Below are 72,089 nucleotides of genomic sequence, written 5' to 3' on the forward strand. Positions count from 1 at the left end.
TATACCATACGTTTGGCGTACCATGAATCCTTTCATGCAAAAAAGATAATTCAACTTACCTTCATTTTCTATCTCACTCTTATTTATTTATTTATTTATTTATTTATTTTTTGATCGATTCAGTTTCTCCTTGATTATATCTTGATTATATTTAATTTCTTATTTTACCGAAATAGTAAAAAAAAAACACTTCAAGCATCCATATTTAAGGATAGCTTTCATTTAAGAAAAAAAAAGATGGACTTATAACCAGCATATTTTAAGTCATTTATGTCTCCCAGCCAAGAGAAAATTGAATTGCATATTTTGCCTGATGACTGTCGTTGTGTTTAATAACGAACAATGTCTAAAATAAATTACATATTTTTCGTGCTACATAAAGTTCTTAAAGATAAATATCCTAGCAAGGTTCAACATGCTCAATAATTTCTAATCACGGCTATTACTTTGAACGAATGGTAAAACTTCTTAGGGTGATTAAGTATCAGCACTTGATTTCAAGAAAGAAAAGAAATGATTATGCTTCTTATACTTTCTATCTTTTGATACGTATATGTAGCATTACTCTTTTATAACGAAAGAAACTCGTTTCTATGGTAATGGCCTTCTGAAAAAAATACATTTGCATGGAAAAATAACTTTTTTGAAATTTTTAGACGACTCTTTTTTCTCAATGTTTCTCTAATAGTTTTCGAAACATTTGAGAATGGCTTTGGTCCCAAAAGGAAGTTCTAAATCATTTTTATAAGTAAAATACCAAAAATTTTTAGTAATACTTTACTTTACTCTGAAATGTACTTTATTACGCAAATACCAAAGGCGTAAATACAAATTACGCAAAAAATGAACTTAATTATTTTCTTTTTTTAATTAACTTTGCAAATTTTTATTGCGTTTGCAATGAATGAATGTATACTTAAGCAAACTCAAACGGGTCTAAATACACATCTGAATATATGAAAACAATGCAAGTACTTCAGAGCATCAAGGGCTATATTCAATGCTAACAACAAAGTTATTTGATTAAAAAAAATAAAAATGTATTTATATACTAAATATATCTCTCTATTTTCAAAGATTCGTATCTTGAAATTTACAATAAAATATCAAAAATAGTTTCATTTGAATATGCATACAAAATTTAAGTATATAAATAGATTTGGAAATTCTTAGACATCGTCCTGAAAACTTACAGAAGGTAGTAAATACTACTATTTGTCTGAAGATTTTGTTATTGTGTGTTTTGCTGTTTTTAGAAGCGTTTTTGAGATAAAATCAGAAAGGTTATAAGTTTATTGTTTAGACCACACAAGCACAACACAATTAGTTTTCACCTTTTAAAGCTAAAAAGTAATATAGAAAGACCAATAGCTTATGATTAATGATCTTAGTTGGTTAATTTCTTAATTTAGGGATATTAAATGTGTACGTAAATATTGTATTTTATATTTTAAAATATTTCAATCCGATACGTGTTCTACGTAAGAACTGTAATGAAGATCATATAAGAAAAACCTAAAGAAATTCATTATTTTACAGCCTTCAAGGACAGAATCGAAAAATCCATTTATTTTAAAACCGTCCTGTTAAAAACAAACAGAAAATAACCTATCTTTAAAAAAGTTTATTTAAATTTTTTTCTGTAAAAAATTTTTAATCCTAAAAGTACGCCATACAAAAATATATATAGATAGGGGTATTTTTCTACTGCTCGTCATTGATTTTTTACGATGACACTATCATTTTATCTCTTGCCAAATAAATGCTCCGAAAAATAACCTATTGTAGAAGAGCTATAAATTTTTCTTCGGGGGAAGTGACGTGTTGCAAACTTCAAAAATGCTGAATGTATAAAAACTATTCTTTTTTAGTATCCGAAGACACCAACATTGATATATAATGGATAGAAAAAGCACTTAGTAGATTTTAGTCTAACTGAACAAAATGTATTGTAGTCGCCAACTGACTGCAATTCAAAAGAGGAATCCAAAAGTATTTATGTTTAGAAAGTTTTGTCATATTTTCGATATTAAAATTTAGTTTTTTCTCTCAGTTTTATGCATTTTTTCCTGAAAATCCTGAAACCTGTAAATGGGTCATTTTCTCTAAACTGCTAAATTCTTGCCCTTGCTCCAAAAATAACAAATTAACTTGTATAGAAATAAAACTGCCGCTAGAATGCTTTAACAGCATGTTTTTATGCTTGTAAAATAAGCTAAACCAAACTCTCGATTATTATTATACATTTAAATAATTTTTTATATGATAAATGTCATTCCTCTGTGCGTCACCTCTACCTTAAAGAAAAATTAGCTCTAAAGATTCAGGAAGTCATGCGTATTTGTAAAGAAAGCGTTGTTTAATCTATTAACAACTGTTATGCAATGTTGTAAAATGGAAAAATAAAGACTTTTTAAAGTTTGCACTATTTGAAAAAAAAATAGCAAAAAATGTCCTTTGATTTTTTGTCATTCCCCTGTCAAAGACTGGAATGGATGTTTCTCCTATCTGGTAATAGTTGTATTATCCCATAATTTAGTCCCTGAATTCTGGCTTTATTATAGAAAAAATCTTAATTGGTTCTTTTTGCAAAAATACACGGAGTCAAGTATAATTGGGCAATTTCTAGTCAAATCTTTCAAAGTATTTTTAATGACTGTCACTACCCTGTCTCTCTGATAATTAATTTAATTTTGTAATAATCACTCAGTGAGTGATTGACTCTTCTCTGTATCGAGTTTTTCCGCCTTACTTTAAGTGACATTGATTTTTGTTGTTTTCAGTTATGACAATATATAAGTTAATTTTAGTTTTTGTCATTATCCTGTCTTCATTCCCATGATACATGCAAGGAAAACAAATGACCACAATAACTACTTTTTGCATACCACCACATTGGGTATTTTTAAATTTCTAAATAATAGTCCTACAGAATTATAATACCGTCAGTAAAATGCATTATTCTCTCTGTCTTTCCCCTGTCAAAGTGAATGCATCTCCTTGCCCGGTCCAAATTGCACTGTTTAGGGAAAATGACACAAATCAGAGTTCAGGAAACATTTGTTACAGTAGAAACTATTTAAGTACTAATTTTTTTAAATAACTACTATATTTTATATCTTTTGAATGTCCCAGAAAAAAATATATATATAGCGTTAAAGCTTTCAAAAATATGATAAAGGCGTAATTTGTTTAGTTTTTTAAGTAAGAAGTAAATCTAAAAGATTTTGCAAAAAATTACTCTTTAAACATATTTTTGAGAATGGCAAACTATTATGTAGAACTAGCTGACCCGTGCAAAGTATTCGCATTCGACAGAAATAATTAAAAAAATCAGTTTTTTAATAATTTCTGTTTTTTTTTTTTTTTTTTTTGAATAATAAAAAATATTCTTGGTTGTTAATTTTTTGATGACAGCTCTAAAAGGATGTCTTTTTTTATGTTTGATAAGCATTAAAGATGTTATGACGTGCAGAGAAAAAAAACACTTAAGATAGAATATATTATTCTATCTACTTATTATATACTATGAAATTAGAGTAACTATTTATTAATAAGGGGTTGAACCACTCTTTTACTCAACAACAGATTGTTTGTTACGTGGGTGAGATTCATAGAGGTATTGAACATAATTTGAATTAATATGCAATCATTCTTTCAGAGAGCAGTCTCTAATTTCAAGATTTAGATTTAGGAAATAGTGTACCGGAGCGTTGACTCTAAATATCTGTCCAAATCTTCAATAATGTTTAATTCAGGAAATTGAGGGGGCCCAGTGATTACTTATTCCCCCCTCCTTCCTCCTTCCTGCTCTTCATACCATTTTGGATTATTTTAGCGGGGTAGACAGGAGTAAATAAAATTGTCTTCTTGATGAAGTGAGTGTCCTCCTACAAATGAACTCTGAACAAAAACACTATTAGTACGACGGTCGTACCAACTGAGTCAATGAGCTTCCATCTCGGGATGCTATACACAAAAGTAATGCGAAGTAAAACAACAAAATAAATTTTAATCGATGCATCTGTTTTATTAAAGCATTTTTAAAAAGTTGTACTGCGATTTAAAATTTTGAAACTATTGTCGGGTTTCCTGATTTTGACGGCAACAGAACGGTATCTTAGAATCCTATAATAAGTTAAGATTGCGTATACAAGGAATTTTTTTAAAGAATACCACTGAAGAAAATAAGTCTAAAAGACGAACTTTTATAGCCCATGGGGTTCAAACTCACCAATTCTGAATTTTTACCACGACGGTTTAACCAACTGCGTGAACCAGTCTCTATTTGGGGGCGCAATGCATTGAAGCAATGTGTAATTAAAAAAAAACAGGAAAAATCATATCGTCAGCCGAATTCATTCCAATTGTGAATTGCCTTTTATTTTTTGCCTTAATAGGTGAAAAAAAACTTTGGAAATTGTACCAATCTATATGTAAAGTTTGATAAAGTATTAAGGAAGCTATGACGTTTCCACACAAAACAAAATAAAATAAACCGAAAATTGCGAAGCAATAATTGTGTAAGATATGCACATAATAAATAAATGAAAAAAAAAATAAATAAAATAAGTAATTAAAATCCTAACTATTGTAGTATAGTTTCACTTCGTTCATTTCAATATAATTATTAATTACTCCCATTTTAAAATTATTTAAGCAGCATTTTTGTACATAAATACAAGATTGGTAATTTCATTTCAAAAGTGTGAAAAAGAAACCGTTTGGTAAGAACATATAAAAGTGTTATACTTACTTTGAAACATTGAAAGTTGTGAAATTGAGGTAAAGAGAACTTGAATTACTGCCTTTTTATTTGAAGCAATACAACCAATTTAGAACTGTTGTTTAGCGTAATCACGCGTTAAAGGTTTACCCCAGAGATCTTCGTACAAAGTACGAAACATGGTACAGACTGATTTTTTTTTCTTTATCGAAGCACAGTCTCAAAGGATTAAGAAAGAGTTAACGTAGATTGTCACGCACAACGGACAGTTCGAAAAGACAAATGGAAAAACCTTTCTTGTAACTGTATTATGTTCATGTGTCAAGAAACAAATCTATTTGCTTAGAATACAATTGTATATTTTTTGATACCTAAAAGTTTATTTTCATATAAATCTAAAAAACGTTTATTTTTTCAAAACAGAAAAATTAAAAAAATATATTTAACATAGTGGACAAATCAAAGCGAAAATTATGCATTTGTTATTTGATACAATTTGATACAGTAAATATTTGAGATAAAAGGAACTTAAAAACAACAATTCGGTTAAATGTTGTTTTACGGACTCAGGTTGAAGCAGAATTGGCCACTTAATAATATGAAAATCTTAATTTAGTCTCTTTCTGAACTAAATTATTTTTTTTCTTTTTACTATTTGACATGTAAGTAGTATTAGTAGAACTGATATTTATCTATGAAAACGTTTATTTTTTCACGCCAGAAAATTCGACAAATATATTTAACATGACGTACCAATCAAAGCGAACATCAAAAATTTACCTTTTGATACCATTCATTACTAGCCTTTCCTATAAAAGGAACTTAAAAACAAAAACAAAGTTAAACGTTTTTGAGAGGGCTCAGGTTGCAATAGAATTGCTCACTATATTATATGCAAATCTTATACATTCAACAAACATCGTCTGACTTTGCCAGAGTCCTCTTGGTATTTAAGGTGCACAGTCGGAAAAAGGAGCACATGGCATTCGTTTAACAAGAACCAATTTAATATATTTAAAACACTAAACAAGTACAAGCATTGTAAAGAACTAAAAACAGGTAAAAGACATTCAAAGGTAAAACTACAGCAATACAAGTCAAGAGAAAAATGACTAGCTGCAGACTGCCGCGTGCAGGCTTTTCAAACGTGAACACCGGCACTGGCGAGTCGAGTTGAGTTGTACTCTGCTGGCGCTGTAAACCAACTTCTACAAGAGGCGCTGAAAAGGATTCGGACATAGTAACTGGAGTTCACGGTTTCAGTCGGTCAAAAATCCTTCCTAAGACGATGGTGACGAGTTAGAGATTAAATCTGTTTTATTCTCGAAGTCCTCCAAGTTTCCATTCCAAAACAATGCCTCTGGAGGAGCTGGATCAGGGGCAACTCCACCATTTCTAGTTTGTATAGAAAAAAGAGATGTCTTCGGTATTATATCTAATCCATTAAATCAGGTGTAGTGGTAGACACGGAGGATCCTAGAGTAAAGTAACGTGGCTTGCATATATGATATGGAGTGAAGTAACGTGGCTTGCACATATGAGGCAATGAGAAGCAAAGGGTTTCAAGTGGTAAAATTAAAAATTTGGAGATAACCAGTATAAATTGTAGGTGAACCCCTCCTCTGTCTTGGGGAAAGAGATATTACTAGTAGCCCTGGTAGATGCTGCTGTATAGCATGATTTAGAAAAAAAATTTCAATGAAAGGGATCTGATCTTTAAAAGCGTTTTACTCGAAATTTAAAATAGTCCCCTTTGCTTCTTACTGCCTCATATGATAAAAAATGACTTGATTAAATTAAACGTATTCGTATATTAGATGCAGGTAAATACAAAAACAAAAATGACTCTCTGAACTCACTTTGTGGTGCCCGGTTTCCTTGACTATTTTATTAATATTCGGAAGTGAAAAATAAAATCATACTCTGTAACTTCTTAAGAAATAAATACAGAAAACAAAATGACAGAAACTACATTAAAATATGCTACAAGTGCAGTCAAGTAAAGTTTATTTACCATTGTTTATACACGAGCATTAACCGTTTATGTAAATATCATGAAACACGGAGTAGTTGCATATATTTCTATTGTGTCCATAACTAGAAAAAATCATGTTTTGGAAAAAAGATATGTGTATCTTTAAAGAGCAATAAAAGCAACATTTTTCTCTTAATGGTGCTTGTGATGCCATTTCAAAAGTACATTTCTATGGATGCTTCACCAAATGAGGTTCATTACAGGATCGCCTGGAGACAAATGGATTATTCGGAAATGTCATTATTATTTGCATAAAAACCATTAAGTCACATCTGGTTATTTTTGTATGAGATAATTATTCATAAAAGATTTATTCTTCGGAATTGAATATTTTGTCATTATTTTAATTGAAAAACCAGCAAGGAAATGCAATCGTATCAGGTAGCAGAAGAATTATTCATTAGCAGATTATTCCTTTTTCGAAGGTAAACACAAATAGAAATGTAAGTAAAATATAATCCCTATGAAATATGCGATAGGAGTTTCTTTTTTGAAATGTATCTGTTCCTTTCGTGATTATGTTTCACTTTTAAGCTGTATGTTAAAATATGCAGAAAGGAAATTTAAATATAAATATGTAAAAAGCAACGAAGGATTGCTGTTTAAAATATTTGACAGAAATGCAAATATTCAAGTTTCGGTTTGTGTGTTTGTTAATTAAAAGTGAACATTTTTAAGTAGATTGAGTTGTCAAAGCAAAAGTTTGCTTTCTTGCCTAATCTCTTTTTCAGTGATACCATAAAAATTCATGCAATATGAACTAAGTTTATTGCTGAAATACAAACGGGAAAAAAAAAGGGAATTGAGCTAAAAATTAAAATAGAAAGAAAATCAGTTTGAATTTTGAGAATTTGAATTCTCAAGTTATATTTTCGCAATCACTTATTGCGATAGGATCCTACTTGTTGGGTTTTTTGTTTCTACTAATGACTTTTATTACAACCATGATTTACACCTTTAAAAGGATTAGGTAAACTCGAGAAGATCGTTGATAAATAATTTGATTCCAAGGCACATGAACACCTGCATTATAAACAGAGAAAATAACATCAGAGGACAGACATCGTTCAACGGTCAAGTGAAAGCAATAAGAAATTCACGATTGCCAAATAATAATAATAATATATTCATACTACCAACATTAGTGGTCCTACTGGTAAATATACATTTTTAATGGGGGGGGGGGGGCAAGTTGGCACAAATAATAATTTCTGCTACCATTAGCTCAGCGTGACCATTTGGGGGAGGGGGGTTAAGCCTGTTAATTCAGGAATGCATGAGATGCCCCTCCCCCCTCTCCAAACTAATATTTCTGCATAGGTAGGTGAATATATTTTGTTGCTTCTCCAAAAATACAACGTACATTGAGAAAGTACATTTTGCTTTCTTCCGTGCTCAATTTCTGGGAGAAGGCATAAAAATCCTCCATCCCACCGCCTAACGACAGCACACATAGCTTGAAATTTCTTTTTTCTTTGAACATACCGCGAAGAACTCGTGAATTTTTGCTTAAACAAAGATGGACTGAAACTTATTTCAGTTTGGCAGAAATCTATGGGAGAAATGGAGTTTAACTGTATTTGCTATTATTTATACTGTGTTAGTTTTACTGTATGAAGTTTACGAGGAAAATGTATCATAAATATAATGCAAACTGTGGTCACAGCATAGAATATAACTTTTTACGAGTTGTGTGAATTTTTCTGGCCAATTTAAAACATTTTTAGTGAAAAAAAAAAAAAAAAAACAATTTAAGAAATCACTCAGAAAATAGAACCTAGAGCAAATTAGCACTTTCTACCTTTTCACAAGCAGTTGGTAATTGAGGTAAATTCCTGCAGTAATTAAGAAATTAAGTACATTTTCATTCTTCGAAAACGTTTCTATCGTAACTAGTCTTAGTTCTGATGTGTCGCACACATGCAAAAAAGAGGGGGGGGGGGGGGCAGATCTCAAAATTGATTACTATTACAGATGTGCCCCTTCATTTTACACGAGAGGTATTATTTAAAAAAATATTGCGTGTACTCTTATGTATTACGGGTGTGCGAAAAAAGTGTTAGGTAATTAAACTCCAAAAAACCCATTTTCGTTAATGAATTTATGAATTTTCATATTAGTTTCTATTAAATTAGGAGAAACTTCTATGGATAAAGAGACGCCGATTATTTATGTTATCCATTTGATGTGATATCAATAATATAATTGGAAAAATTAAACCGAAAATATTATAACATTGATTTTTTTTTCTTTCTTTCTTGAAAATTATAATATGAAAAAAATTATATTATTAAGAATATTCCACTTTTAATCTATTTAATACCTAAACCACTATGTGAAAGAAAAAATAAGATTGCTGCTAAAAGGCAAAATGATGAAAAAGTGTCAGTTTTATAAAGACTGACGAAAAAAAATCTTCAATGATTTAACAAGGGTTTTATGAGAATATTGGCAATAATCAAACTTTTTGCAAAACAATAACTTGTTTTAGCCTCCAATTTTTGGTGTCAAATTTTGCAAAAACTGATAGACAAGTTATGAAATTCCTTCCGTTTCCATTCCGCTTCATTGAATCCTTTTTAAGTTGAAAGTCTACCTATATTACACGAAAAGAAGAATGACTTCAATGATCGGAAACAATAGTCCGAGCACTAAGTTTGTATAAAAAAAATGGGTAGTAAATTTTTATATGATAAATATTTCTTTCTCAAAGAAATATTAAAAAAGTTTCGAAAGTTAGCCTACTTGAAGTACTTTTTCTTGTAGACGTTTCACCCTTTGCCATGAGATTTTAAATTATACGTGAAGATTTTATCAACCTCCAAAGCTAGCACTTAGATAGGAAGTAAAAGGGAAGATGGTGGATCATCATGCATAAAAGATACCTCGTAAATCCACTTACGTTGAGAAAAAATGAGCTTCATGTAAAAATATTTTCTCTCCTCTCAAGCGTAAAACTGATCGATACTATCAAACCACATATTATCTAACTGTATATATTAAAGGAAATTTAAGGAAAAATCTATAGAAGTCTTTTTTTCTCTTATTTCTTTTAACAAATATGAGAAATATGCTAATACGTATGTTTTTTTTTTTTTTTTTTTCATTACTTATTCCAATCGGGGTGTTTTTTTTTTTTTCAATAATTTAATTTGTGTGATTTCCAAAAAAAAATTATGGCGCCATTAATTGCAAAATAGCTTATGTTTTTTGAAAATAAATAGTATTTGGCCTTTCAGTTTAAAAAAAATTAAATGAAGTTGGAAAAAAAATATTATTTAAAACTTTTATTAGCTAAATCAAAGTAGCTAAGTAAAAAAAAATTGAATTTCACGAATTGTAAAAATGAAAACTGTTGTACAAAATTGAAATGAAAATATCCAGTATTCATTTGAAATTCCACGTCTTGAATTCAAATCATTTCTTTCGCAATAACGAATCGTAATAGAACCCTACTCATACGGCTTATTGTTTGGAGAAACCATTCCAAATGAAATGGAAAGGAAATGGACAAGAAATTCTGTAGTGACCTTAAAAAAGGATTTTTTATTGAATGATTTTATTATACATCACTATCATCATGCAAAATTTACTATAAGTCATTTCTCTTGGCTACTTTTCATCCAACAAATAGTTGTGTTGTGGAATTTAACCAAGAAAGCATCAAATTTTTTAGTAATAATACGTTTAAGCGTTTTTATAAGCGAAAATTTCTAGCTAGAAAATCCTCATTTTAAGCCACTTACTACACTACTTCTGAAATTGAAGCATTCTGTAATAATTTTTTTTAACATCATTATAATTTGGATAAAACAAGAAAAATTTAAACTATGTCTGCATTTTACTTTTTTTTTTCAAAATTTTAAAGCATGCATTAATTTTCTTTCTTTAAAGATTGTATTAATGGAACAGAAATAGAGCTACCAAAAAGGCTCATATTAGATTTGTATTATCCGTTTATAATTTTGTATGTTTTAATTATTTGTTTATTTACTTTTTTTCCAAAATCATTATAATTTGGACAAAGACTCACACTTGTAAAACACAAGCAAACCTTAAACTATGTCCACATTTTACTCAGTTTTTTTTTTTTTTAAAGCCGGCATTAAGTTTCTTATCTTCAGGATTATATTATTGGAATAAAAACAGAGCTACCGAAAACGGTCATATGATATTTGTACTACAGTCAGACCCTGGTTTAACGAACCTCCTTTCAACGAATTTCGCGATTTAGCGAATTTTTCTTATTCCCCGACTAAAATGAAGGCGAAAACCTCTTATTTAACGAATAATAAACCTGGGCTGTTAAAATAACAAATTATTTCAACAGCCCAAAAGAGTTTTTTTTTTTTTTTGCTAATTTGAGTAAGGAAACATTGGATTGTTTTCCAAATATTACATCTATGTTGTCCGAAGCAGAAAAATACTTTTTTTTCTTTTTGGAATCAGCAATTTTTGACGGGCAAGGGCGAGTGGGCAACCAACGAATAGCGATTCTGATGCTGAAAGTGATAGTGAAACTCCCATTAAAATTGTTACTTTACATGGCCGGGAAACTGCAAAAACATCTCATACAGCAGGCTGCAAAAAACACAGTATTTTATTCTCTTCATAAAGTCGAAAGAGAACTATTTCAAGTCAAGTATCAAGGCAATTGCCCAAACATCTATTACTCAGTAGTTTTAAATTTCAAATTAACTAGTAAGTAATCAGTCGTAGAATGCTGAATAAAAAGTGTAAAGTTTCTATAATTATGGATATTTTTGCGCAGTTGGTTATTAGGGTTTTATGTAAGGTAAATGCATTTTTTATTTTTTTTTTATCACCCCGATATTACGAATAACCCTGATTTAACGTATAAAAGTTTATGTCCCGATGAACTTGTTAATCGGGGTCCGACTGTATACACTTTTTTTTTTTCGATTATCAATTTTAATGCCGTCTTGTTTTGTCCTTTAAATGGGCAATTCTTTCAAAAAATTTGAGAAGTTTCCTGATTGTCTTTCATTTATGACAAAATATAAATTATAATAAATAATTATTTAAGAGAACGTTCTCTTAGAGTGACTCTTTCATATGCAATCTAAATTACTGTAATAGTAAACATTTCATTTTATTCAATGAATTTCCTATCTTGGCATTTTCTCGAGGTATTCTTATAATGGACGGAATTTACCTTTCTATTTTTTCACAGAAATAACTTAATCCTATCCATTCAAATTGCATTAGAAGAACATTTCTGATGTTGATGAATGTTTGCGATGCTTTTATTTAATCTATTCAGAGGCAGTGTCATGCATAAAATAATGGCTTGATAACAAGCCTGAAGAAGACTTTTGTTGACACTAATTGCACTAATGGTTTTGCTAAGGTGTTGAAAACATTTCATGTATACGCTATTAGGCTTTACATTATGAATTCTCTGTAATGGACACAAATCAAGAAATAGCTGGGAAAGTGGCAAATTTTAAAAGCAGTAATGTTAAGAACGTTAAATGATTTTTCTGTTGAGAGCCTAAATATATTTAAATTTAGAACGCTTTTAAAGGGCAGTTTGTAATACTAATCTTCATTTGTCTAAAGCAAAGGGAAACAATAGTTTCTTATGTAAATACGTGTCACTAAAACCTGCAGACTTGACATTAAAATATATCCCAATTTTATTTGACTTAATGTTTAAAAAATGATGGAATGCTTTTAAGGAAATTAAACAGAAGTTTCTTTTCACTAATTAAAAGAAATAATAATAACTTGAATTTGTTTCTGACAAATTTAAGCTTTTGCAATCGATGATTACAGCCAGACGACGTACATGTGTATTTGTAAAGCAGATAATTTAGAATGGGTTCCAGTCTATATTTTCATTTTATTTTGTTAGTGCAAAAAATTAACAAAAGGATCGTTAACGAATCGTAGTGATGTATAAGATATAAAACAATGTATAAAGCATCATCAAATTATCTGCAGTTTGAAATGTGCGGCTATTGTTAGCATTATTATTTTTGATGTCTTACCAAAATGTTAGTAAAAAATACATATATTATCATTAATTTCTTTTCTAACGCATATTGTTTTTGTTTTTGTTTTTGTTTTTTTTTGAAAACAACATGTAGGGTAGACCGAACAGTAAATGAACGCCCCCCAATAAAGGATCAGCTCTGAAAATTTTCCAAAGAGGAGGTTTTAACACATATTTCTTACATGAACTTGCAGTCATTTCCATACATTTCAAAGAAGAAACCGACTTGAAAATACTGTGTTTGTTCGCTATTTGGGAGTGTTCCTTTATCAGTTGGGTTGGTGTTCTTTGTTTTCATTTCCTCCCCCCCCCACAAAAAAAAATAAACACATAATGCAAAACCGTAAAAAGTCTCCAATTTTCTTTTAAATAGTTCCATGCATCATCTAAAAGAATTTTACCTTTATGTGCCAATTGCTACAATTTTTAACAATGCTATGAATTTTTGAAACTGAAATTGTGTTCAAGTGTTACTTCACTGACCGGTCTACCCTATTCAATTAAAAATAGAAACGCTAGAATTGCTTATTCGTTGACATCGCCTTTTCTACTCAAAGTACTACTAACAACGCGGCGGTTCAATACTTCTATACAAAAAAAAAAAAAAAAAACTTGCATTATTTCTACTTCTTGTAATATTTCACAGAGTAGCAATAATTTTCACATTTAGAATCCATATTTTCCCCCATCCTATTTTATATTTGCCTAAGGTTATAGCTAAGAAAACAATCAACAGCTTAGAACGTTCTCAGAATATTTTTGCATCTCCGAAATGGAGAAATTGTTGGAAAAGTTTCGAAGTATTTTTTTCGAAAATGCACAAGTATTTTAATATTCTTCTCGTTTCCTTTGTTTTAGAAACTTTGATATTGATTCTTTTCCTAGCAGTTTACTTGGGTATGTGTACGTTCCCTCGCAATTCCATTCTTCTGTCCTTAGGGGAATGGAATAAAAAGGAAATTATAAGCGAAATTTGAGATGGTACAAAAGTAATTTTTCTGATAGATCGAATACCTTTTTCTTTTCCGTTTTATAGATGTTTAATTCTGAAAGCCTTTTGGAGGAAAATCCATTTTAATCAAACCTTATTTAGAAATCAATTTTTGTATTTTCATAAATTGATAGTACAAATAATAATAATTATTATTTTTTATATTATTACTATTAATAGTAGTATTATATAATAGCATACGTATGTTCAAAATATCTGTTTTTTATTTTATTGTTTATTGAGATGTAAAGATTGATTTTTATTTCATGACCTTGTAATAGCTTGTCGTTTCGCATTGTAGTTTTTTTTTTATTGATAGATAATGAGTCACGTGATCCACTGCGTTATTTGGCGTGAACCTTAGGTCAGGTGCCGTTTTGCCGTTGGAAGATGGCGAATCACATAATTTGTGCCCAATTTTATTGCAGACGATTTATCATTTTGTTCTTAATCAATATCCTTTTCTCTCCTCTTCTTCTTACTTATCTCTCTGTTCTGAATCAGATCAGATCCATGAGGTTGTTCGCCTTAATCAATTTCAAGACAGAAGCAGGTCTCTTCAGTAGATCCTCGCGTACCAAACCAACACAAAAAATCAGATGTTGTGTAGTGGCCTCTTCAGTATGACATTTGGTGCAAACTGGAAAAGTCTTATTACCATGGGAAAATCTGAGGGTTTTTAGATGACCTGTGCTCAGGCGAGTCAAAGCAGTTTGATCTCTCCTTTCATCCTCAAATCCAAACGTTGGACCAGGGACCCTCGCAAAAATACCATGGATGCTCAGGAGGACATCTCCAAGAGCTGTTTATAGTAGCCTTACATCTGCAGTATAGTTCAAGGTACGTCAGAGGATCCCCACTATTCTGGGTCATAGTAGAGCACTCTTTCGCCAGTCCATCCGCAATATCGTTATATCTCAAATTCACATGAGATGGAATCCATTGTAAATGTAGGTCACAAGAACCGAACAGACTGTTGAGTTTTTTAACAATTCTTATTCCCTTTTGATCTGCAATGAATCTCCAACTTTGCAAGTATTGGATTGAACTGCGGCTGTCTGATAGGATCCATGTCTCTCTAGGGAAACGTTGCTCAGCAATATAATCCAGAGCCATATCAATGGTGATCAATTCAGAGCAGAACACGGAGCAGTAATCATTATTTCTACGTTTAAGAGGTATTTCTTCATCTCTAGACTTAACAACAACTCCACTTCCAGTGTTCCCTTCAATTCTGCTGCCGTCTGTGTAAATCAGAACAGCTCAGTAGGAATACTATTAATCACTTCTAAAGTAATTTGTCTTAAGTATTCGGGATGTTGAGTTGTCTTATTTGTGCGGATAAATAACTCTGCATGAAAATAAACTCCAGGCATCTGGTCCAATGGAGATTCGATGGGCTTTAAAGAATTGAATTCCACAGCAAGTTTTAATGCGTTTAACTTCTCAGCACTGCTGAGAGGACTATTCCTTTTTAATCTTTGGCTAGTTTGCCATCCACAAAGTTTGCAGTACGATGCTGATCACGGTAACTCATGAGTTTGCTGAAGTATTTTGTAAGGTTAGGGATACTTCTTAACCACAACGGCTGCAAATCAGCCTCATAGAGGACAATATCGGTTGGGATGCTTTTTCGCAGACCTGTAAATAAACGTGCCGTACTCAGCTGTACCCTTTCTAGCTTTTTAAGATTTGTATCTGATGCCACATGATATATTTGATATCCATATTCAAGAATAGGTCTAATTAAGGTAATATAAGTTGTTTTCAGTGTTCTGGCGTCAGCGCCCCAATTGCAACCGGAGATGAACTTTAGTATATTAAGTCTATTTCTAGCTTTAATTACAATCAAATCAATGTGCTTGTTACACGTTATTTCGGGGTCAAGTACGAAACCCAGATATTTGGGTTTTCTCTCACATTGCAAGAGAGATGACCATTAAGATAGATTTTTGTACAATATTTATACAAATGCTTGTTAGTTGTGAAGAAACCAGTGACAGATTTAATAGGATTGAAACATAATTTATGTTCTGTAGCAAAAAGCTAAATTCTCTGGAGTGAGCTATTTAGACTGAACTCCAGCATGTTAATGTCAGATCCGCTGCTCCAAAGTATAATGTCATCAGCAAACAAATCTATTTTACAGTCACTAGTAATTAGAGATTCTATTCCAGAGATAAATAAACTAAATAGGAGAGGACACAGACGATAAATCTTTTCGCATCATTTATTTTATTATTATTTTTCTTTTTTTCATATTGCAAATCTTTTAGATTCATTTTTTTTTTTAAATTTTACAAACGTTATTGACAGACTTTTGTTGAGTTTTACGAATAATAATAATAAAAAAAAAACGCTAAAACAATTCTTCACTGGTTTTAATTTTTTTTTTAATGTATAGGAAATGAATCTTTTTTCATCTTATCGCAGACATTTTTTTCGGAAGCGATATTTGTGAACGATATTGCTAAAGTTAGAACTTTCTTAAAAATGGCGATGTTTTGTGCTAATCATCAGTAATTTTGTTCAAAATTTAAAAGACATTTTTTTAAATATTCTATTGAATTTGTGTTTAATTAAATATTACTTTTAAGAACAAATGTTAGAACAGAAGCAATTTCTCTTTTTTAAAAAAAAGAAATCTTTGATGTTTTTGGGAATGCCTGTTAAAATTTTCGATTTATTGTCCTTTTGTATAATATTGCAGGGAGAGTTTGTCAAACTTTAATTAAACTATCTTTTAAACAAAGGCCAGGAGCTAACCATGAAAACTAACCAACATTTGCTCCCATTAGGCCTCCAACACAGAGACAGTTAGTAGAAACAACCTTTTGAAAAAGTTGCCGGTTTAGTTGACTGGCATTTTCTGTTGCCTTTTCACGAGCACTGTAAAAAAAAACGTTTCTGAGTATTTCCGTGTAACGTTTCAGGTTTTTATCCACTTCCTGGAAATATCAAGTATCATTGTCAAAACGTTTCCTGAAGTTGCTACAAGTTGCATGAATGCAGATTTCTCGCAGTTGTGAAAAATATTTTCAGCTCCCAGTTGAAAGATTAATTGAGCGTATTTATAAAGTGTATCCACTTCAGTTCGATTATGACCCGTTCATGCTGATAAAAACCCCAAAGGGAGCAAATAGGTATGGACGACGTTGCTTTGCAAGAATTGCAGGTGATTTCAATTCTCGTTACTTGCTTGCAATTCTGGCTTGGCTTTGGCCGTGTTTGCAATACTGCTTATGAAACTTTCTTAATAAATCAGGAAGGTGCAAAGCTATTATAATATACCTACCTAAGTGTTCGCTAAAGTTCCAGAAACACGACTGACTTCAAACGGGAAGATTTCTGAATTTTTCAGGATGCTTCCGGTATAATTTCAGGAATATTTCTGAATTTTAGCGGAAAACGTTCCTGTTTTTTGCAAGATATGCTACTGGCAGAAGTTGGGCACGTCAGCTGCCCATTATTTTCCAGGACTGTTTCTGAATCGTTTTCACAGTGAGGTAACTTAGTTAAATCAATTGTTATTCTACTATGAAGAATTTGTTAAAGCAGTTGCTGTACAATGCAGTAAAAACGGAAAGAATATACATTCCACTAGTTTACTCGAGTGTAAGGCCAACGCTTGGCCTTACACTTAGTTAAATCAATTGTTATTCTACTATGAAGAATTTGTTAAAGCAGTTGCTGTACAATGCAGTAAAAACGGAAAGAATATACATTCCACTAGTTTACTCGAGTGTAAGGCCAACGCTTGGCAATGTTCTGAACAGTGCAATAAATTAAAAGGTTTATTCACTAATCGTGTTGAGAGTGTAAGTGGCACACCAAGCACACTTGACTGCCGTGCTGAGATATTCTTTCACTTTTATAGTTACTTTTAATAACAATCCGTTCGAAAAATGATTAAAATAAGTGTTCTTGTGTGACTAGAGGATACGGATACAAGATAAGATAAGACTTGGATATACGATAACAGACTCTTAGAGTCCCTCCGCATGGCAGTTTTCTCGTTTGAAATTCTGTATAGGTTTTTTTGAACTTAGCAATCATGCCGTACGAGAGAACAGATTCAACGACCTCCCTTTGAATGACTTGCACCCATATTCTAATAGTGGCAACTTCATACTAATTTTTGTTCGAATTCTTTGTTTCCCATAGTTTGGAATTATATATTTGCACATCAATATCCTTCATATTTCCTGCTTTACTTTTTGAGTTGTTGAAATGTTTAACAATGCAGACTTAGTAATTTAAGCAAACCAAAACATAAACACGCACAATATGTGCAAAAACGCCGGCTGGTGGCGTGATGGTTAGGCGCTGGACTTCTACGCCTGGGGCCCCAGGTTCTGACCTGGGTGGCCAGTCGGTGGATTTTCGAGAGGAAGAAAATATTCAGCGCCCATGTCGTATGCTTATGCGGCATGCAAAAGATCCCTTGGGTATTCGTCTGGCTTAGAATATCCCTCGGCTAAATTAAATTCCTAGTGCAATTTCGCATCCAATAAGAGCCCAGGTGCCTTCATCTGGTGGAAACAGGGCGTTAAAACCACTACTGTGTCATGCATCAGCTCCTTAATGGTGACACACGAAAGACTGGTGCATTGTTGGTTGTTGGGGAGCGCACTAGGTCTGATTATGGCTCAGACGCCTCTTGAGGTGGGTCTCTTATACAGCCTCATGGAAAAGAAAAAAAATATATGTGCAAAAATAAATCTAAAGTAATGCAGCAAGTAATTATACTCATCATTGCTTCCTATGGCAAACGTTTGCTGAAAATCTGAACATTATAACTGAACGAATTCAATTGAAAACAACATGACCCGTCTTTCAGACAACTTATCTTTCACGGATGGATACGTATCATATATAATAAGAGAAAATTCACTAAAAAGTTTTTATTGGCCTGATTTTGTTGGAATAAATGCTTATTTACCTTTAATATCTAAAATTATATCCATTGGCAGATAAATGTTGTTCCAGAAATATTGGTACAATTGAAAGTAATATCGTCTAACAGGTGTTCTATGTAATTTTATCAGTCTTCTTCAAATGAAAACATATTTTGAACAAACTAATAAGCTGAACTTAATTATTGCAAGCCATCATAGTAACATTCAAGTAAAATTTATAAAAATGTTATTATTATTTCTTTTTTAATTCAGAATTCTTTATTTTTGAGAATTAGTTCTTTGGTAGGTGAAGGGGCACTTGTGAACACAACATCTAGAGGGACATGTGAACAGTTCCACTATCCTTTCCGCAATACAAATATTAGTGTAGGGTTATTATAAGTGTAAAAATAAAAGCTGTAAATATTTATAATATAATTTTGGGACAAACAGTTTGTAAAATTATTTTTAATTATTATAAAGAATTTATTGATTTATTTTATTTGTTTTATTTCTAATATTCTATTTTTATTAAATAGTTGGCTAGCCATTGAATGTTAGGTAATATTTTCAAGAAAAAAGAAAGGCAAAATGTGTCTCTTTAACTAAAAACTGAAGTTTAAAATAATTTTAAAAATTCATGATCATATTCTGTATGAAGCTTATACGCACTACATAACAAGAATAAACTTTACGTTTTCATAATAAAATATTATTTTGTTTTGTTTTGTCTTATAAGTTGTTCATTAGTCAGTCATGTGATTAGAACATGGTACGAAACCTTAAGATCTGACAGTGTGAGCAGCATTATACATTTATAATTATATTTATATTTTCAAGGGGGTAGAATTGTAGCTTAACACATTTGATATTAGCTAAAATTTACAGTACTTGATCCTTCCAGTTATCGTCACGCAGGATTTATCTGTATGCTAATTTTCAATAGAATTCTTACTCTTTATTTCTCAAAACGTAACAGTTGCACTTAACAAAAGCAAAATAAAGTTTGCCAACTCTTTGTCCTTGGCGAGTTTTGGGCTCAATACTCAAAATTAGTTCCAATTAAAAAGCACTTTTTTTTTTACATTTCAATTACTTTTCAGAAACAACATTCATACTAATATACAAAATGTTTAATTGGCAACACCTTTTGTTGCGATTTGCATCAAAATCTAATCATCACACGTTCTAGTTGGAATTATCTTTATATTAAAATGTCCAATAAATCATTTCACTACCTTTCAAGATGCTGAAGTCACACGAGACCGAGAGATATAATTAATCAGGCACATTATCTATCAGTTAGCACTTGTGTACCGAATAAGGTCGAAAATTCCGTATTGCGTTTTGTATTTAAAGTGCACTGCACACAAAACGGTTTGTTGTTTTGAATTACAGCACAAGCGCACAGAAACTTTCCAAAAAGGGCGTAGCAGTCAAAACTTGAAACTCCAAAATGTTTACGAATCTAATATTTTTAAAAGCAAACTTTGGAAAAAAACAGAAGTAAATAAAATCGAGGTAATATTTTTTTTCTTCTCTTTAATAATATGGTAAACGGTATTTAATGTTAAAATTTGGAATACAGTCGACTCCCGCTACAACGCGATCCGACTTACGCGAAATGGCTATTACTTGATTTTTTCAGCAGTAAAGAATTTTGGAGCTAACGCGAATTCCTCGCCCGCAACATGAAAATTTTTCGTGAATGGACCTTCATCCCTTTAGCATCACTGAGAGCAGAAGTACCCATACCGTACTAGTCTTTTATCGCTTATAGAAATAACTACTTCTCATTTTCCGTTAATTTTTTTCATTCTAAATGCGAAAGTTAACGAAATATAACGACACCTAAGAGCGCTGTTTCATCTAAAGTTGGTGAAGATAGAAAGAAAAAGAGAACGTTTCTGACAATTAAAGAAAAGGTAAAGCTTCTCGAAACCTGAAGCTGAACCAAAAAATGCTTCGAAGGACTGCACAACATTAGATATGACGGTATGAGTGAATCTTCCAAGCGTACAGTTAAAAGTCAAGAAAAGGAAATCCATAAAAGTTCACCGAGTAATAGTTTCCAAGTAAAATGCAAAAATTATGGAAATGAAAGCTGCTCTTTATTGTAAATTAAAGAAAACAGGAAGAGGGGTAATGCCATAGATGGAAACTTTATAAAAGAATCAATGAAGCAACTGTATTCAAAAATATATTAGAATAACGGTTTGATCACGTAGCATAAATCATCATCATTTTCACTTTTTTTAAGTTGCAAATATCAATACTGAATCAACTGTACAGAACAACTATAGGGCATTTGTTTTCCTTACTACATGCTATACGTACGGTACTTGTTTATTTTATATCTTTCTTTCTCATTGATCATTGTTTTTGTGCATCATAGCAGTATTTTATGTTGGAATAAAACGGTTTTTTTTAAATACAAATAAAAATTTAGTTTTTTATGTAAGAAACAGTAATGTATAGTTAAGAAAAGGTTTTTAGCTGTTTATGGTGGTGTTTACAAGTGTCTAAAATGATTGGTTATGTTTATAAAAGTTTTTACGCATACCCTTTTCCACAACGCGAAATTTCAACTTACGCGAGGGATTTTGAAACGCATCCCTCGCGTAAGTCGGGACTCAACTGTAGTATGTTTTGATATTCAACTTAATAGATTTTTCAAACGGATGTGTGCTGCCATCTACCAAACAGTTTCAGTTTCAAAAGTTTATTAGTTTTAGGATGCGAAGATAACATTTATGTATTTATTTATCTTTTGCACTATTTTGATAAAAACTGAACGGCTGATTTCAATAGTGGACTGCTTTAAATAAATGTTAAATTGAAGTATAAAACTTTTTTTGCTTTTGTATACCATAAAAAGAAGGCATAGAAATTTTTGGTTGTTCATGGGAAGATATTTATAATTTTCAAAAAATAAGACTTATTGAAAATGAAGCCAAAGAAAAATTTTATTTTTATTTTGTACGCAACTCGTATGACTTAATTATTATTAAAAGTATGTACGGGACTTTTGGCAAGTGAAATAGTAAGGATGACTGAGCTTTTTCAAAACGAACAAGTTGAAAATTTGTTTTGGAAAGTAAAGTATACAAAGAGCAAACACTGTATTTTATGACAAAACTTTATTAAAATAGTATTTTTAATTTCTGTCAGCAAAATTTGTGACTTCAAAAAAAAAAAAAAAAAGTTGAAAGATTTCAACTTTTATTATTTTTTTTTAAGCAATCACGATTGCTTATTGTTCTCATTTGACTGTTTTGAATTCCTATCATTTTATTTTCCCACCAGCACCCTCTGCCAGCACCGCCGTCGCGTCGACCGGCCTCACGATGCTGCTCCTCTTGCGAACACCGTCTCCAGGTTGGGTAAATATCCTACACACACACGTATACATACACACACATACACACACTCATGCCTGCGCACAGACACAAACACACACTCCTACACACACACATACAGCTACACACTATCATGCCTGCACAGACACAAACACATATGCCTACACACACACACACGAACGCCTACACACACGCGCGCGTACACACAGCACTGCATACACAACACGCACACACATGCATACATACACACACACGCACCCACACACATGCGTCTACACAACCACACGCTCGTGATTGCGAAAAACGTAATTTGAATTAAAGATGCCAAAAATTGAAATTAATATATTTTCTTCTTTTTTTTCCTTTTTTACTTTCTTCTATATCTAATATATAGAAGAAAGTATTGGATTCGTGCAAATTTTCGAATTTCGAATTTTGACGGATTCGAACGTTTTGAGGTGTGCTGAGTCCATTTCGACCATTTTTGGAAAATGTCTGTCTGTCTGTGTGTGTGTGTGTGTGTATGTATGTGTGTGTGTGTGTGTGTGTGTATGTATGTGTGTCACGTCTGTGTGTGACCAGTTTTTTGTGGCCGCTCTACAACAAAAACTACCGCATGAAATCGAACGAAATTTAGTACACATATGTGCCCCTATGTGAACTTGTGCCCATTAGTTTTTGGCGCGAATTCCTCCAAGGGGGGTGGAGCAATGGGACGTTTTTCGAGTTACGCGTGCTTGCTATTCCTCAGGAAGTTACTGGCGGAATCGAACAACATTTGGTCCATATGTTGGTATTAACAGGAACAGATGCTGATTTAATTTTGGTGTCAATAACTCAAACGGGGGTTGAGCTATAGAACGTTTTTTGTCGTCAATTGTGACTGCTGTATCTCAAGAAATAATGAACGGAATGAAAGAAAAATTTATCGGCAAGTAGCCCTTAGTGGGTATAAGAACTGATTTTATTTTTGTGTCAACAGCTAAAAAGAGGGTTGCGCAATCACCCGTTCCTTTTTTCCATTTTGAGTGCCCTATCTCAAGAAGTAATGCTACGTTCTGGTTGAAATTTGGAATATATGTGAATCCATATGTAAACAGGCTTTGGTTCTATTTTGACGCCGATCGCTCCAAGAGGTGTTGATTTTTTTTTTTTTTTTTTTTTTTTGCGAATAAAAATATTTTTATTAATGCAACAATAAGAAAGATAAATCGTAATAGATTGTCGTCTGCGTATTTCTCGTGATTTTAATTGTATGGAAATGATAGGATATATTATCTCAATGATTTAAAATTTTTAACTGTTGCCCTCTTATGTTTGCTAACAAATAAAATATTTGTAATTCATTCAAGCAAGGCTTTTAAAATAACTTTCAATTTTCGCTCTTTGCTTTGCTTTTGCAATAATTCAGACATTGGGATAGTCGTCAAGTTTTTGCATGTGTCATTTTGTTTTTGTTGGGAATATTGCTTCCTCGTCAAGCATGGGGAGGGATCAGAAAAAAAATATATATATATAGAAGAAAGTTTCGTGATGGCCACAACATACTAGTTTTATTGGGCAAAGTGAAAAATAAAATATTTTTCTAATGAAATACTTTCTATTCGATTATAAAAATTATTGTTGTAAAATGAATCAGTAAATAGAATGTTTAATGAATAAATGAAAAAGTACTGAAACAATGAATAAAAAATTAAATATAAGTTTATTATTGCATGAAGAAAAGTAAATGAGTGAGTAAAAGAGTGAAATGAATAAGAAAATAAGTGAAGTAATAAATAAATAAGAGAATTACTAAATGGAGGAATGTAAAAAAAAAATAATAAATGAATGCCCAACGGACTTAGTAACTGATTGAATGAGTAAATAAAACAAACTGCATCACTTTGCCTCATTAATCGTAATTCACATATACTTAACTGATTGTAGAAAACATTAAAAATAAGCTTAATTTGAACGAAATAAATACTTCACCGCGTGAAGTATGCCACCTCAATAAATATTTAAAATGAAAATACAACCAAGAACTTTATTATTTTATGACAGCAAAAATTATTTTTGACTTACAAAATAATATTGCAATATGAGTAAAATTTTTTTAAAATTGCCTGTCTTATCATATATTTAAATGTTCAGTGGTATTTTTTTCTGTCTGGAATAGATTACATGTGTTGCTACAAAGTTGAAATATTACCTGATATGTGGTGATATAAGCAGAGTAAATATTTCACCATTTTACTTTGTCGCGCTATTTTACTTTGCCTCACAATACCCTACAATGAAATGTATGTACAAGGCATAACAATGCATAATATCATCCTCGTGATATTCTATTGTTGAAAAATAGCCACAAGCAATAATAATACAATGCAAGTTTGTTCTCAAAAATAAATAAATAAAATAAATAGCTGCGATATGTTTCTTCTTCTTTTATTTTTCTTACGATGCAGAATATCATCCTCGTGATATTCTATTCTTGAACTATAGCCACAAACAATAATAATACAATGCAAGTTTTTTTCGCAAAAAAAAAAAAAAAGAAGAAGAATAACTGCAAAAGTTTTATTTTTCTTTCTTTCTGTTTATTTCGACATACACAGTAACATTTGTAACTTTCTCTATAAAAAGGATTTTTTTTTACAAATTTGTATTGTGTAAATATAGTTAACGAATTTTTTTTTCTCCTAAAACTTCTAAAAAGCAGTAATTCTTAATTACTTTAAAGACCCGAGCTAGTTAAATACCAAATACAAATAAACAAATATACACAATATATGGCATGTAGAAAACACTCCGTCGAAAATTCTCTGCTTCATTTCACATTTATAAATTTATGGTTGAATTTTGACACATCTGCTAAAACAGTTAACCTTTTTTTATCATTTCTTCCATTTTTTGCACGCCAGGGACTGCAACAAAAATTTCAGAAATGTAGTTTTTTGTATGGGGGGGGGGGGATGTTTCTTTAAAAAAAACCCGATGATAAGTTTAAGATAAAAAATGCATTAAGCATCTTTTGAAGCTATGCAAACATTTTTTTTTTTCTGATAAGTTGAACCACTCTGCATAAGAGTGAGTAAAAGGGTTAATGTTTTGAAAATTAAAACTTTTAAAACTTTTAAAACTATTTTATATAAAACAATATTAAGGGTTATAATGTGAGGTTTATAAAAAGATAATTCACAAAAACTATGTTTTATCTTTTATGTGTTATTAGGTCTTCTGGAAGTAAGAATGTTACGGTTCATAAAAAGAAACAAAGCGTTACTTTGTGAAAAAAAAAATATTGCAAACGATATAGCATTTTTGTTCCTACTTCTTAACATGGGAACAATCGGAGTTGAACTCATTATACCCATAACCAGAGATAAGCGTTTGCAACCATTGTGAGGGAAGTTGGCAGCCGGAATCGAGCGAGCGTGTCTTAGATGCTTCCATATTTTCAACTATGATTAAAATTTCTTCAAATGCACGAACAAGGAAAAGTGAAGAAGAGAAAGTTCAGGACTTAGTTTGTGCCATTTGCCGTATAAGGACGAAAAACTGTGACACGCTTGCTAAAAGTATGACAGCAGACCTTTTGTAATAAATTTTGCCAGCTAATTATATTTTGTATCTTTTAATGAACAGCAGTAAATTAAACTTTCAAATGAAAAAATGTACAATATTTAAAATAAGAATATTAGTAATAAAAAAAAAACGTTTAGTAAGAAAGAAACAAAAATTGATCATGAAAAAGAAATAATATTTAAAGCACCGACAAATGTAACCTTTACCTACCGTTTTCGATTCATAAACTGTTTTTTGATACAAAAATGTTCACATACTAATATAAGCAAGTTTTTTTTCACACTAAAGTGATTTATCATACATAAAAATTATACCGGTGTAATCAAAAATCCAACTGAAGCATAAACCTTTAAACAAATATGTCTTTTATAAGTTATAGTACTTATCTTTCCCTTATATTATTTTATCAATACAGTATTTCTCTATAAATATCCAACATTATAGTAGAAGCCTGTATTTGCTGAAATATTTCTACCAGCTACTTCTTTGAAGTGCCTTGCTTTAATAAGCATAAACAGCTATTTCGGACAATGAAAACCTACACGTACATCGAACACTAACTTTATAACCGTCCCCAAGCACTCCTTTCTGAAGTAGACGTCCATTTTTATCATTAGTGGACACTTTTGCGCTCGATTTATTTGAGTCATTACCTCCAGAGTGAATATATCTGCTTAATTTACTTCGCAATTATCTCTGGAAAACGTATGTGTTCTCTTAGACCCCATTATAGTATTATTCATATACCTTAGTGGGTTCAAACGCGTTAAAATGCTTCCAATGGATGGAGGTAAAGCGTTAAACCGAACGCGTTGCTGTAGATGAATCAGATAAGACTGAATCTTGTGAGGACATAATTAGGACCTTAGAGCGAAGAAGTACCATTCAGATAAGTACTTATAATTATGAATTCTATAACTATCGATGTTTGAACAGTATAGGGTGAAAATTGAGTTGTTGGGGCTGTTTGTAGAGAGACATTAATGCTGCTTAAAACACAGAGGATTTGAAATTGGGGGGGGGGGGAGTCAGTTTAATGGTGGTTACTAGTCTATATATTGATTTAACTAATCGTCACAAAGTGAATCTTGCTTTTAGTTGAAATATCAAACAATACTGGAAAATAAGAGAAAAATTAACAAATGACAGCTAATTTTACTGTATAAAATACTCACAATAAAACTTAAACAAAAATGTAAAATAAAATATATGCCTTTCAATTTTTAAAGTAATACATTAAATTAAAGTTATAGTAAAATTTAACTGGTTTATGTGATTCAAATATTTTAAATTCATTCCTCTTTAAGTGAAAAAAAGCTTAACATTTTGTATAGAATATTTCCAAAGGAAATAGGTTTTCGCGCAAGCAAATATTTTATTTAAATGCATGTTTTGAAAGAAACATCAAAGAACTCAACTATAGCATCTAAAGACTTGATCAACAGTTTTGAAAAGCTATAACCAACCTTATATCAGCCTTATATATTATTATACCTTCACACTGGTAGTAAAAATAACTTAGCATTTTGCTTAATATTTCAATAAAAATGTAAAATGGTATTAGAATCCTTAAAAGGATTTTTGAAATCTCTTAAATCAAAGCTGCTGACAATTTTCTTACTCTGGGAGAACGCGCATCTCTTGAGCAAACGTTCAGGAGCGTTGGACGGAAACGTTAACCCTGAGCATATGATTGACCAGGAGTCATTGTATAACCCCATATGAGAATATACTCTGTAGTCAAAAATCAAACTGAAGCCTAAACCTTTAAACGAAAATGTCTTTCATAAGTAATAGAACTTGTGTGTTTTCCTTATATTATTTTGTCAATACAGTATTTCTCTATAAATATCCAACATTGTAGTGGAAACCCATGCATTTACTGAAATATTTCTACCAACTACTTCTTTTAAGTGCTTTGCTTTTATAAACATAAACAACTATTTCGGACACTGAAAAACCTACACGTACATCGAACAACAACTTTACAACCGTCCCCAAGCCCTCCTTTCCGTAGTATACGTCTAAGTTGCTGACCATTTTCTTATTCTGGGAGAACGCGCATCTTTTGAGCAAACGTTCAGGAGACGTTGGACGGAAACGTTAACCCTGAGCAAAAGATTGATCAGGAGTCATTGTATGACCCCATATGAGAATATACTGTGTAATCAAAAATCAAAATGAAGCCTAAACCTTTAAACGAATATGTCTTTCATTAGTTACAGCACTTGTGTTTTTTCCTTATATTATTTTGTCAATACAGTATTTCTCTATAAATATTCAACACTAGCCGCCTGCGGGGACCAGCTGGTCCGCCTTCTTACGCAATTCGCTTTTTTGCGCCAGGGTTGCCGCCTTCGGCGGCTGCTTAGACAATTTAGCGACTATATAACAATATTATCATTCGCCTTTTTACGCCAATGTTGACTTCTTCGGCGGCTACTTAAAAAATTTTTGTGCTGAATAAAGTATTTTCTAGATCTATCTCCCGTTATGTCCTTTGGAATATTTTTCAGGGAGGGGGAGGAGAGGCACAAAAGGCATACTCTTCATGCAAATTTTTTCGGAAAATAACAAAAAGCATTTCCACTTTTATGCGAAAGCATTGTTTTTTCAAAGTCATGGTGTGGGTGGGTGGGTTGGGGGGGTGGGCTATTGATCCCCCGTTGTAGTGGCTCTATTTCTTACTGTCCATCTACTGTATCCACCTCTATATTTGTCCACCTTTCTTTCTCTCTATCTATCTATCTATACGATAAATGCATATCTACCTCTGATAGTAATTAACAATCCTTTCTATGTAAAAAAAAAAACATTTTTTGCCCACTTAATACCATCTTTCTATCTACCAAACATAACCATCAATCCCTACAAAAATCATGCAAAAAAACCGCGGACTTTATTTATTTACTTAAAATTACACGCAAAAAAATGCTCTATGTTCCCTGTAGTGTCCAAAAAGCAGCGCTTGCAAAAGATAAAAAAAATCACCGCTTTTATTGAATTAAAATGCGCAAAAATATTTGACCAAAAATAAATTTCGCAAACAGTCCAGAAAAAAAAAAAAAAAAGTTGGAAAAATAAAGATCTAAAGATCTTCCTAACGTACTTTGAACGTTAAAAAAAAAAAAAAAGAAGTGAAGAGAAAGCAAACGATTTCAGTTAGGTCACGTGATTAGGAAGTGCGGAACTCAGCCGGCGATGCTTACAGGTCGCGTCGTGTTCTGCATTTAAAAAATTGTAAAAAAAAAACTTTTGCGTATTTTTAAAAACTTTTTTCTTCTGAAGGGGCGGAATGTTTTTACTATTACCAACTAAAATTTTGGAATTGAGGGCTCAATACTTTTTGCAGGATGGGTTTTGAAAAAAACTAAACCCAGAAAAAAATGCAAAATAAAGGTTTTTTTCAAAAATTTATAAAAAATACAAAAATTGCTCTATCTTCAAAATGTTTTCCTTCATCATATTTAAAATTAAATTTTCTACACTATAGTATAAAAAATATTTGTGTGGTGCGATTGGTTCGGGGTCTGCGAGGTAAAATGTACTAAAAAGTGCAAAAAACAATAAATAACTTTTTTTCTATTAAAAATATCAAAAATCGAAGCCCGAGGTGCACATCTTCAGCAAAAACTGCACCAGTATACCGAATTTCATCTTTCTAGGCCTTACTGTTTTCCCGGGATGCGCGCCACACACACACACACCCAAACATCTTATTTTATTATAGGTATAGATTATAGTGGAAACCCATGCATTTACTGAAATATTTCTACTAGCTTCTTCTTTGAAGTGCCTTGCTTTAATAAACATAAACAACTATTTCGGACACTGAATACCTACACTTACATCGAACAACAACTTTATAACCGTCCCCAAGCACTCCTTTCTGAAGTATTATCGTCAATGCTGCTGACAATTTTGTTATTCTGGGAGAACGCGCATCTTTTGAGCAAACGTTCAGGAGGCGTTGGACGGAAACGTTAGCCCTGAGCAAATGATTGATCATGAGTCATTGTATGACCCCATATGAGAATATATTGCCGTGGGAAGTTAAATAGCAGTATCTGTAGAAATCATTTTTCGAGAAATTTGAAGAAACGCGTTTTGGATTCAATACAAACAATAGGGAAATGTTGAAATTGGACCTTTTTTTTTGCGTCTTTTTTTTTCGGCGGAAACCAAATAGGCAAGCTTGTACAATAAAGCTAACGTACAGCAGATCAAAAAAATGAAAAAATGCAGTTTCTTCCCTTTACGCCCACGGTAGTATAGTCCTATGCATTAGGACTTGATTTTCATCCATACAGGGTGAGTCTGAATTCTTGGGTAAAACTTAAAGGCTTGTTAAAGGGGAGGATAAGAAGCAATAATCGTAAGGAACATACTGTTGTAAACGCAAGGCTGAAGCTCTACATGCACAAAAAGCCAGAAACTAATGAATGCAACACAAGTCTCAAATTTATTACATAAATACGCTTTTGCACAACATTTCAGATTTTAAGAAATGTTAAGAGCAGTTGTTAAAAGTTATGGCTTGTAGTAGCTCTAAACACACGACTCGCAACAAAGGATGAAAGTTTGTCAAAATGGTTGGTTTTTTAACAGTGCTTTGTCATTGCGGCTCATGTATTACAGCTGCTGGTCAAAGTTTTCAGCAACCGCTTCATTTTTTTTTTTAAACTTAAAATGTTGTATAAAATCGACTTTGCGAAATATTTTTTTTTTCAAAATCAGTAAGATTCATGTCAATACTAATTTTCTTACTTTTGTTACGTAAGAAACACGTACAGCTGAAAGATACTCTAACACCGAAGGAACTTATTATATTAACGAATGAGTGGAAACAGTCAGTTAAAAAATAGCGAGTAAGAACTTTTTCAATACGCTGTTGTACGGGGAACACCGACTAATACGATGGTGATCCTGCAAAAGAAAAAAAATCTTATGCACTTTTATCTTGTATATTATTGTAATTATGTTTAGAAGGTTGTGTAAATAAATTAGCCTTAGCAGTTTTGTTTCTGGATTCCTTTAAGTTCGAAAAATTGTCGCCTTACAATCATAAGAAACCCATTATTCGCTGATACAAAGTATGGAATATTTTAAATAAAATCAAACTTTTTTTTTTTTTGTCAAAAACATGTAATTATTTTGTCTTGTAAGTCTTAAGAATAAAAAAAAAGTCGAATAATAAAAATAGTACTTTTCTGGCACATAATTGAGAGATGAAATTACCTTAATTATATTTTTGTGCGCAAGTAATGATGAAACTTAATGCTAATGATTTTTTAATAAACGTTTTTTGCATTAAAGTGAAATTGATAGCTGTTAAGAACACAATTTCGATGTTATCAAAAAAAAGGAAAAACTTTTTTTTCTTTTTTAGTACTTATTTTATCAAAAAAAGTGAGATGTCATTAAGATGTGCATGAAGCTCTCCGAAATGGATATTTCGTTTTTGGAGGAACTGTTGGTTTGATTTTTAGCTTTTCTATTTTCAATCTGTTTCCCTCTCAATTGCGTTGTTTCGTATTGAATATATTAATGAATTTTTTTAATTTCTCACTCGCTACAGATATGAGCCGTAAGTTAGAAAAAATATGCTTTCTATCTATATTAACGAACGCACTGATAACGTAAAAATACTTTTTCTTCTTTCCAATGGAACTGCTTTAGAGGCACACATTTTTACAGACCTAATGCGAACCCCCGATTTATGTAGTACCGTAAACTGGGGCTACTTCAGCCTAAAGGGGCTACTTGAATCCACAAGAAAACGAGCTGATGTGTCCATCACATGACTTCCTTTTACTCCAATTTTAATGTCATATTCCCACTACTGACAATTTTAATGAGATTCAATAGTTTACTCTCTAAATATCATCACCAGTGGCCAAATTGAAACCAGATTTTTTAAAAAAAAGTCGCCAAATTTGTCGCCAAGTTGACGACAAACTTGGCGATCAAAAGGCTAGCGATATATCGCCAACTATAACTAGATTACATTCCTATTTGAGAAATTATGTTTGCCTAAAAATATATATTTATGTATACGTTGATTTTATATTAATTTACATAAATATTTAGCTGACTAAAATTTAGTTTTGAATTATCTTTCAAAATTATTGGTCCTTCTTGATTTCACCACCTGTTTTGCAGCCTTTTCTAATGGATTTGCCGAGTTGGACCATGGATTTACTGAGTTGGGTTCAAGTAGCCCCAGCGCGGGGTTACTTGAACCCATTTTTTTTTTTAATAGGAAAAAAATATAAAGGGTTTAAATTGCTGTTTGAAAAAGGCTTAAGGTGGTAGCAGAGCGTCTGAAAAACGCTAAAAACAAGGTTTTAGCGCATATTATGTGTTTGATCAACAAAACAGTATGAAACTCGCAAAAAATTTGAAATTTCGGGTCCAAGTAGCCCCAGTTTATGGTATCTATTTTTCACGTGGCACCACTATTGGTGGACGCTTTTACCACGCGGATTCTTACACTCAGTTTTCCTACTAGATGGAGACACCCGTGCTCTTTTCGATGCGAAACTGCACTGAGAATTTAATTTTGCCACAAGAACTCCAAGCCAAATGAGTACTCGAGGGATCTTTTATGTGCTACATATGCTAGTGGCATGGACGCTGTCGATTTTTAATGTCTTGAAAATCCAGCGACTGGAGACAGGTTCGAACCCGTGTCTTTTGGCGTAAGAGAGCGCAGTTTTACCACTACCCAACTCTTTCGGCCGAAATTTGAAAAACATAACATTCGAAGAACTGGTCCTTGTCTTTAACGGTCATAAGCCATTTTTCAGCTAATTCTTCGACAGCACGACGAAAAAACATTTTATTATAGTTATTATTATGATAATGATAACCATAATATAATAATTAATATGATGGTATTACAACCAAACAAGATTTACCATTAGGCCTAGAAACGCCGGTTTAGGAGCCATATATAGCACCAGGGGCTCCAAAAGGTTACAAACCATATAAAAAATAACGAATAACGAATAAATACGTTTGTGTTGAAAATTAAAGTAATCAATTATCTAACGTTTTGAAGCACAAAAATTGCAAATTACTGCAGACACGTGTTTTGGTGTTACAAGGAACGCCTTTTTCAATGCAAAGAAGTATGAGCGTCTGGATGAGAAGTTATCCGAGAAAATGACCTTTTCTCTCTTTGACTCTTAATTCGATTTCTTATTTTTAACCTACGACACACAAAGGAAGGGGGTTATAAGTTTGACGCGTCTGTGTATTTGTGTATCGGTCTGTGGCACTTTTGCGCCTAAACGGATGGACCGATTTTGAAAAAAAAATGTTCGAAAGGAGAGTTTATCGAGAGTGTTCTTAGCTAGGTTGCATCCTTGGATGACATTAATTAACGAAGATATCAATTAAAAACCTTAAAAAGGCTTTTCCCCATTTTTTCAATGAAACCATAATTATATTTTTTAAAATTTCAGACCAAAATGAAGATAATTTTTTCCGTGTCTGATAGAATGTGTTTGGAACATCTATGTTTCGTCAAATTCGAATTATAACGTTTTTAAAAAAACAGATTTTAATATCGGCTAAGCCTTTGTTCCCGCGATTGATAACCGAATTCATTGTTGGCCGACAAGGAAATAAAACGCAATGATTCAAAAATTTTATCTGTTGCCAGTTTTCCCACTTGATTCTACAGTTGCAACTAAGTACGGGGGATTCTAATATTTCTTATTTTATCGTTGCTTGTTGTACGTCCAATTTTTAAACCTCGAATAAGAATTTTATGGTATTGTGTGATAAGCGAGTCTAAATATCCGTTTTTATGTTGGGTTATTTCCGCACTTCACGTACCTACGCACACTAGAACAATGCTTTGCAAAGAGCCAACTTATGTCAAACATTGCAAAACATTTAACTTTCCCTACGCATCTCGTCATAATTCGTCCAAAATAACTTTCAAACCATCAAGAATATTTTACAGAAGTTAGCTGTTTAAGATGGAGCGAGAGCTCAGAAAGTTATTGTTTTTAACGCAATGGAGTTTCTAATCCTGCTAGAATGTTTCTGTTTTTTTCCCCTATAAAGAAGCTAAGAATTTTTAACATAAAAAGAAGGAAAGAAAATACTTATAGATATCTCTACATTGAATTTTTAAAGGTGTAGATTTTTCTTAGAATAGTGTATTTAGAAAAGTTCTTTAATTAAAAAATAAAAACCACTTTGAAAAGCTTTTTTACTGTGCCTTATTTAATTTCTTAAACAGCTAATGAAAAATTTCAAACAACTGACAGGAAAAAAAAGTAAAAGAAAAATTTTCAAAAACAATACTGAAAAATATGTAAATGCTTTCTGTTCAAATGTCTTTTTTTTTTTCTCCTCAAGCGAAACTCGTTTGTAGTTACTTATAAACTAACATGAACATTTTTAATAAAATAATTTTAATAAAGTATCTTTAAAACTTTAACATTCTTTCGTACATTTTCGAAGCACCGTATGTTTGAGAGGGCTACGAAGTAAGGCAAGTATTAATAAAAAGAATTTTTCTCTTAAAATTGTAGGCAATATGATAGCTTTGCGATCGTTATTTCATCTTTCATTGTTTAGTAACGGACACTTTCTTTATCATCAAAACGACTTTTAAGAGGTTTATTTTTTCCATTAAGTAGTCAACTGTTTTTTAAAAAAAATCATAGGTTACTATTGTACAAACCTGGGAAGCCATTCATATTTCTTTTATTCTCTATTAATACACATATAAATGGAGAATCAAGATAGCAAAATTTAAAAAAAAAAAAAAAATCTTTTTCTAATTAATAAACAAAATGCTAAACCAAAGACATGATATGTGCTATTTTAGTGTGTCTGTATTTCTCTATTGGTATTTTCAGCTGTTCCAGCACAGTCAAAATGCTTGGTGGCTCCATCTCTGAGCGCCATGGTAAGACATATCGATTTTAGATTCTAATTTACAGTGCTTTAATAGTGTTGTCCAACCTATTTTTACCTTTTTGCAGCACCTCACATCAAGATGAATCTCTTGGGTCAGAGAACAAATAAATTTAACTACATTTATTACTTCCTTTAACGAAGTAAAGGAAGTATTGTATTCACACGAAAAAATTTTGACCGAAAAATAGGCCTTAATTTTTATTTTTCTCGCTCCCGAATGAATGTTAAGTTTTTTTTTTTCTACCCGACCACACATGGATATATGTCTCAGAACGTATAGACACATAAAATATTCTATTTTGAAGATCCCCGAATTAATTACAACGAGTTTTCTCGTGACGTCTAGACGTACGTATGTATGTACGTATGTACGTATGTAAGTATGAGCGTATGTATCTCGCACAACTCAAAAACGGTATGTCCAACAAAGTTGAAATTCGGTGCGTATACTCCTAGTGGGGTTCAGTTGTGCACTATACTGTCCCAAAAATATATGGGAAAAAAATTTGGAATTTCAACTCGCATACCATGTTTTATTGTGACATTTGACGTAAATAACTGTCTTGCAAAATTTTAAACTATTAGAAGAGTATTAAGTGACAGCTCAATGCCGTAAAGAGTTTTGAAAACCTAATTTATTGAGTAATATTTTTGTTTTTTTAATTTTCATAAAATTTACACAACACAAAAATATTTTTTTCTAGTGCTTTTCTTTTAGTAATGAGCCATAATTTCGATTTTAAATATTCTTTTTGCTGAAATTACATATTTTTCTTTTTTTCATTTAATTTTAACTGCAATTTTACCGATTTTCAGGATTGATGTTCCATTATTTGAAAAATGAGTATACGTTACAGTGCAGACATTGCTTCGTTGGCTAGTGTTTAAGCACTTCTTTCAGTCTAAGCCTTTCAGTCCTTGTGTCAACTTACAAAAAAAAAATAGTATTATGTTTTATTACAGTGAATGGATTCCTAGTCTATTCTGTAACGAAATCTATCAATTGTTTATTCTGAAAAGATTTGAAATCTTTGACTTCTAGTCTTCAAAAAATTTTTTCAGATTTTGGTACCTGTAAAGCTTTAACCATGGCAGTCTTTCTCTTCAATGCAGACACTACTTTCTCAGCTTGGGTGTAATCATTTTTTTCAGTCCAGGTATGAGCTTCAGCTTGTAAAAAAATACTACAAAGTGTCATTACAGTAAGATATTCACAGTCTGTTCTATAACAAAATCTGACACAGGTTTATTTAGAAAAGATTTAATATTTTTGACTTCTAGTCTTCTAAAAACCGTTTCAGATTTTTGTCGCTGTAAAGCTTTAACAATGGCAGCCCTTTCCTTCGAAGACACAGGATCTGATAAAAAGCTATTCAAACTGAATCTTTACTTAGGAACTGAAGTTGTTCTTTTAAGTGCTATAAAAGCACTTATCAGTTTCTTTATATAGTTCTAGTAATTGTACAAGATGGTGCATTGAGTCCTATTTTTACATAGATTCTTGCCAAGAGCAGACTTAATCTTTTTAATGCTTGGATAAACACCAGATGAACTAAACATACTACAAGAACCTTGATCAGCATCACCAAAAGCAATCAGTGATAGTTTCGAAAATTCTAAATAATCACGGCGAAGTTAGATTTCCTCATTTAGTAGTTGCCTAAACCCTAAACAACTGTACAACATTATTTTGACTATTCTATAACCACTGCTTTCCATTCTCTTATAAAACATGACCAGGAGTATGTTATGCAAATACAAATGTGACGACCAGCAACAGGCTCTGGGCCCTGCTAGGCTGGTCCTAGTCAATTAATTAGTCCCCAATGAAGATCAATGGCCCCTCAAAGCTATCCATCCCCTTGCTCATTACCGCCTCTTCCGGTAAGCTATTCCAAGTGCCCACGACCCTGATAAAGTAGTAGTTTTTCCTAATTTCCAAGTTAGCCTGAGATTTAAATAGCTTAAAACAATGTCCTGCTTTCCCCGCAAAAATTTAATCCATTTACTTATTTCATTTTGATAAATTTAAATAACTGAATCATGTCTCCTCTGACTCTCCTTTGCTCCAGGCTATACATGTTAAGCCTATTAAGTCTGGTATCATAATCTAAATCTGAGAGTCCCCTTACTAATTTAGTTACCCTTCTTTGCACCCTTTCTAATACAAAAATATCTTTCTTCAGATAAGTCGACCAAAACTGAACAGCGTACTCCAAATGAGGTCTTACTAAACTCCTATTATCTATTGATTCATAGTTTTCTCGGTTTATGAAAGACCAAAAGTTTTTAAATCAAGCAAAAATGGCAATGTGTGCTCCTGATGATGGAAAGAATAGTTCAAACATACTAGTAGGCAGGATTTCTAGTATGTGATGCCTATGTCCCATAAATAGGAGATGCTTTGAAATTCCTTCTGAATTAAAAAACTTAACCATCATTTAAAATGAAACTTAACTATAAAAAATAAAAATAATAATTGAAACTAAATCAAAAATGAGTAGAATGTTAGCTTTAGTGTTTGTACAAAAAGCTGACATGCAATTTTAACTTTAGAGCTACAATAAGTCAATTACAAAATGGCAGTGTTATGCTTTATAGGATGGTCGTTAAAAGGTTCAGATTATGGAAAACACTAAAGTTAACTAGAACTGATTGCTTTCAATGTAAAAAAAAAAACATGTTTAACACCTTATTATGCTTTGCATGAACAAACTAATGAAAAATAAAACATTTTTCTGTTTAATATTTATTAAATCACGCACATTTTGTATGAAAAAAAAGCGCAAAAAATGATTTTGGATGTTTATGAGAGGTTTGTTAATTAAAAAATATTTGGTTAAAACTTTCACCACTCCTTTAAAATGCCATTTGACACAACTTTATTCGGTATGCATATTGATTTTCAATTTTTTTTTTTTGGGGGGGGATGGCAGTCTATTGTGCACCTCCCATTTTGATTGCTTTCGAATGTTCTTAAGGACGTCTTTTACACCTTTTTGTGGGGAAATCATTGTTAATACCAATGCAAACTCATGTGGTGTTATAATTTGGCAAACACTTGGCGACATTTTGAAACACATTAAAATGTCCAATATTGGAAAAATTAATCTGTATAAAACTTTTTTTGAGCAATCACGATTGCTTATTGTTCTCACTTGACGGTTTTAATGTCCCTATGATTTTATTTTTCCCCTGCCTCCCTCTGCAGCACCACCGTCGACCGGCTCCTCCCGATGCTGCTCCTCTAGCAAAAACCGTCTCCAGGTTGCGTTCATATCCTGCACACACACACATGCAAATCTACATCTACACACACAAACACACACGCCTACATATACACACTCGCGATTGCGAAAAACATAATTTGAATTTAAAATGTCAAAAATATTTTTTTTTTATTTTTTTTTATTTTATTTTATTTTATTTTATTTTTTTTTTTTGGCTTCAGTTTGCAACAAACTTGGGGCAAAAATATTTAAAGTGTTTCTTTGCTTACTCCAAGGCATTACTATTATCACTAAATTGGCGTAAAAGTACGTCACGTGACGCACACATCAGCTCGTCTTTTCTACAGATAACATCGGAAAACGTGAAAAATGAAATGCTTTTTTTATTTATGCTAAATTTGCATCTGTTTTCCTAAAACCAACATTTTTCTGATTTCGAAACTGTAACGTTGTGACAATTTTTCCTCGCATTTGGGAAGCGAAGACAGATGAAAGAAGAAGGAAGTTCAGCAGTAGAGTGAACTGGAGAAATGATTTGATTGACCGTAACTGTACTCATGCGACAGCCCGAGTGTCTATGAACATTTCGCCATTATTTTGGAAAGTTCTAGAATGTGATATTCGCTTTGCAATCAGGAAAAAAAAATTTCTGTATTGTTACTTTATATCTAAAAAAAATTGTAAAAATATATTTCTCAATGTTTGCACACAAGTGGTTGAATGCAACATAGCTTTTAACACCAATCTAAATTTGAAATTCCATAAGTGCATTTTAATTTTTCGGCATTTCTTTATTACATATAAAAGCAGTCAAAAAGCTTTGTAATAAGAACTAAGTAAAATAAGTCAGCGAGTATAACAACAAATAAAAGCATTAAAAAGAGTTCAAACTTCAGCAAACAGCTGTTTCGAAGTAACAAAAACAAGCCTCTTCATCAGTGCATCAAAAGAAAGATCGCTTGACAAAGCCCAAACAACGGTCAAGTAAACGATAAATATAAGACCCAAAGGAGTAAATAAAGAGTTGACTTATTTTACTCAATTCTTTATTCTTCTGCGATTTAAAATAAATTGTTATTGCTATCCTTCAACTGTTTACTTTTCCTGGTACTTTTAAGATAGTTTCTTAAAATCATTACAACAATCAAATTGGCCAGTAAATTTCTTCAAGGATACCATATTAGATTCCGAAAGAGGGTTGGTTAGTGAAAATCTTACTTTTCCGTATAACGCAATAGTAGAATTAGCTCTACAGATTCAAAGAGGCGTGCTTGGTAAGTACAGGGTGATTATAATTAAAGTTCCACTTTCAAAACGCTGTAAAAATAAAACCACTGGTCAGAATGACCTCAAATTTCAATGGAATATTATCGAAAAAGGGGGAAAACGTATTAAAAAAAATAAATAGTTGGAATTTTTAGCAATAGATGGCGTTTTAAGTGTCAGAATATGTACATCAAAAACCTGTCATGCGCCCGACTCATTGAAGTTGTAATAAAAATGCCAAATGCACGTTTTTTTCCTCATTTCGCATCTGAGAAGTTCACTATGACTGTCTCAATGAAAGACCTGGCCGTCTCGATCACCTGATCTTAACCCGTGTGACTTCTGATATGGGACTATCTGAAAGCTGTTGTGTTCAGTGCTCCGATTGCAAACTTTGCTGAGCTGAAGGCATGCATTGCGCAACACATTCTAAACGTGACCCCGGAAACACTTCAATCAGACGTGGAACATGCTGCATGCTGTTTCTCGATTTCAACTTGTTACAGAAAACGAGGTACATTATATTGAACACCTTTTGCGCCAGTCTCAAGAAAATTAAAGACCGATTTTATTTTTACTGATGCTTTTTATGTGGTTTTTGGCCTCAGGAGAATTAAAAACCGATTTTCGCCATCCGATGTGATAAGACCTTGCTGTGTTGGATGGGCTTACTTAACTAACAGTATCACATGTATCCTCGTGCACGCTAAGTAGTACGGTGTTTTAACGTATAGTTTACACCTTAGGTAATATTTTATGATTTATTTGTCATTTGTAGTCGACTATTATTAAATATGATGCTTACAGCGCCATCTATTGCTAAGAACTCCAACTATTTATTTTTCTTCTGCCACCAAGTTCCCCCTTTCTTCGATAATATTCCGTTGAAGTTTGACGTCATTCTGACCAGTGGTTTTATTTTTATAGCGTTTTGAAAGTGGAACTTTAATTATAATCAGCCTGTATATTGTAGTCTCAAGTGTTAAAATTATAGTGATATTTTAAACTATATTTACTCGTTGTTTATTTTTTCCCATGCAAAAAAAAAAAAAAATCAAACGACAATATTTGAAGTTTGCAAGAGTTAATTAAAATCGTTGTGATAATATTTTGATCGTTATCTCTCCATTCGTTTATTTAACTGTTTATTGTTTGGTAGGTAACTTTTTTCCCAGTATTTCCAAAGTTTTTATTGTAATCATAACAAAATTTTAGCTTTAGTTATATTTTATTTGATTTACTAATTTATTATGTCTATCGTATCACAGTATTTTTCTAGTTTATTTTCATTTATCATTTGTTTAGCAACACTTAATGGAAGAGAGCAATTTGTGCCTCAAAAGCCTATCATGAGGCATCTGATACTTCACAGACAAAAAAATGTCTACTTCCGAAATTATCGGGAGGATACTGGAAAAGCCATACTATTTTTTAATAATAAATAAGATCTTTTTCTTGCTTGAAATCTTCAATAATGCGGTGGATTTTAATTAATAACGATATGCACTATTTGGGTTTGATTCCATGAACCAAACTTATCAATTAAGAAAAAAATCCCAACTTAAAGTTACTGGTGAGCTCAAAAGTGAAATAAATGAGGAAAACTTGAATTATATTTCGTAAAGCAAAATTTCAATACTTAATAAGTTGCACATTGTCAGTGGTGGAGAAAGTGGATGTTGGGAATTAACCACCCTAGAACCCTTGGTTTAAACGCCAACTCCTTCTATAGTAAAATGATGATAATGTATTCGTTTTTTTATTGCTATGAAAATGAATATTTTACTTCCGAGCCGATTTTTTTTTACCGTAACAAAGATTTTATTTACTTTTTTCTAAAAATAAGATGACAATTACTTTTTTAGAATAACAATTTGTTCCCAAATAAACAATCTTCTTTGCAAACATGAAATGTGTTTTTTCAAGGTGCAGGCGACACCCTGCACCCTTTCGTTTTACTTCACCTTAAGCTTTATATGGGGTTATTCCAATTTAGCTCTTCAGTTAGCAAATTTTTACTTGTCTACCATTTAAGATTTATCTCTTAGCTGGAAAAATGGGAAAAGTTTGAAGAAATGAGTCTAACTATGAAACATTTTGAAGAAACTTTTCAACGACTACAAGCGTGTCTGCAAATCATATGAAATCTTTAGAGACCGCATACAGGGTGTCCAGGAAAGAACTCCCTGATTTCAAGATTAAAAATCTCGAAAACAAAGTCAGATATTGGAATAAAATAAACGGTATGTTTGTTGTGAAACTCGTAAAATTCGTGTACAGAAACATAGAAATTAGTAACAGAAATTGCCGACAGGGAGCGCTGTAATAGCTATAGAAAGCCCATTAAATAGTGCTGCGAAGGGGTTAGGCGCATCAGCAGTAAATTTGCCTCTCATAACATTTTCGCAAGAAATTATAGTCTAACCCCTTCGCAGCACTATTTATAGGGACTTCTATTGCAATTACAGCGTGCAGCGCCCCGTGTTGGTATTTTTTGTTGCTAATTTCCGGGATTCTGTAAATGATTTTTATGGGTTTCACAATAAACATACCGTTTATTTTATTCCAATATCCACCTTTGTTTTCGAGATATTTAATTTTGAAATCAGGGAGTCCTTTCCTGGACACCTTGTATATACAATAGCTAGAGCAGCTATATAGATAGCCTGACGCATCAGCTTATGTTTAGCCATTTTGGATCGGATTTTTCATTGTTGCGGAGCTAGGGTTACCACAGCAAAGCTTCGTGTTTCGCCAAATTTGCCACAAATAATATTTTATTTAATAATCAATTAACGTGGAGCTAATAATCGCTCGCAGTGAACAATCACCAAACGCAATAACTCGCCAGAAAAGAGAACCACTCGAACACGAGCTCCGATCCAAAATGGCTGATGCGCCAGCTCATATATATAGGGGCCTTAACTAGAGCCACTGATCAAGTATTGCTTCTAACGTCATCAACAATGAAACTCGTGCCACGGCATATGTTTTGGTAATTTTTAACATGCCTGAACTGGATCCGGTAACTTAGCTGTTTTACTGGTAAGACTGTCATTTCAGGGGAATGAAGAAACGAAAATGGAATTAATTTCAAAGGAAACAAATTTTTAAAAAGTATGCTGCATTTCTTTTACTGTAATTTCCAACGTTTTTTATAGTAATTTATAAACCATTATTAATATCAACCTATTTTCTTTGAGAAATCTCTATTAATTCTCTAACTAGAACTTCTTTTGCGTTTTAGACGTTTGAATAGACTTTTTCACTTATGCGTCGCTCTCACTAATACGCTTTTTTAATGCTGGTCCCTTTGGTCGGTGCATAAGTGAGAGCTCACTGTATTACCAAATTCAATGCGATATTATTAAGATAACGCATGTAAGGACAACCTTGCCCGCCTCCGAAGGTAAATTTTAACTCAGGAATGCAATAATATATTTTTTTTTGTTATCATTAATATTATTATTACTATGTAACAATGAGCCGGATAATATAATTCTTCATTGCAGCTCTTTTTTATAGTATATGTAATTTTTACTTTAAAAAAATAGTTACGCCAGACGAGAGAAGCTGTTCTTATTTCCATAAGAATCTTACAAATCTGCTAAATATGCAGAATTAGTAAATTATTAATGCTTAGATATAGTAGCGTACTGGTTGGGGTGATAGTGTTGTCATAAAGAATCCACTCACCATAAAATTAGTAAGCTTCACCACTTCTTTCTAGTTTATCAACTCGGACAATATTTTTTATTTGTTCCTTCATTTTCTTTTTTTATTTGAAGATGCAGGTTTAAACAATCAGGTGTAAAGTATCAAACATTTTAAATTTAAGAAAAACAAAACAGGATACTAGTTTTGAAAATACCAGAAGTTAGAAGAAAATGTTTAAAAAATTGCTTAGTTTGACATTCCCGCGAATTGAAACTTTATTCCACAAATTAAATAATTTCCTAAAGTATTCGAGAGATGGCCCCACAGTAAGCGTAGGAAAATTTTGGAATTTCTGCATTATTCAGCTTTTCGTTAAAATATTGACATATAGGTGACGCTGAAAACAGGAAATTGTATTTCGCCATTTCACTACTTTCTCCACATTACCCCGGGCCGTCTTAAACTAAAATACTCTTTACTATTCTAAACTCAAGAAATTCTTAATGTACCGAATGAAGTTCTAAACTTTACACGTGTAATAAAGTATAATCCTGTTTATTTTGTAGTTTCTCCCCCCCCCCCCATTTTGAACACAGTGGGACAAAGATTAATATTTACTTAATTTTAAAGTTTAAAAAAACTTCAATAATTTCTTAATTTTGTTTCATTATGCTATTCTGAAAATGTATATAATGACGTTAAAACATACTTACTTTCTTGCAACCGCTGTGCATACCATAAGTTTCAGGTTTAGAGGATCCTCATCTATTGATTATGCACTAGCCCTAACGTAAGAAATTAGCTAAAAGTCTTGTAAGAGCGATAAAAATCTTGCAAACTGCATTAGATTAAGGTATGATGAATAAAAAAAATCGACTAGCATGTTTTAATAACAGTTGAAATACGAACATTTCAAACGAATAATTTCTCACTGCGCATGCAATAAAAAGAGTAATTAATAACTTTCAAATATTCTTCGGCAATTCATTTGTCAACTTATAGAAAAATTCCCCTTGAAAAATGAATATCATTAAAGCGCGAAAAGCTATCGATGACCTAATGAGTCGAATCGATTGCCTAAGAAATTATAAAAGTTATATATTGCTATATTTTGCACAAGCGCAGTGAGAAATTGATTGCTTTAAATGTTCATGTTTCATCACATTTTCGAAATTTCTTTCTCAAAGTTTAGTAATTCACTTGTATGCTGCCATGCTTCCAACATGTTTGGTAAAATTTGAAGGAAAACTCTGCGTGTTATGAGCTAAAAACATACCAACAAAATAGATATTTTTAAAAGGCATGTTTACATCTTCGTGAATAAGAATGACACTTTCACAAACATTATTGTTTATTGTAAGTAAACTAGTTACCGAAATTTATAGCTTATTCATAGTTATTCACTTTAGAATGATCTAGAAACGCTTTCAGTTTCTTCAATTTGTAGCTGGTCCCCTTCATGCATGTATGATTTAATTTTTATTGAAACATGTCAGCTGAAGTCCCGTTTTATGTGAAAAAAGTCTTAGAATAATTGCTCATTTATTTCTTGAGAATTTTCTTAAATTGTGAATATTTGCAAGTGATGCAGTTTCTTTGTACACCACTGTACATCGTTCTAGTGATGTGCCGGATCGTTAAAAATGTAGATCCGTGGTTACGGTTACGGATCCGGATCATTAGTGTCAAGATCCGCGGATACGGATACGGATCTCTTTTTTTTTTTTTTTTTTTTACCCAATTCAACTAGCCAAGTGTAAAATTTGTTACGGAAGGTATTCCCGTCAGAATAATGGCAGTTTCTTCAAAAAATGTCAACTGCGGCAAAAATATAATCAAGACTATGATTTACTCTTTAAAGAAATCTCCGTTAAAATTGAGGGAGAGTTGGAAGGAATGGGTCAACGCCGCATTAATGCTTAGATGGAATGTGAAAAATTATTTCTAACTTACTCGGTAGATGTAGGATACAGGAGCAAGAGTGTAAAGCTGCTACTGGACAGGCTAGGAATAATTTTTCCCATTTTATTTCAGCATAAATGCAGCGCTGACCCATTCCACCGAACTTCTCCGACCGACGAAATACAGAGCTGGGAACACCTTTACAAACAGTAAATAGAGAATTTAGTCTCACTTTTTTAAAGGATGCCGAGGGAAATAAAAATGAAGAATAACAGAAACCCCAAATCAATAACAAAAACTAATATAAAATTAAAAATTAAAAAAAAAAAACATGTCCCAGAGAGCCGATCTCATATTAAGATGAATTTCTTGGGTCAGAACACACATTTGTTAACAAATATGAACTGACAGCAGGTAAAAAATTTAAATCGTTGAGCTTTTTCTTCTTATCTTCCAACTATGAAATCGCTACCAATCACGCGGATAAAGGCTTAGAATTGCATTTTAAAGTTACTTAACAAGATTATGGCTCCTACTGTATACAAGTTGGAAGTATCAAATAAATATCAAACGCAGAAAACTTCGTTCTTTCAATTAAGGCCAACATTTTTAACGAACGGGTAAATTTTTACCACCATAATTGTGAAAACGTTATATCGGTTTTTAATTAATATCTCCGGTAATTAGAGTTCTACAAAAACGAGGCCAAGCTAAGAACACTTTCGATCAAGTCACCTTTAGAACGAAAAATGAACTATCAAAACCGGTTCATCTGTTTAGGAGCTACGGTGCCACAAAATGACACACTGATACATACTTTTAAAACTTATTTCCCCTTCCTTTTTGCAACGAGAGTGGGGGGGGGGGAGGTACAAACTGGCTTCTGAAATGATACCTTATAATTTAAATAGAAAATAAAACCTAATTTAAACGGAATTTAAGAGTCTTTTATTCAAATATTTTAACATTTTTAGAATAGAAATGATCCGTTTAAGACCCGTCAAAAAAGTTACGGATACAGATCTTTATTTCCCCTCGGATATCCGCGGATAAGGATACGGATACGGATATCCGGAACATCACTACATCGTTCCAATTTCAAAATTGCCAAATAATTATTCAGGAATCTGCGGGGAACGTCGCAGTTTCAAGCTGTTTTTGCTACACCTTAAGGTTTTTGGGGCGAGATATTCATTAACAAATGCATTTCAGAAATCAGTTCCATCTCTGTTTATAATAACAGTTAACCTAAAGTTATCTTTATTTTAAGATGAAGAAAAAGAGTCAACTTTTTTTTTTTTTTTTTTGCATAAAGATAATTTAGTGCATTGGAATAACACTTTTGAGCAATATCGCTTTAATACATATATCAGTGATATAAAAAAACATCCTACAAAGGCATGCCTCTAAATACTCCTCTAAAACAGCGGTCGGCAACCCGTCGATAGCGATCGACCGGTCGATTCCGAGACCATTTCCAGTCGATTGCGACCGTATTGATTTTATATTTTTTTTTTCAATCTTTTCAATTTAGAAAATCCAGTGTGGCTTGCTAACTTAAGTTTCCTCACCAATCTTACTGGAAAACTTAATCAGCTTAATGTGCAGCTGCAGGGCAAAAATAAAGATATCCTAGTTATGATTTTAGCAGTGCAATCGTTCATAGCAAAACTGGAAATTTGGAGAAAAAACCTGGCACAACGGGAATTAAAACTTTTCCCACGTTTGAAAATTTTTATCTGTACACTGAATATAAAGAACATAATGAAATATTAAGCGAGATTCAAACAGAATTTGAAGACCGTTTAAATGACGTTAAAGACTTATAACACCTTGTTCAATTTATTTCCAACTCCTTCGCACTTCAAGACCCTGAGCACATATCGTTGGACATGTGAAATCTGTTTCATTACAATAGATAAACTGCTGAAATTGAAATAATTGCAATGAAAAATGACCATTCTTTGAAATTTTTATGGGACCAAGCGTGTGAAGAATTTTGGTCATTCGTGCCGAAAGAAAAGTATCCTATGCTCTCAAGTGCGAGTCAACGTTTTCCAAGTGTGAAATTCATCAAAAACGAGTACCGAAACTGAAAACCGATTGACGAGCCATCACTTGGATGAGTGCATTAGGATGAGCTGCACGAGTTGCGCACCAAACCTCAAAAAAATTTGCTAATGATATGGAAAATCAGTCATCTCATTGACTACGTTCTCCGAAAGTAAATTAAAATATGCAACGGCTTTACCAAATTGTGCTTTATTAAAATTTATGAAATATAGTTTTTTTTTTGTCCTCCTTAAAATGTATATTAGTGTTAAAATTCCACATTTAAAGGAGTTAATGATATTAGCATTATTTTAGCCATTTTAAAGCAAATATTTAATAATCATTAAAATCTTATTTCAACGATAATTAATTATTAGTTTTATCTCAGAAACAGTCTCATCGCTACCGTCTAGTCTTAAATTTTAGGAAGGTGAAAAATTTTCAATTTTCTGATTGAAAATAAGATTTTTATTTGAGAATAAAATATGAGCATTCCCACATGAATACCTGAAACTAATCGGGAAAAGACATTATGCATCATTACATTTTTATTTATATTTTAAATATATTTTATTGCAATTCTGTCTCCAATTGTCTAATCGTCAGACAAAACTCGCCGAATAATTCCTTCATATAAGGCCCAGCCGAATAATAACCTTTTTTTTAATTGGTTGTGTGCTTTCAAACAATAGATGCAAGCACAGTTTTCTACTTCGTTAACAGAATCGTTCACTAATTTCCTTCTAACGGAGTGTATTAACTTTTTCCCTGTCGCAGGTTTTGTTTTCATACCCTTTTCTTCGATGTTTTCTTTTTCTGCTTCAACGGAAACTTGTAAATTTTAAACTAATTTCTCCTTTATGTTTTGTATCGCCCATTATTATTTTCTTTGGAGCTTCAAAATGCTCTTGTCTGAGGGCTACTTTAATCGGAGTATCAATTAGAGTTGTGAGCATGCTCTTTTTTTTCCTTTCCTGTTTCCTAAGCTTTGATCCTACTTTTTCAAATGGTCTCAGTTAGGGTAGTCCTCCTGTGAGGATGTAGAAGGCCTAGTGGAAAAATATTTGGATTATCGATATGCCTTTTCATTATTTTGACATCTAATGTGGTTCTGTTATTGTTTTGAACGTAATGTGTTACCATCTTTAAAATAAAGAAAATGAATTACTGGCTGAATAGTGTATAAAGTAAAAGCTGAACTGGCAAGAAGACAACACTATAGAATGTAAGCTGTAAGATAAGAATCAGTTACTTAATTACAAATGAATTGTAATTTTCGAAACTAAATAACCAGAAAATACTAAAGGTTTGAGACAGTACAGAGCGAAAAATGCTTCCGAGGCCCGTTTAGAAGTAAGACAGAGAAGTAAGACACAGTAAGAACGTGCGTAAATGTGTCCCGATGAAAATGTAACGCCCCGTATGATTTAATTGTGCCCCGTCGACGAGTTTGGATTTATTTTTAACGTGCAACAAAATTTAACAATTTTTCTGTACATACAAATACACTTTTCAAAAAGGGATACAATTCTGTTAATTTTTATATATTTATTTTTTCTTAAGTATTATTTTATTCACAATAAGCTTCAAAAGTTCAACAAAAAACTCACTCAACTTGGTAGAAATCAGATTTTCTATCCGCATGCTAAACCGAAGCTCGACTGATGCTCAAAGCCTTGTGCGAATATTTGCTAGGGAGCAGCATCAATCTGGTATGTCTGTTGGCTCTCCAGTTATAACTCGTTTTGGAAAAAGTGCTCCGCGTAAACGTGCCCCATGTGCAAACGTGCCCCGGTCTACCCTACTATAAAATGTCCATTTTGCAAGAAAATTTACCTTAAAATATTTCTGATTTTTAACAGTATATTTCTGTGTAATGCAGAAGAGTATATATTCTTCATATAGTTCATGAAATAAAACAAGAGCAGTGTGTGTTTCCATATGGTGTTTTGTAAAACAACTCATAAAAATAGAATTAGACTTTTATTTTTTACGATTACAAATTTTCAATTATTTTTTGCTGTTTTTTTTCAGATGATTAATAATAGTTTGCTTCCGGTAATTTTACTATAGGTATTAAATAAACTCTATTAATCACGGTATATTTAATATTCAAATTTGCAGATTGAAAATTATACTTACGTCTCAAATTTCGCAGAATGTATCAAACTGTTAGACAGGTCAAAAGCCATTTAAGTGAGATTTGCTAAGTAAGTGACAAACTCGTCGCTGCGAATTGGCAATGAATGCCATCAATAAAACATGCATTAAATAAAGATGTACACAATAGGAAATAATTGATATTTCTAAGAACGACTAATTGTAATGCATAAGCTGAGGGCATCTGGTAATGAATTTAGGATGATTTCAGAAAAGGAGCACCTTTAATTCGAAATTGCTTGAATATTTTATCATCAAATATTCTAAATATGTAATTGTTTCGGTACACTTATGTGCATAAATATCTTTTACTTCCAGGGAAAGGAATTTCATTTAAAGCAGTTTCCAGACATTCAATACACAAATAATCGCTGAATGATCTGGTTTCTAGGTTATTTATTTATTTTTTAAGGTACAACTTTCTTTCTGCTTTTCAACTAGATTTCTCAATAAAATATGTTTTGAATTTAAAGCCTAAAGAACATACTAATTTATAAATTAATACAAAATTTAGATATGATTAGTTATGAAATTGGTTTATATATATGTACGGTATGCAAATAAAATATTAGTCGAAAGATTGATATAAATAAATGGTTACGCTAAAAATAGAAAGAAAAACACGCATAAAACAAAGGTTCTTTTTTTCTGCTTAAATGTAAAATAGCTACGGTTCTTCCCGCATAAATTATGTTTGTTTGTAGTTTAGTGTAAAAATAAGCTAAACCGAGATAATTCTGAATTACATTACATTCTGAAAAACAAAACAAATAAACTTTTTCGGTACAAAAGATTAATTTATAAATACTTTTTTTAATTCTCATTGTAAAATATTTTTCGTGTGCTGAATCAAAGTTAATTCAAAATTTTTAGACAATAAATCTGTACAGAAAAAATATACAACATAAAAAAATAATGGCATGTAAAATATTAAAAATAGCTCTAATAAAGCAAAGAAATTTTCAAAGTATTGTAATAATTTGCAGTTTTTACGTGATATTAACATTGTTCTTATCAATTTAGCATGTAAATAATCTCAAAGTATTTTTAGAAATCTTACTCGTAAGGGGAAAAAAAAGAAAAGCATTTTATGTTCAGGGTATACCTCCGAGTGCCACTAAACAAAATATTCCCACCAGATTTAAAACTTTTACTCCATCGAAGTCTCTTTTTGTTTCCTTTTCTGTGCATTTTTTTTTTCCTCTTTTTGATCAATTTTTTATTCTTCTTAAAGCAAAGAAAAAAGGGAAATAAAGAAATCTGCCTCAAAATGTGTCTTCTTTGTGAAAAATAACTGGATTTTTTCTGCCTGAGATATGTGATTACAGTTAGGAATGCATTCTGATACCACAAAAGAACGCAGCACAGAAAATATTTTTATGTTATGATTTCCGTGACTGCAGAGCAGCTGTTATGTCGCCTGCCTAAAATGTGTTGTAAAAAGATACAGCCCCAAAATAAGGACATTACGTTGCTTCTACTTTTAATGCATTGACAGCCTTTTTCTTTTTGTTATTCTTCATTTAATGCTGTACATACAAATACACGTACATTATGATTTTCTCATAAAAATGCAAGCAACGTCATATATATATTATAAATAAATAACAAAAGAATGTCTCGTGTAACAGTTCAAGTAACATTTCAAGTTTATATTTCAATTATTCAGTCATTCAATGGATGAACTGCTGACCCAAATGCGTGACGACTACAGTACTGTTTTTCCAGTAAACTAATTTAAACGGTACTTAACTAATACATGCATACGTGAAATACCCCACCAACTCAGTCATTCCAGCCGTGGACTGCAGTTTCAAGCTAATTAGCACTCATCAGTCCGGCTTAGGAAGTGACTGAGCTGGAGGTGGAAAACCTCTTAAGAAAGCCAAGAGTACCAAACAAACTGGTAGCTAATATAGAATTAGCGCTGACCAGACGAGTGACCGAAGCAATGGTTTGGTTCAACTCGAAGATTCAAGGCAAGACATGGTATTTTCAGTAAGTTACCCCCCTATAGCCAGTGCTAAGGCATAAATACATGAAATACAACGCCAACTCAGTCATTCCAGCCTAGGACTGCAGTTTCGTGTCCTCGGCTGGAATGAGTTGCCGGTGTATTTCATGTATCTCTGCCTTAAGCTCTGAATAGGGTGGTAACTTACTGAAAATACCATGTATATGTGTTTTGGCTATTTATGGTGGTATTTCCAGTAAACTAATGTACGCGGTATTTTACCAATACCTGTGTTCGTGTTCGAGCTGTTTACAGTAGTATATCCGTAAACTAATGTAAGTGGTATTTAACCAATACAAGTATACATGTTTGACCTATTTATAATAGTAAATACAGCTGCAAATCAAGACCCCGAACAATTTGAGGAGAACTAATTCTCGTACGATTTTTGATTTATGTACAGTTGAGGTTACAACTGTTAAGCAGTATCCTAAAACTGAGAACATGGAAACAACAAAAAATAAAAGTAACAAAATATTCAGAAATTGTGTCTTCAAAAAATAAAAAAATCATTAGTTACCGTTACTTACATTTACTCATTAAGAGGAGATTTTGGACGAATGAGGGTAGAGAGAGGAATGAAACAGTTTTATTAATGCCGAAATAAAAATGTAAAAAATACTTTTACATTTAGATGAGTGTTTTAGAGTCGATGTAGTGACTGTATAGACACTTTTTTGATTCGAATCTGTTTCTGATAATTGACAAGTTAAAACCATTTTTTCCTCTTTTTTTCAGCATGAATGCTGCTGTAGCATTCTTTATGCCACCCCGACCTCCTAAATTTACCCTATACCCTTACTACTATTCACATTTTTAAACTTTTTGACACTCGGCTCACACTTTGTTCGCGGAAGCTTGAGTTGTTTATGCAAATTTTACAACATCATCAGTTCCTGATCTGAAAGTCTATTAGGTTGCTTGGAAAATTTTGTGCATCTTTCTACAAGCTTGACACCTTCAGAGACCCCCGAAAAAATCAATTGCTTAAAGTGAATGCAGACTCTTCCAGAATTGAAATATTCTGAACAGACAAAAGACAAGAGTCCGTGGAATACATTTTTGTTTTCATAATTAACTTTCAACAACATGTAGCAGCATTAAAAATGCACAAAAGGAAAGATATTGCTTAGTTTCGAGGGGAAAAAATCTCAAACTTTCCAAGGAAAACGTAAAATCCGGGAAAATCCGTAAATAACGAACTTGCAATGGGGGTTGAAGTAACATAATTAGCGTAAAATTTGGGGGCAAACGTAAATTTGGGGGATGTAAAATCGGGGTTTCACTGTAGTTTGTTCGATGATTTATCGAACATTAAATAAATTTCACTAAGTAAAAACAAATGGAGGAAAAAAAACTGAATTTTCACTACAGTATCATTACTTACGCCTAAAAAAATTAACTAACAAAAAAAAACTTGTTTTCTGTAACACCGTGTTTCACTTTTACCAACATGTTTTTCTCCTAAGGAAAACGTAAACTGCGGGTAAATCCGTAAATAACAAACTTACAATATGGGTTGAATTAACCTAATTTGCGTAAAATGCGTGGGGAAACGTAGATTCGAGGGACGTAAAATCGGGGTTTCACTGTAGTTTGTTCAATGATTTATCAAATATAAAATGAATATCCCTATGTAAAAACAAATGGAGAAAAAAAAAACTGAATGTCCACTAAAGTATCGACGCCTAAAAAAATTAGTTCACTAACAAAAAATAAAAAGTTGTTTTTTGTAACACTGTGTTTCGCGTTTACCAGCATGTTTCTCTCCTAAGGAATATTAACGAAATTTTTGAGCTTAAAAACCTTATGGTACAACACATCATGCAAAAAATTTCCTGGAATTTCAATGCTTTTATTTAAGCTTGTTACGCAGGAATGGATTCATTGTAATTTCATTTTACCTCTTAAGTACCTGCCGCGAAAATTACGTACATCCAATTAAACCTATCTCAGGACGCATCCTTCTACTTCTAAGCATGTTAGCAACTCTGATTCTTTAGAATTAGTTTATGAGCTTTTTTCTCGAATATTTTGCTTTTTTGTGGAAAAATAAGCTAAATTACAGATTTAACGTTCCAATGTTGTTTTGCATACACAACAGTTTTTACATTAAGCAATGAAACTTTTAAAATTAATATCACAATGAAGCGAAGAACGAGTTCCATCAAAAGTACTACTATTTGCAGCTAATAAAACAAACATACATGAAGAAAAATACCTATTTTTTCGAAAAACTGCTTCGTAAGTTTGCCAAACCTCTTTCTCTTCTAAAGAGAAGGAAACAAATTTTTGACTTTTAAAGCCATATATATCATTTAAAAAATCTGTCAGAATTTTAATGACCCTATTTAAGCTTGTTACATAAAACTGGATTCATTGTACATTACTGGCCTTTGCTACACAAAATTGCTACACTAAGAAGGCGACATGGTACAAACATGAAATTTAAACGACAGGAAGAAGATGATGTGATGCGCAAATGATTAGCTTTTCAGCGCATTCAGACAACGCAGGCGCCCGCAGCGACACCTACAATGTGTTTAAATGAGGAAATAGTGTAGCCAATTGTGTGCAAATTCAATTTGAACGCTGTTGTGTTGTGGAAAATTGTAGTGATGCTTCGTGTAAGAAGAAGAAATGCGTAGCAGTACGTTTCTGCCTTTGATAGAGGTCGAATTGTAGCCTACCGGAATTTCGGTTTATCCTATCGCAGTATTTCTGGTCGTGTCGGTCGAGATCCAATGACGGTCAGCAGAATATGGATTCGATGGGTTCAGGATGGTGATACAGATCGCCGTGCTGGTTCTCAACGGCTAATAATCAGTAGCAGCCGAGAGGACAAGCATGTTATCCACATGGCCTTAATGGATCGTACAACCACGTGACGAGCGCTGAGTCAAAAAATCGGGTTATTTGCAAGACAACAAGTGTCTGCAAGAACTGTTCGGCGACATTTACATCAGCATGGACTGTCAGCTCGGAGATCATGGCTGCTGCTACCACTGCATCACAGACGGGAGCGTCTTCAATGGTGTGATGAGCGACGAACCTGGGTGCACCAATGGCGAGTGATTTTTTTTAATGAATCCAGATTTTACTTACAACATTATGATGGTCGCATCCGTGTTTGGCGGCATCGTGGTGAACGCACACTGGCAGCGTGTCAGGTGAAACTCTACGTTTCAGCAGGATAATGCACGACTGCATGTGGTAGGTATTTTGCAGACTTTCTTTAATACGGAAAAAGTTCGACTGATGCCCTGGCCACCACGTTCTCCAGATCTCTCACCAATAGAAAACGTCTGATTAATGGTTGCTGAACAACTGACTTGTCAGCAAACGCAAGCCACTATGGTCGATGAACTGTGGCATCGTGTCAAAGCCGCATGGGTGTCTGTACCTGTATACATGCCCTCCAATCTCTGTATGACTCAATGCCCAGGGGTATAAGCACTGTTATTACTGCCAGAGGTTGTAGTTCTAGGTAATATTTTCTTAGGATCTATTGACCCAAATTTCTTGAAAATTTAATCATTTGTTATTTCTAACGTAATATATGTGTCCAATAAATAGCATTTTGTTATCTGCATTTCTTCTTGGTGTAGCAATTTTAAAGACCAATAGTGTAACTTCATTTTATCTCCTTAGTACCTGCCTCGGAAATTACGTACATCTAATTAAATCCATCAAGGGATACATTCTTCTAATTCTAAGCATGTTAGCAGTTCTGATTCTTTAAAATGTAAGTTCATGAGTTTTTCTCGAATTTTTTGCTTTTTTGCTTAAAAAAAAACTACTATTATCCAGCGTTCCTTTACATATACAATAGTTTGTATAATGAACAATGGAACATTTAAAATAAATATCCCAATAAAGCAAATATGGAATTCAAAAGTACCACTACTTACAATTTATAAAAGAAACAAACACACATAAAATGAAAACTACTTTTTATTAATCTTGCTTCGTAATTTTATCTAATTTATTTCTCTTCTAAAAATTCTAAAAAGAAACAATTTTTTGACTTTCAAAGCATTATGGTATACATCATGCAAAAAATCTGTCAGAATTTCAATGACCCTATTCAAGCTTGTTATGTAAGATTGGATTCATTGTAATTTCATTTTATCTCTTCAGTACCTGCCTCGGAAATTACGTACATCCAATTAAATCCATCATGGGACACATCCTTCTAATTCTAAGCATGTTAGCAGTTCTGATTCTTTAGAATGTAAGTTTATGAGTCACGGAAATACACTCACGGCAAAAATCGATTAATGTTCAACATCCGAACTTAGCAAAGAAAATATAAGTGAGAGAAAGGAGAATATATTCACAAATCATTCCGATGATTACATCTCATTGCCAAGAACATTGGGTGGAACTCAAATTACGCGTAGAGAAATGGTATCTGTACTTTGTTCTATTTTTGTGGACAACTGTAAGAAATTCTACTTTTTTGTAATCTTTCACGACAATAATACTTTAAATTTTATCTTGTAGTTTTTTTTAATCCTTTTTTTGGCGTAAAATGCATCTGCATTACCTTTTAAAAAATAATTAATTGATATTTTTTGGTTCGGTTTGGAATTCGAGAATAAAAATTTAATACTTAATTTATCTTTGAAATCAATACATAAAGTTTGAGCCCTTTTGTCAACATTTTGTATCAGTATAGCAATCTCTTGTTGCGCATTTCGGATGCTCCCAAAAAGGGTACCGTAGAATCTTGAGTCCCGCCGGAAGAGGCGAGGATGACGTGAAATGTCTACATTGTAAAATTTTTGTAGTATAAACCAAAAAAAAAAAGTAAAAAATAGTTTGTCTTCGAATAGTTACCTGGTTAAAGATGTTTTATTTCAATAAAAAGATAACTAAAGAGAATAGTACTGTTCCTACACTTCATGAGACTTAAAAAACATATTTCAATAGGCAAATAAAAAGTGGGTTACAGTCTTCCTCTATCTGTTTTCTTATTTTCCCCACAAATTTGTACAAATATGCAAACATGATGTTTAATCTCTCAACGAATAGGCGATAAATCCCTATGTTGTCACGAGAAAAATATATCTCTTTAAATAATGCCAAGGCTTGAAAATTTGGCAACCCCAAAGGAAGTGCTTTCCAATTTACATTTATTTTAAAACTTTATTCCCTATAACAAGTTTTATGATTGTCAAGCGGTTAAAAATAATAGCAATTAAACCGTCATTGGGACTGTAAACAGAAGCAAAAACGTATAAGTACGCAGTAGCAGTTTCTTTAATACATCTTTTTTTTTTTTGGATTTAGGGAGTTCCAAACTGGGTGCAGTATCAAAAGTTCTATCTTTGAAAATTTAAACTATCCAAAATGTGAAGCATAAAATATGCGCACATAACGATATTTACTTTTAGACAATGCATTTAAAATACATTTTTATCATAAAGCTGTAGAACCATTTGATTTCTTTCGTAATACCCTCCCCCCCCACACACCAAAAAAGAACAAGGTAAAGTTTCTCTCATTCATGCTTCTGAAAAAAAAAAAAAAATATATATATATATATATATATATATATATATATATATATATATATATATATATATATATATATATATATTTATTTATTTATTAGGGTGGTCCTTATTTTTGAAGTTGCAGATATTTTACGCGACGTCCCCTCAATTTGTTCCATTGTACAAATAAATGATCCTTGCAAAATTTAAAGTCAATCTATGAATATTAACACGTGCCCCTAGGGCCCCCTTCTTTGAGTTTCGAAGAAAAAATTGTGGATTTTCCCATTTTTATGTAAAAATATTCTAACGTTTTATATTTAAAGTAATTTTGAACCTCAATAGGTGCTGCTACTTCAGACCGACATTTCTCTCACTTTCATTCTGTAAAATTTAACATGTTACAAAGAATAAAATGTACACCAATGGCCTGGGGTCAAGCGTACCGCTCTTCTGCGCTTGTTCCAACCAAGCGGCAGGGGAACGTTTCTTCTCATCAAGATGGACACAAGGGATTCTATAGGCGATTAATTAATGGCCTAGGCCATTAATGAACGATCTTTGACAAAAACAAATAGCCTCCTCCAGGCTTTGGGGGTGTTGATTTACAAAATTCCCTGTGTATGTAATTGGTGTGTCAAATAGAGTCACAAGGTTTAAATGCTATAAATATAAGTAATTGCAATTATATTTTAATTCGCTGTTCTTCAGTTATAAACGAACCTAAATGCTTATGCAATTTTTAATTTTAAAAATATAAATTTCGAAAAATCCTCGATTACTCCTAACATAAAAATATACTGTATTTTCCATAGCCAAAATATAAATTAAAAAAAAATATCCAGATCTGGACAATGTAGAATTCTATACTTTAAATTAATTTTATTCTATTTCAGTACATAGTCCTTTATTATCATCAAATTCTTGCGATTCACAAGATTTAGAAACCGAAATGAGTATCTATCCTAACCTGTTGAACTTTTAATTTCTACAGCTGGTCTACCACAATGCAAAAAAGCTTGACAACTATTGATATTCGCTCGCCTTTCATCACTGTTAGACAAATGCCATATTAGGGATAAAGATGTTGTTCATTTATTGAGAGCCTATGTAGATGCAGTAATTTTAAATCCAAATGATCTAGTGATCAATCGTACATTCCTTAAGAGAGCAAAAGAAAATCTTCGAGAGGTAAAATTAAATTTCATGAATTTAAATTTAGATTTTGTAGTTATTCACTGGCATACAAAGCTATATCCAGATTTAACTGGACAAAGAACACTGACAGGATTACCGTGATAGCTTCAGGTCCTAATATTGAACAGCTACACGGATTTCCTTATAAGGAATAGATATTTCTTCAGTTGCTTATGATATCTTAGATGATAGCTCTTTATTACTAACTGTTCTAGCTGTAGTGTTTGATACAATGACAATACCAACCGTATAAATTGTGCATGCAATTTTTTAGAGCAAAAACTGAACGGTGATAGATTACATTTGGATTGCCGTCATCATGCACTTGAAATCGTACTGCAGAGTGTGTCCTGAAAGAAGTTCTTGCCTTTCTTAGTTCTAGATCAGGTATTCAGTTAGTTAAGCGCTTCAAAATTTGTGGAAAGATCTCCATCATTCAGAACTTATAACATTTCAATCAAGTACACATACCACTTAATTTCTAAAAGACGAAGTTGATGATATATTATTGTTCGTAAAAAGCGGAATTGAGAAAGATTACAGAGAATTCTCATAACTTGTAATAATATTTCCTGGTGAATTTCTTCCTACAGGGATATTTTTTCGGCAACCAGGAGCTTATCTCTGAGTCACATGGGTGGCAAAAGGAATTTTTGTTTGAAAATTTTATATTAAGGAAACAATTTAAATTGACCTTACATGAAAAGAAAACAATTCAATGCTGTTTTACAAAGCTGTTTTGCAATTAAATGCTGTATGAAGATATGGTTTTTGGCAGCAACCCAATCGAAGCTCCTTTGAATAATATAATATGTCTGAAAAACTAGCAGCGTACAAAATGACGACGAACATGCAGCAGAAGCAGTAATTGGAAAATTCATAAATCACTTATGGTATTTAGGGGTAAACTAGTAGCTTTGTCCGTATTGGATGAAGGAATTAACCTTGAAGATAGGAAAAGACTAGTCCAAAAAATGCTTGTGATAAGGAAGACATGTCTGATAAATGTTTAACAAATTTCAGATAACAGTGGATGATTTGGAATACTTTCTTAGTAAAGATCTTCCTTTTTATAGAATCAATTACGAGTCAATAAAACTGTTTGATAAATTACAAATACTAAAAGATTTTTTTCCTATTTGATCCTGATTCACGGCAAAATTAAGGAAGCTATTTAAAGGGAAGAGAGATTGTTAAAATACTGAAAATTGTGAATGATACAATTGAAAGAGGAGCACAATTTTAATCGAAGAATTTCACAACTAATTTATCAAATATGTGCCACAAAGCAATTTATTTTACAGAATGTCCAACACTATCGGAAAAAAATACGCACTATCGAGATACATTGAGAAAAGCGTACGATTAAGGAAAGTTTCCAAAGCATTATTTCATTCTTATTCAACGGAAAATCTTTTGATGATATAAAGTAATTAAAAAGATTAATTTTAGTGCTACCTCACAGTAAAAATATTTTGCAAACCTATGAAGAACGATGTACTGGGTCTGAAGTAAAAACTCGAAGATTTGTGGGAAAATTCTTAAAAGTGTTAAAGTTCAACGGTCTAAAGGCACGTGTTTTAAAAAAAATTTTCCCATATAAATAAGGACAACCCTAATATATATATATATATATATATATATATATATATATATATATATATATATATATATATATATATATATATATATATATATATATATATATATATATATATATATATATATATATATATATATATATATATATATATATATATATATAATGTTTTTTGCTTTCATTTTTAAGGTTTCTAGTTGGGAGAGTTTATTAATTAAATGAAACAGCAACGTTGTTCAATTCGTCGTTAGAAACTTTAAGGATACTTTTATATATGCACATTAACATTTTTTTTCTTAATAGAAAAGCGATGTTTGAAAATATGCATGATTTATTGGCACGTAGAAGCATCAAATATTCAAGTTGAACGCTCTAGTGACTCTAATCACAATGGTAGAAATTTAATATTCCATAATATGGCACGAAACTTGAAAACTTTTTATCTGCGTCGAAAATACCAAGCATAATTTAAGCAAAAAATTTCCAACCCATCAATATATTCCTCGGCGTTTTCTGATGTCATCAGTCAGCATATTTATATATTTTTAAAAATGGATAGAGAATCGAAGTATATTTGTGAACAGAGCAATTAGAGTGTGAAAAAATTTGAAATTGTATTTAGTGTTTTGCTACATTTAGGTAATTTCATGTCAAATGCACCAAAGGGTGTAACTGAAATAAAACAAAAAGTGTAAAGGGATGATAGTATCCATTTAGATGATCAAAAATTGCACATGAACATGTAAGGCAGTGAGAGGCAAAGGGATGTAAGAGCCAAAATTATCAATTTGGAGAACACCAGTACAACTGGTAGGTGAACCACTCTTCCGTCTTGGGACAAGATATAGTACTAATAGTCCTGGTAGGTGCTGTTATACAGCATTATTTGGAAAAAAAATTCAATGAAGGCCTACCTAGGACCACAACTTTAAACGCGTTTTGCTCTCTCTGCCTCTTATGGCGTCAAACGCAATGCTAACGCACTTCTTGCACACAGAGCCACTGACGGAATCGAAACAGATTTTAAAAAAATATCATACAAAGACGATTTCATGGACCATTTTTAATTTTCGGATTTAAGGCAGTTGCTAAAATTGCGCCCTGTAGCTGTAACACAAGCGCCGAAACCGTACAGAGATCGACGAAAGCTTGTTAAAATGGTTCGTTATTGGGGGGGGGGGGGGTGACGATCGGTGTGATGTCATTTCGATGCATATATTACAGGTGCAATGAACAAATTTTTGCACCAGCTTTTAAACCTTTTCAAAACTAAAATGTTGTGTAAAATCATCCTCGTACATCAACATTGTGACCTGTTTCGCACCTCTTATTTTCTGGGTTCATATGCATGTGGTGCGTCGGCATTGCGTTTGCGCCCATAAGTTTCTACGTAATTATTGGTCGTCTTGATTACATTATTCCAAATCAATAACGAGTATAATGAGCATATGATTAAAGTGAAAAAACCCCAACGTAAATAAAGCACAAATTCTAAAGAAAATACAGCATATAGCTATTTCAAGGATACAATGGAGCCTCTTCATCAGTGCAAAAAGCTCACCAACACAACCAGAAGTTGCGAGAGAACTGATGAAGAGACTCCATTGTAGCCTTGAAATAGCTATATGCTGTATTTTCTTCAAAAATTGTGCTTTATTTATGTTGGTTTTTTCACTTTAATCATATTGTAGCACAAAGCTTATATGAAAATTTTTCATTTATAACGGGTATATTTTTTGAATGTATAGACAGACTCATTAAATATATTAAAAATCATATATTTTTTCAAAAATTTTAATCGGCACTATATACTTTTTTTAAATTATTGAATTAAAAAAAAAATTGTGACTAAAATATTTCTTTTAAATTTATTCAATTTGCATATCAAACTAAAGTAAATGTAATTGTTACTATTCGAGCTATTATAAAACGCTATAGATCCCGCACAACTTGAGTTAAAGCGTTTAAAAGCACAGCCGGCTTGTAAAAACAAAAAAGGCTTTTTAACAATGTTCGAACATTACTCATCAATTATGAATGATATATTTTCAAAAAGATTTATTTTTAATTCAAGATGTCAAAAAGTAAGATTTGTGAAAAAAATAAGAGATGAGATGGTCATTGAATGTCTCGTTGTTTTGACATGGAATGACCTATTTTTAATGTTTTGACCACATTAAGGCCCGCAGTAGATTTTTGGCTCATTTAAATTGACATGCTGTTATGTTACTTGAAAGCAGTGCAAAGCAAACGAAGGCAACAATAGTTAAGATGAATGGATAAACGATTACTAAGGTCTAAGAGTGTATTTATTGTGTGAGTGTGTGTGTGTGTATTTTTTAATGTTTGAAAAACATACAACATTAGGGGGATTTTTTCGTTTTACAGAATACCGTATTATCAGTTTTTGAAATTTTTACGCAATTTAAGGTTGAACCACAACATGGTTGGTGCAGAGGAACAAGGAGTGATTTTGTGATCCGTTTTGAACAATATTCCGATTCCAGTATGTTTCAAATACACATGTAAGTACTCAAATAAACCAACCCCACAAAGAGAAATTCTGGTTATGACGCAGAAGTTACAAAACACATAGGGGAAGATTGCCGTCTATGAACCACATAACAGTTTTCGTTTTGTTTAGAAAGGAAATCCAACTCTAATTTCACGTTAATTATAGGAACAATTTCTCAGTATATTTCTCTGTTAAAAATAATATTCCTTGCATGATAAATATACACTATATAAAATGAAAATTAAAAATAAATATTTTAGCATTTGGTACATTCACTGCTACCGGTTGCTATGGATGAACCATCGAGTTTCCATCGGTGGACAACATTCTCAAATTAAAAAAAATCAATGCGTAACTTACAAATATTTATAACAGGTGATCAATAAACAATACAAATAACAATGAGTGAGAGAAAAAAGATGCGTTTTCTAAAATGTTTTATTTTTGGATAAAAGGAACATAAAAAAACCCAGCACTCACATAACACACAGCTGTTGTCATCACATATGGTTCACCAATTGATATTTTCAAGATTTTTTAGCTACTTGACGACTCTGCAGTATATTGTTTTCAGACAAAAGAAGGTACTAAAACTGATTACACGTCTACACAAACTCTGGTACGGGAAATATCTTCGCGGTCTAGTCATGGAACTGGTTCATTAATGGCAACCTTCCCCTATTCCTGTTTTCGTATGCATTCACAGATTGCTTTTCCCCTTGAAAACAACTGTTCGTTAAATGAATCCAGCTATAATAATAACATAATGTTTGTTCACTATTTGCATTTTTTAGATAAATTTTTTCAAAAGTAGAGCAGATGTCAGCTAATAGTGGCCCGTAAAACAACGCCTGCTAAAGGTGACTTTACTTATAAGTTAATTCTCGTTCTTGGGTTGCTCGTTGCGTTTTAACTCCAAGTCCTGCCACACGCAGTAATCTCTTTGGAAACAACAAAAAGAAAAAAAAAAGAAAGAAAAATAAAATAAACTTCAAAAAATTAAAATAAATTATGCGACTGGAAAATAGAGCTTTTTGATCTTCAATAACTAAACAAGTCAAAAATGACTGTGTTTTAATGTATAAGAGCATTTTATTGCATCTAGGTACACTTACAAAACCTAAAAGTGCATTTGTATTTTTTAAACTTTTATTTTTAATGATCAATCTTTTGTGACCAGAAATATTTTTAAATATTTGTTTGCTAAAAGAAGATGAAATAATGGAACGTCATTTGTAAATTTAAATCACAAAATGGAGTTAATCCTTAAAATACTTTTTATTTGAAAATATTTGTGGATGCATTTTCATGTCATATTTTAAAAGTTAATCCTACTAGTATATGCATTTATTTTTCCATCTTTGCCGTCATCAAAAATGTCAATATCTGTTATGTCGCAGGGCATTTTGATTTGCTGTTGTTTTCTTCATTTTTTGTTCTTACGAATGCAATTTTCTTAGGAGAAATATTTTTGTTATTCTTTCATTTTTCAGTTTACGAAAATACATCAAATGCTACGGGAACGAGGAATCTTCTCAATAAACTTTAATAAAACTTGAAAAATGTAATAAGAAGACATGCATGTTCAATATATTTGAGTGTTTTAAAATGCACTTCGTACCTTTTCATTTATTTTTATTAAAGTAGTATGATGGAGAAAAAAAAATTTCAAATTTTTAAAAACAATTTTATTTCATTATATTAGGTATTTTAATGCACTTTAATAAATAATTAAAATACTTAATCGTTTGTTGTTAGGATTCATTTTATGAATTTATAATTATTCCAAAGTTTTATAACACTGCAAATTCCCAGTACACATTGAAACACGATAAAAACACTTGAACTCAAAAAAAATATTCCAGTTGCCAAAATGTGCACCAAATTTCGTTTCGAATGTGTTCCGTTGAAAAGTAAGGGACCTGAACTGTTTTATAAATCTGTTCCAAAAGGGCTCCACTCAGAACTTTTAATAAATTTAAATTTAAGAACACATTTGAGAACAGCTAGGGGAACATTTGAGAGTAAATTGCGATCACATAAGGGTACACTTATGAAATCATCTGTTTCTTTTGTGCAAAGGTAATTTCAACAGCTTTCTTCAACTACTAATCAACAGCATCTCTTAATATGATAGGGGAAAGGGGGGCACATGCGAGCATGGGGCACATGTGAACATGGTATGTTTTACGAGGATAACGTCAAGCAAAATATCTTGAAAAATTCTCAAGTAATGGCTGTACCAGCCCTACATCTTGGCCAAACTTTTAGAACAAACAGTCAGTTTATGTTCCTGTGGTGACAGCTTCTATGTTTTAGCAGATGCTAATGCAATTTTAATACCGTCATTTTCAAGTCAAAACATATTTTAGGCTAACTAATAAGCAAAATTAATTATTGCAAACCTTTATATGAACATTCATGTAAATGTGTGATTAAAAAAAAAAAATAATTAAGAATTCTTTATTTTGCATGTTAGTTCTAAAGTAGATGATGGGGCAGTTGTGAACACAACATCTAGGAGAACATGTGAACAGTTCCCATATTTGCACCCTATTATTTATATTAACGTAGGATATTATAATTGTAAAAAAAGGTAAATATTTAAAATTATTACTTTTTTACAATCAGTTTGTAAATTAATTGTTAATTGTTATTATTATTATTTAATATTTAGTTATATTTATTTTTATTACATTTTTTCAAATTTTATTTATTTGTAACTTAACAGTTGATCAAAAGTTTAGTGTTATATTATACTTACATTAAATAAAAAAGACAAAATATTTTTTTAATTAAAAATTGAAGTTTGAAATATTTTTTAATGTCATTCTCATATTCTGTTGGAAGCTTTAACTCAATATATAGCAATAATCTTGACACAATAAAATTTTCTTTGTATTATGTAGTCTTATTAGTTTTTATTTCCTATCTAGCAATTAGAACATGCTGAAAAACTTTAAAACTTTACAGTAAACTAAGATATGTAGCTCGGAAAAAATATTTTTGTAATGACACTCTTTTCGTATAAAAATCTGACGCTATATAGGTTACAAACCCCTCAATATAATTGTTATGTACATATATGTTTCATATTAACTAGTTTTTTGTTGAAATATGATGGTTGTCCTGCATTTTGGAATCATTTGCATATTTATCCTAGGCTTGTTCACGTGTGCCCCCTATGAGGGCTCATAAGAACAATTGAAAACATTTTTTCAAAAAATATCATGAAGAAAAAAAAGGAATCTGGAAAAAATCGATGCTACAAAGAAAAGATTATTCAATCATGCGGAAATTTTCTCTGAGAATGTGATAATATTTTTTGAAAAATGAAGAAATTTAAAAAAAAAAGTTTAATTTTGACCCCTTTTCCCCTACTGCTAGAGATTTTACTGGAATGAACCGTTGTCAGTCGCTCTTACGAATGACGCTAATAAAGGATCGCCTACCCTGCTTGAAGGCTGTCCATTGCCTGGCGGAGCTTTACTGCTGCCTTTCGAGAGGTATGTTAAATTAACAGCAAAATTAATGGTGTAATCGCAGGAAGTGATCCATTAGTACTGCAAAAAGTGTCCCACAAAACAAAAGTGCGCTACAAAATGATCAAAAAGAAGAGACATATGTCAGTGTTAAAAAATTGTTTTCAAACAAAAACAATTACCCTCTTCTTAAAGAAAAATAAGCTTTAATATTATAAATTATACAAGAAAACAATAATGCCCATTGTTATATTTTATCCATAAAAAAATGAGCTGACCAAAGCGGTGGAAGAAATAGTTTTAGCATGGCTTAGTTTTCACCAGCCTTAGCAAGGAAAGCCAATGTGTAATCTGCTTACGCTTTGCTTTTGTGCTTCTGGCTTCAAGAAAAAGTCTTTAGAAGCTTTATAAATAAGTAAGAAAGCACATTGCCTTAACATATTCAAAGAGAAGAAACCGAGAGTAATAATGCGGAAAAAAAAATTGAATCACATTTTTCCCCAGTTTTATCATCGAAGAAAGCGATATAAACAATGTGCAAACTGCTTACTCATTTCTTTTAAGTTTTTGGCCGAGGAAAATACATCTTTAGGAAAGTACAGGAAGAAGTCAAGAAGCCCATTGTTCCATATACAAAGACAAAACATGGAAAGCGAGGCAGAGGAAGTAATACAGGGTGATCCAAAAGACAGTAGACTTTCCAAAACCTCATAATTATTGCACTATTTACAATAAAACGATGGTTTTCAGAGGTGCTCTCAGAAGCACAGTGGACTTTCATTTGTATTGAATTGTTTTATCTAATTACAGCTTTTTGAATTACTTTAATATTATAATGCAGCAATTCTTAAACATAAAAATTGCTTCGATATGAAAGCTGTTCAATCTGATTTTTGTTATTGAGAAATATGACCGTTGGATGATGGAAAGCACCCTGCACGGAGTTGAAAAGCATTTAAGATTGTCTAACTGACACATGGTGGCGTATAGTTTCTTTTGACTGGGTCAAAGAAGTTGGACAATCTCTATACGCACGTGACTTTAAACAGCCGCACAACCAGAAACCAAAAGGTGTAAGTTCTGTGCACGTCGTAGACCATTCTTGTGGATTCTTCATTTTTGTAAAAGTTATACAAATAAAGATTAATCACGCAAAGTAGCATGTAGATTTTTTTTAATCTTAATTCTTTTTAAAATTAGTTTCTTGAATCTTTGAAAATAGCTTGTGCAAAAGCTCTTTTTTAAGCAACACCCAAACAATAATCTCAAAGTCCAGATTTTCTGCATTTAATTCGTTAGTTTCTTTCGCGCATGATTAGATTGTATTCTGCACAAAACGATAGCACCCTCGTTAGACAAAAAATCAACTAACATTTGTTCCAAAACAAAATCCTGCTTGTTTCAGTGTTCCTACGCAAATTACACCGTTTTATTGAAAATTGCTCAATTGTTATTACGTTTTGAAAAGTCTACTGACTTTTGGATACCCTGCGGTTGAATCTCATTTTTAGCATAACTTTACTTTCACCAGCCTAAGCAATGAACGCTATATGTAAGCAAAGTGCAAACGTTTTACGCATTGCTTGTGTCTACCAGTATTTATTTTAACGAAAGTAAACCAATCTTGAGAAAACCGGTTAATATTCATAATCATTCAAAAATTCAATTTTCACACGCTACCGGAAACTGTTTTTGAGGCACATAGTTATTTTAAGACTTTAAGCTGTAAAATTACACATAAAACACAAATATTCAAAAGGTTTGTGTATTTTAACATAAATAGTTGATACATTAAAAAAGTGATGGTTATTTGAAACATTTAAATGTACCTTTTTTGAAAGGGGGGGGGAGGGGCGGTTATTTTTCAGTGATATATTTATTGTTATTTTCCATTTGAGTAGTTCAATACTTATTGTTATTCCACTGATGGTTGTTCCAACACTATGCTAACAAATACTTATTTCCTCTCGAATTAATAACAACATTTAAATACTTTTGTACTGATTATTAACAGTGATGATTTCATGCTTCTCTTTGAACATTCTTTAGAAACTTCAGGGTGTTAAGCTATCAGTTAGGCAACCTTGCAAGCATACCATACTTACCTCCCTGAATCAGTTTCAAAATCCAGAGAGTTAGTACACTCTAAACCAATGCCACATTCATATGGACTTCTCCACACCTGAATAAAAGAAAGAACAGTTTGTTATCTGTTTAATTCACGGTTCGTTAACTAGATGGTGACTTTATGCAATTAATGATAAAAGAGCCCTCACAAAGTGGAGCAGTTCTTAAGAATATGCAAACGCTGGATTTTTAAACAAATTAGGTACAGATTTAAGAAAGGAAAGAGGAAATGTTTGGTAATCAAATGTTTTTGGTTGATTGAAAACCACCCTGAATTATATAAATAATGCATTAATAAAATCCTAAATCACCAGTTTCAACATTTAATGCAAAATAATTCAAATGAGATTACTAATTTGGTACACAAATTTCCTATCTAAATGTGTCGACTAAATTGGGACGTAACGAGTAATACATTAACTTGTATGGCATTGGACAAAACAAATTTGATAAGTCTAAAGTAATTAAGATTTTGTATTTTTTTCATTTTAATATCATAACAGAAACAAACAAACAAAAAAAATCTTAATAGCTTTATTTACGCGCAACATAAATGAAACGAATCCAAAATTACGCAGAAACGGTAAAATAAAAAAGAAAGAATATAATTTGTTTTACATCACATGAATAACTTAAGAGAATAAACAACTTGCAAAGAATAACTGAAAGTTTTAAAATAAACTATAAATATTGCTTAATGCAGTGAATGCAATTTTTCTTCATATGGACAAGAATACCAAAAAGGTAAAACCTATATTTACGGATAAATTCAAGAGTTTTAATATATTTTTAATTAAACACTTACGAGAGTCGTGCGATAACCTAGCGACAGAGTATTACTTATTCCTACTGTAGTTTTCTAAGGATATAGTTTTAATAGCAACCATTTTCATTTAACTAAACAGAAAAGTGATTATAAAATGAGAAAAGGAATTTCAATACGTCTAAGTAGTCGCACATTAACACAAATTAGTATTTATTGTGGCCTCTAATTTTGTTAAAAGATGCTGCAGAAATGAACTTTTTGAACCGGAAAAAACGGTGTTCTTCAGAAAATTGGGATCATTATTTTAGGATCATCCCTTTCTCAGTTTGGTTCGCAAATAATATAGAAAAATCTTGAATTCAATATCCCGCAATCGTAAATGCTATTCGAACTGGATTTCTGAAAAAATGACTTTATTTATACAGTTTTACCCACGTTGTATAGGCTTATTTATAATGCATTAAAACTCTATCAAACGCATTTTTTTTTTTTGTCTTTCTTTTTTTAAACTAAATCATTCAATAACTTCCGTATTTTCTGTGACGAAACAAAATTTTGGAATAATTGAAATATACTTAAAAAATCAGAAATTAAATTATATTTTACAGTAAAAATATCCCTAAATACCCAAAACAAGGCAAATGACATGATGAAATAACTAAATAAAGCTTTAAATAATGTAGATTATATACACATATAAAAGTGTATAGAAGTTTAAATGAAATCAATATTATGTTGTAGCAATGATTAGATAATAAAGACTTAATACGGAACAATTCTTTACAATGCAACACATGATGGGATCACAATCATACTAGCACATCTTGACATCACATGCTTGTATTTAAACCTGATCCGATATTGTAATATTCCAGAACAAGAAAATTGCCTGTGATGGTAAAACGAGTGTAAATCGCCACTTTATAAATCCTTGATTAATTTGATGTGTTCAAATATGAGACACATCAAAATGTTTTATATTGATTTTTAAAAATAAATAAAGTTTTAGGTACATGTTAACATGACACGAAATATTTTAATTGAAATTATGCCGTCTTACATTCTATGGTGTGAGTTTCATTGTTGTTATAGAGATTTATACATATGCAGTGGCAGAAAAAAACTGCGCCACTTGCAAAAATGCACGTTTCGATAAATATCTCTAAAAATAGAAAAATGGTGCTGTAACTTTTATCACGGAAAAGATATGCGTCAACGGACATTTTCAATGAAAAAATAAACTACGCACTTATTTAGGTGCCCAGCAACACATTTATAAAATCAAACATGTTTTGAGATCCTCCTTCATCGCAAATAGTTGGTAATAAGTAGTAAATTTCAGAAATTATTTTACTTACTGCGCACAGTGACTTTTTTTTTTTTTTTTTTTTGCGTAAAAGAATCACTTATAGCCATGAAGAAATATTTTTATTTTGATTTTGATTTTTATTTTAAGAATGCGAAATTTATTTGAAGGCTGTTAGCTCATAATACGCAGACTTTTTCCGTCACCCCTAACAAACTTTCAAAACAATTGTCAGCGTGCAAGAGAAATATACTTAAAATGCAAATAAAAACGTTGAAAATTTGATGAAATATGAATGTTTAAAGTACTTAACTTTTTACTGCGCATAAGCAAAAGATTTATAACCTTCATAATTTAAAACCCAAGTAAATGTGGCAACTTTTACTAAGTCCAGCTAAATATTAGTAGGAATAATTACCTATAATAATTATTCCTACTAATAATTATTATAGTAGGAACGCCTTTTTAAATGCTAAATAAATGAGCTTATGGATGAAATTTTGTGGCATGTCTTTTCATCCATAAGTTCATTTCATTAACATTATAAAAGGCGTTCCTTGTAACGCCAAAACACGTGTCCGTCCCCCGCCCCCGTTTTTGGAAATTTTGAAAAAATTGAAATTGCTACCAGATTTAAATTAAAGGTATTAGACCTTTCAATGTTTCTATGTAAGATTCTGTATTTAATGCTTCAATTTAAGTCAACTGTTTCAATGATTGCTTTAATACTTCTTTAGAATCTTTTTAACGATAAATTTATCATTTTCCCCCATGTTTTTCATTTATGCTGCTAGTTGCTAATCATTATCATTCACTTACTAAATAGTCAGACATTGTACGAGAACAAAGCTAAACAGAGCAAACTGCAAAATAGTAATGTTTAATACTACTATAATGATATTAACAAAAGATGCACGTTTCCTTACAAAGAAACTGCTTTTCTAAGTCAAAAACTTTATTTATACATTGTTTGTTTTTTGTTATTATTATTATTATTGTTATTATCATTATTATTATTTCCCTATCGACTTCTCTTCTGTCAGGTTTAATTGAGTCTCAGGTTAACAGACTTTAAAAACTTCGCATTAAAAAGTTTCCCATTTTGCAATTTTCAAAAAATATTTACCTAATTTTTCAAAAGAGTTATGGTCATGCGAGCAGTTATGCTTCCCCATGCTCTTAAGCTAAATAAAAACAGACACGAGAATCAACAAATAAAAACTTGAAGCTAAAAACAAAGAGCAAAATGTAAAGCGTTACTTTTGAGAGACTATATATTTCATTAATGAAGATGTTTGATTAATTGGTGACACAAAATTTGAGACTTTAATTTGATCGTTTTTTGCTTAGTCTCAAGCTATTTCTCTTTTGAAAATAAAAAATGGATGCAGTTAAAAAAAAAAAGTAAAATTAGACAGGATGTGGGTTACTTATAATGTGACCAGGTTAGGTTTTGCATAAAATGCTATTCTGTTTTATATCTATCCCATTTCAATGTGTGATTCTACAATATTAATTTAAACCTCCTTTGCATCAAATACTGAAAATGAAAATACTACATTTTCATTTGTTTATTAAAAGAGACTTCAAAACGTCACAGCGCAAGCATTGAACTGATATTTTATGAGAACAACAAAACTCCTTACAATGTTTCCTTTTCAGGTTTACTTCAAAGGGAAACTGTGGGTAAGATCAAAAGGGTTAAATTAGATTTTCATGAAGACAAAGTGACAAATAAGAGAATTTCATTACCTCTCTTAAATAAGATTTTTCGAATTTGTGAATTTTTGAAGCGGATTTGAGACCTTTTTTTCATTTTTGTATTTTATTTTCCTTCATTAAATGTGTGTCTGAAAAGTTTAACGATTTTACAAAACATGTGAATTTTTTCTTGGAAGTTTCAAAGAAACGATATCTTGTTAAGTTGTTTAGAAAACATGTACGACATAAACTTAAAAATACGTATACAATCTGGCTTTATTTCTAGCAAGGGGAGTGGGAGAGCCCTATAGTTTTCAGAGATTATTGCTACATTTATTTTTTGACATTTGCTACACTTATTTTATGTACTCAAGCAACCTATTGCTCCATTTGGTTATTTTATTGAATAAACATGTCCTTAAAATATGATGCAAGTAAAAAATATCGAGTTCTTCTCGTGTTTGTTTTGTGATTTTACGAAAAAATAATTTTGATATCAAATTTAAAACTACTTCGTCTAATTCCAAATTATTTACGGTTAAAAAAACTTCCAAAAAATGTAAAACATCATCAAAAAAAAAGCATCAAGAGTAAAATAATACTATGTGAGTGAGAACCGATAAGCATAGCTTAACTCTTTTAATTCTTTATGGCGTTTTTTGCACTTTTATTTTCTTATTCATATTGCAAAGTTGCGACTACTTTTACAAATGTAGGGAACGTGGAGCAAAGTAAAATGGTGCCACCTATCTGGTAATGTTTTAAATAAGAAATAGCACTTATACGTGAAGTCAGGATAATGTTATTTCTGGAGATTAGAAAAGTGTATAATAAAACAAGCAATTTCAAAAACTGATACTCATACTGTAAGATTTTGTTGTAAGCCAAAATTCCTTTTGTTTTATGAAAAGATAAAGCTCTCCCCACATATATTCGGTATTCGGTGAAAAATTCATTTATTTATTATTATTATTATCATTAATAATATAATTTTGTCCGCTTAGCCAAATACAGGCAAGGTAAAGTGACTGGTGCAAAGTACAATAATGGTTCTTTTTTTTACATATTCAAT

This window comes from Uloborus diversus, chromosome 2 (assembly GCF_026930045.1).
Source record: "Uloborus diversus isolate 005 chromosome 2, Udiv.v.3.1, whole genome shotgun sequence".
NCBI classification, from domain to species: domain Eukaryota; kingdom Metazoa; phylum Arthropoda; class Arachnida; order Araneae; family Uloboridae; genus Uloborus; species Uloborus diversus.